The following is a 72,089-nucleotide window of genomic DNA, read 5'->3' as shown; positions in this document are numbered from 1 at the left end:
ACACACACAAACACACACAGATTTTCCCTTTCAAACATGAGCTTCCTACCTGTTGTGCACATGGACAGCTGAAGCATTCCTTCACTTCTGCTTCAGACAGCACAAGGTAATAGGGCTTTTTTTTCTCTCTTTATTCCACTAAAGCTTAACTTCAAAGAAGTAAATTAAATACATTGACAACACTGTCTCAATGTAATTGGCATTTGTCATACTGTTGGGACATGTGTCATGATGTAGTACTTTCAGGGTATTTGGGGAATTATCCTAAGGGATATATAGAAACTGATTCTTTTGCCAAGATGTCTGTTTGACTGAGATGCCAAATACGAATTCATGCATAAAGCTCCCATCTAGATTCCAGTCACATAGACCAGTAAACCACACAGAATTCACTCTTGAAACTTGAGTAGTGGCAGGAGCGCTCTACTCTCAGGGTTTCGTTGGCAATGAATTCAACAACAGTGCCTGAATCCACCTATGTAGGACGAGCTGTGCGGTCTCTTCTGGAACTCTCTGGCATCAGAATGTTTCTAATACAACTGCCTTTGGGTACTTTCTTTTTTTTATGACCACAATTTAAAATAAAATCATCAAAAATATCTAAAGCTTCTGGCAACTCCAGAAAGCCTCCTTAAATATTTCCTCTTGAAATAATTTAAAATGATCCTTTGGTCATTTGCAAATGGAAACTATGACTTACACACTGTAGCATCAATTTCAAAGATTATTCAATCACTATTTGCTTCCTGTTATTTAAAATAAGTGACAGAAAACATATATCGATGACTGCAGAGAATAGAAGAATTTCAAGACAGTATCCCTGCTCAAAGATATAGAGGATGAATCAGTGCTGCCTTTATTATTGTGCTGAAGAGAATATATTTATTACATAATTCTTTACTTTATGACAGCCTCATTTTATACTCTGAAATTTGATATGATTCTATTATGCAACGGAACAAAAAAAAACTTCAGGTAGAAATGTAGCTAATGTGCAATTCCCTGTTGAAGCACATTGTGAACAGATGTTACATTGATTCCTATCAGCGTTCAATTTTGACATATATGTCTGATAACGCTGATGAGCTTCTTTAAATGTTTTTGTGGCAGCTTCTCTTTTTAATACTTCCCTTACAATTTGTTTGAGTGTCTGTGAGTACATGCGTGTGTGTGTGTGTGTGAGATCTTGCCCACTTTTACTACAAGCTTTTTGTAAACCTTCTAGTGGATTATGGGATTGAGTTTATATGGCTACTTTCTCTCTCACGATCATGAAATAGTAGGCTTTCATTAGGAGAACCATGAAAAAAAAAAAAAAAAAACAATCCGAGAGTAATGCCTTAAAATTTCAACAATTGTTACACTGAAAATTTTTAAAATAATATATAGGAAGTGTGATCACCTATAAAATATAACTTTTTACATGTATATGCATAAACTCATATGTCAACTGCATAGGTATGAAATGTATAAAACAGATGTGTATACATGTGTGATGCCATTTTTACTTATTTTTGCCAACCTAATGAAAATTAATGCCTTTCTAAAGGAAAAGATACCTTTGGTGTATTTTTATGCTATTTGTGACTCTTGTGTAATAACATATAAAAATTAGGATTCTGGCACTTAAATACATAGTCTCTACAGGCTATAAGAGATGTGTAGAAATAGCTAGTTTTTGAGTATTGACCTAACACTGATTTAAGAATTCTTAAAAAGTCATGTCCTGACACAAAGAATTCTGCTTCACATGGAGTCATTGGGATTTCTTTACCATTGTAGGCCATAATGTTCCTTAACCATTAATATTAAATGTCGAAATTGTAACTCATATCTGAGAATATAACTACACTTGAAAATAAAGTTTTAAAAATGAGTTATTAAGTTAAAATATATGCAGGGTGATTAAGCTAAAACATCTATATTTGTGTACATAATAACCTGATCTAACTATTGTTCTTTGACAAAAGGAGATGTAGGCACACAGAAAAACACATGTGAATCCACATCAGAGACAGGCCCTGCTCCCGGTAGGGAGCACACAGGAAGACTGAACTACTCATTGGCTACATCTGAACAGGGACTCTAGATCCTCTCTATGCATGGTCCTTGGTTGATTCGTCAGTCTCTGCAGAACCCCCTGAGACTAGATATTTTGGCTCTGTTGACCTCCTTGTGGAGCTCTTGTCCCCTCCCAGTGGCCAGGTCTTTGATCACCTCCCGTTGGTGAGGTGGCCTTACTAGGCCACAGAGAAAAAGTGTTTAGATCATTCTGATGAGACCTGATAGCTAAGGTCAAATAGAAGAGGAGGAGGAAGAGGAGGACTTCCCCTATCAGTGGACAAGGGAGGGACATGGGGGGAGGGGAGAAAAGGGAGGGAGAGTGGGACAGGGAGGAAGTGAGGGAGAGGGCTACAGCTAGGAAACAAAATGAATAAATTGTAATGAATAATGACAATAAAGAAAAAATTAATAAAAGAACATGTGAAGACACACAAAATGTGGGCCATTTATAGATAATAGGAGGACCCATGAGAAACCAACATGCAAATGCTTTGATATTAGAATGCCCGAATTTGATATATGAATGTTTTTCTTTAGTGTTTTGCTATTACAGTGACAATTTCTTATGGTATTTTCAGAAAACAAACATGATATTAGGTACATTTTGATGAAAGCTCTTATTGATTTTTGTATCATAAATTATAGTCAAGAAGATGACTTATTAAGGTTAATAATTGTTTATTTTTGTAATGACATATATTAATGCTTTTGTTAATAAAATATTATACTTATTATATTATCCTTTATTCATCAAATCAGGAACTCATATTAACAGAAGAAGCTAAAATATTAATATCATTAGTTGATTTCTCTATGAAATGGCTTGTAGTATTTGGTTTTCAAAATATATACATATATTTAGTATTTTTATGATTTATGTATACATGTTTTCAATAGCTGCAAACCTTTAACTTGAACTACACATTTTGACATAATGCATTAGAAAATACAAATATAAAAATAAAACTCAATTTGATGAATATTGATATTTCATTCCATTAATTCTGTTTTCTTTCCTTGATTTACTCTTGGCTCCTTTCTAAAATAATGTGTAGAAACAATTTCTAGATGGGAATATTATGAATGGGAAAGTGCACTTACCTACTTTATCAGAAAGAAAAATATGTGCATACTTAGAAAGAATATTCACAGCCTGGCACAATTGTAAACACCTGTAATCCCTGCACTATGGGAGGCAGAGGCAGGTGGATCTCTAAGAGTACGAAGTCAGCCTGGTCTACAAAATGAGTCCAGGACAGCCAAGGTTACATAGCGAAACCCTGTTTTGAAATACCAGGAAAAAAAAAAAAAGAAAATAAAAGAAAGATCATTCATGATATAAAATGATGTCATCCTGGGGAAAAAATGTGTTAGTGAGAATAAGATGGCAGCCCATGCTCTCAATTCTCTCTGCGCTCACAAGTTCTGCATACATTCCTTCTTTCATAAAATTTCCAGATATTGTGAATCCTCAACAGTACACAACTTCTAAGAATTAAATTGGCATTTTCTTACCTCAGAGTTTGACGCATATTTGTTACTAATGTATATTAAAATATGTCATATAAATAATATAGATGCTTTGAAAATTAATGAAGTGTTTTCTCAATTATACTTTTATATTAACATGGTCTGGACCATTCAATCAGAATTTTGTTCAGGTCCAGATGAGGAGACAGAACAGGATAAGAGAATGAGAACTGGGGAAAACAAGGTTGGGGAGCAGATTTGGGGAGAATGGGGTCTGAAGGACAGATAACTTGCAGAGAAGAAGGGTCATTTCTGAGACAAGCTGGAGACATATAACAGGGTAAGCTCCAGGAAGGATATGAAGCTTACTAGTTGAGATCCTTAGTAGCAGGGATCATGAAGACTGAAGAGGTCACCTCTAACTAGACAGGACTCCTAATAGAGGGAGGTGGAACACATCAATCCAACCCAAAAACTTCAACCCAAAATTTACACTGCCTACAAAATGTACAGGGATAAAGATAAAGCAGAGATGGAGGGAATGTCCAACTAATCCCTGGCCCAACCTGAGACCCACCCTATGGGAGAGAGCCAACTCTACACTAACAAAGACACTGTCATGCATGCAGACCAGAGCCTAGCATGGCTGTGTCTGAAAGGCCCTACCCAACAAAAGATTCAAACAGATGCTGAGATTCACAGGCACAGACTGGGCAGAGAACATAAAGACTTGTGGAAGAGTTGGGGGAGGGATAGAAGAACCCAGAGTGGACAGGAACTTCATGGAAAGACCAACAGGGCCAACTAACCTGGGCCCAGAGGGTCCTGCAGAAACTGAAGCACCAACCAAAGACCATGCATGGATTGGATCTAGGCGCCCTACACATATATACCTGATTAGCAACTTGATGTTCTGTGGGTACCCTAGTAAAGGGAGAGGGAGCTGTTTCTCACATGGACTCTCTTGCATGCTTTTTGATTACTTCTCCCTGGTGGGACTTCCTTGACAGGCCACTGTGGAAGAGGATGTTCTCAATTCTGAGGTGACTTGAAGTGCTGGGATAAGTTAGTTGAGGGAAGAGGGCTTTCCTGAGGAGGAAGGGAGGGAGAAGGAGAAAAGTGGAGGGAGGGTAAGAATGCGATCAGGAGGCAACAAGGATGGGGCAAAGACTGGGATGTAAAGTCAGCAAATAAATAACTAAAGTTAATAAATAAATAAATACATACATACATACATACATACATGCATACATACATAAATTGACCAAATATTTTATTGTGAAATTAATTGTACGGTAAAATTAAATTGTAAAACCTAATTCTCATTTGGATATATTATGCAAATTTATTACTGATAATTTGCTTCCTATAATTTAATTAATTGACAGAAATATACAAATTTATTTCCACATAAATTTCAAGATAAAAATATTGAAACTGTAACTAATTGCTTTACCCAGCACCTTTCTAAATTGTCTACTTACGCATTTTAACAGTTAGAAGTTAATTTACAAGCTTTTGCATACAATTTAAAAAGTGCGCTATCACTTTGAGAATGCTTACTTCATTGATAGGAAATCTCAATACTACTAGTGAGGTAATTTTTACTGTTAGTCTAAAATGAGAGTGGTAGAAAAACTGTATCTACCACTGCCAGTAATAAGCACAGTCTGGAATCCAGTTACTTTGTGATATTCCTTTTAAATGTATGGTCACCTTGGAAATACTTTCTCAGTTCATTTGAATTTTTATAGTAAATTACTGCAAGATGAATATGGAAAGTAAAAAAAAAAAAGACTAGAAATTTGCTTTTCTCATTTTTAGAGGCTTTGTATTGCAAGCCCAGTTTTGATGGCTGAATGATTCCCGACGATCCACATCTCAGTGACTTTTATCTTCACATGGTGGAAAAGAACCACATGCATTTGGGCTTTTCTAGAAGAACACTGACTTTATTCACAAGTGTTTGATTTCTTCAATCTAATCACCTCTTGAAAGGCCTCATCTCCCTAAAACATCACATTGCTGTCAATAATGTTCACATTATATTTTGAAGGAAGAGAAAATAAGCATTGAGACCAGATCAATATTCTCATTATTAAGTATCTTCAGGAATCCAGAGCATGATCACACTTTTCAACTTTATTTGAATATATGATACTTTCTTGAAAATGCAGAAAAAAATATGTAAGAAGTTTCCGTAGGTTTCCTTTGTGTGCGCGCGCGTGTGCACACACGAGTAGAAATGTGTTTTTTGTTGTTGTTGTTTTCTTTTAAATTAATTAGTGAATAGTGCCTAATTTTTATCATTTGTATTATGGTTTAAATCCCAACCCTCACTCTCAGAAGATCTTAGGAGTTTACACACACTGTATACTGAATCTTCCTAAAGAAATTCGTGTTATTTAAGCAGATGCTTTTTCCTGGACATCAGTACTCTCAGTTATTCTGTCTAAACAGTCCATCAATATAACAAAACTGTAGTGTCCTTGGACTTTCATCTAATAAAAAAAAAATCAAGAATGAAAACAAGGAAAAGCAGAAAGTAAAACAGAGGTGGGAAAGGAAAAAATGTGAGGCTGAGTAAAGGGAAAGAGAGATAGATATAAGGAGAGAAGAAATACAATTATATCTTCAGAGTTGTGGTCCCTAACAGAATTGTTCTTTAGAATCTTATGGTTGTTTTTGGCTTAACTTGAATTTATATCATTTTCCAATTTCTTACCTGGTTATAAAATTTACCAAGCTGCCTTTTGTGCTTTACATCTTTAATGAACTATAGTGTCAAACCACATTAACTTTATAGATGACAGTTTCAAGTACCCGAGTCCTATTAAAAAATAAAAAATCTAATTCGTGCTTTGCTTATAGGATACTTTTTTAAATATATTTTTATTGTTTGTTATTATTAGTTACATTTTATTAACTCTGTATCCCACCTGTATCCCGCTCCCTTATTCCCTCCCAATCCCACCCTCCCTCCCTCAGCTTCTCCCTGCCCCTTTCCAAGTCCACGGAATGGGGAGGACCTCCTCCCCTTTCGTCTGGCCCTGTTTTATCAGGTATCTTCAGGGCTGGCTGCAAAGTCCTCCTCTGTGGCCTAGCAGAACTGCTCCTCCCTTGGGGGGTGGGGAGTCAAAGAGCCTGCCATTGAGTTCCTGTCAGAGATATTCCCTGTTCCCCTTACTATGGGAAACCAATTGGTTATTGAGCTACCACGAGCTTTGTCCGAGTAATGGTTCTACGTTATATCCATACATAGTCCTTGGTTGGAGAAACAGTTTCAGAAAAAAACCCTGTGCCCAGATATATTTGCTCCTTGTGGTTTTTTTTAACTGACAAGTTATTATTTATTTTCTTCTCTGCCATTTTACGTCTATTTCTGTGGATTATGAGATCTCCTCTTCTGCCAGACCAGCATGTACACTACATTCTCTCACAGGCTATCAGTGACAGTGTGATTTGAAGTTCCTCTGCATCTATCATAGCCCATTTCATGTGTGTTATGTCTAATAATTTAGTTTTACCCCATATTATTTTTTATTTGCTAACTCTTCTTCATTAGGCATGAGCAAAATTTATAATTTTAATCACTGGATGGATAATGTTGTGATTGTGTGTCTTTTAAACATTAAGTGCTCAGGAAATATGTCTCAAATGAGTAAGAAATCTGATATATTAATGATACAAACTCATGAATGAAAATATAAATATCTTCAGAAGTTCTTATTGGTTGACATATAGTTATACACGTTACACATGTCTTCACAAGGAAAATATAATTGCTTCTTTGCTTCAGTGTTTAATTTAGTTTTATCAATGGGCTGTTTGGGTCTGGAGGACAGAGGCAGGCTTATGAGTAATACTTGTGTGCCCAGTGCTGAGATTAGAAACACATGCTGAAAATATCAGGTTTCATTTTTCATGCTTCTGTAGAATGGACTCCAATTGTTCCTTGTCATCTTTTCTTGGAGAGAACAGGTTGTTTGTTTAAAAACAAAGTAGATGCAGACAAAACCTTATTAAAGAATTTGGAGCTATTAGTTAGAAATCACAACTCCCACTAATAATTTACAACTTTTAATTATTCACAGATTCCACAATACCCATTCAGTAACTACTGTCATTCATCAGTAACCATTTTAAATCCTTCACGTCAAAGTTTTCAGACAATGTTAGAATGTTAAAATAAATGCTTTCTGGCCTCTGCAGTATAGACTGTCAAAGCAGATGCTGAGCCTGATGGACAACTGATGGGCAGAGTAAATGGAATTTTATGTAAGAAGTGGGAAATAGTAAAAGCTGGAGGGGACTGGAACTCCACAAGCAGAACAACAGAACAAGATAATTTGAACACAGGGAACTTCCCAGAGACTCATACTCCAACCAAGGACTATTCGTGGAGATAACCTAGAACTCCTGCACAGATATAGCCCATGGCAGTTCAGTGTCCAAGTGGGTTACATAGTAATGGGAAGAGGGACTGCCTCTGACATAATCTGATTGGCCTGCTCTTTGATCACCTCCCCCTGAGGGGGGAGCAGCCTTACCAGGCCACAGTAGAGGACAATGCAGCCACTTTTGATGAGAACTGATAGACTAAGATCAGGAAGGAGAGGAAATCCTCCCCTATCAGTGGACTTGGGGAGTGGCATGCATGCAGAAAGGGGAGGGAAGGTGGGATCGGGAGGGGAGGAGGGAGGGGCTTATGGGGGGATACAAAATGAATAAAGTGTAATTAATAAAAAATTTAAAAAAATAAATAAAAAAATAAATGCTTTCTGCATGTTTTCTGCATCTCTAGGACTGGAAATACTATATTAAATTTTTTATGCAACATCCTTCTACAAAGATAACATGATTGCTTGACTTATACAGAGACAGTCAACTCTACACAAGCTATCCCCAAATTTAATTTTAAATAAAACAATCCAATAATACTGCTAACTATTCAAATTCACTATGTTGTGATATGAACATTAGTCATGAGAATCAAGAAACTTTTCTTAACTTTTTTGTATGGATGATATACCATCATTTGTGCTATATTTTTCTGCAAAAATTTTGAGGTTTTCATTTACTCATTTGTCTGAATTCCCATTTTTTCTTTTCACTGAAAGATCTACCAGTCTTTATTTAGTCATTTCTCTCTGTTGCAGGAGATGCTTAAATTCTTTATTGATAAAAGTTTAATCTTGCCATGTGTTCTTCATTGCAACTTACCATGACCTTTGGACAATCTAAAAATTACAATTTAAGTAATTGGGAGCCAAATTAAACACTAATGATGAAATTGATCAAAAAAATTAAATGTAAATGTAATTGCTGACAAACCTGCTTTTTTTTTAAGGAGTAAAAGCTTAATATTCTAAAATATTGAAGAATGTTTCAGCCATTTCTAAGACAAGAGTTTTCTAGTTCTCTATAAAGTTGCTGAAGTCTTCAAAATTGGATTTTCAAAGAAATATTTTTCAGAGAACTCATCACTTCTTTACTAAGACTAAGTGTGGTGGTTTGAATGATTTTGGTACCCATAGGGTCACACATTTGTATTTACAGTCCCTAGTTTTTGGAACAAATTGAAAAGAATTAGAACCTGTGTCTTTCTTGGAACAAATCTGTCACTGAATGTAGGCTTTGAGGTTTTGAAAGCACATGCCAGGCCCAATCTCTTTCTCTTTTTCTTTCTCTCCGTCGTCCTCTTCCCATTTCCTTTTCTCTGTCTCCTTCTCCCTCTTTTCCCTTCGCTTTCCCTTTCTGTCTCCAACTTTCAGATAATATGTAAGTTACTATTCTAGCAGCATACCTGCTTATTTGCTGATATGCTCACCACCATTATAGTCATGGATTCATCCTCTAAAGCTGTAAGCAAATTCTCAACTAAATGCTTATTTTTATCAGTTTGCTTATTCATGATTTCTCCTCACAAAATAGAAGAGTAACTAAGACATTAAATGAAAATTGAATAAATGTAGTGTATTAGGACATACAAATTATCATAATGTTTACACTTTAATATTTTTATGAATCATTTTTCCAGTATTTCTAAGAAATACATAGTAAAAAAATGTACATTTATATGCTTTAGCATATGATGCATTTGAAATCTAGTTTTACAAGACTCTTTTGCAGTGTGTTTCATTGTAAAATTTTTGCAGCATTATGATAGTTTTCAACGTGTAAAACTTCAAAGAAAGCCTGTACCTTGCGTGTAGTTCTCTAAATTATTTCATTCTTTCATTACTATAAATTCATAAGTAAAACTATAACATATAAAATAATTTTATAATTTTTCAGTCATTAAGAAGTTTTGATCTGTTTTTGTTAGATATGTGTCTCATATTAGACTAAATCCTTCCATGCATTGCTTTGTGCATTGAGTCAATTTGATTATGTCTCTATATAAATATATTAATGATGTTTTGGGTGATAATCATAGTCAGTGTAATATTTTAAACTACTAAAATTAATTAGGTCAATAAGAAATTTAGTTCAACTATTTTTAAGTACATCTGTATGGAATTTTGGGGGATTGACTTATGTGATTGGGTTAGGCTTTTGCTTTTTAAATTTTGACAACTTTTCCTAATTTGTCACATTTCTATTTCTGTTTCTGCAAGTTATTCAGTGAGCTTTAATGTTGTGTCTTTAATGGACAGGATTAAATACATAAAAAATATTATGGAGTTTATTTGTATTGTGAATTTCTTCTTCTCTTCCCCCCCCCCGATTTTTTTTTTTTCATCATTAGGAAGATGTCTTCGATGTGATTAAGGTACATAATATTAAATCCATGCCAACTTTTGGAAGCTTATCATCAATAAATGTAGCCATACATACAAAAGGAACAAGTAAACATAATGTCAGCATAGGTCTGTCTAAAAGAGCAAAAAGCAAAGATAATTGTTTTGACATGACAGCTATTAATAACAATTTTAAAGAAATTTCAATCCAGCAACATGACTTCCATAATCAAATCCAAAGATCTTTTAGGTCTGTATGATTTCAGCTGAAATGTAGAAAAACCCTTATTACGTTTTTAATCCCAAACAATGAAGTAAGGTTAATTGCCTACAGTCAGAAGAGGGAATCAAATTCCATTGCAGACGGTTGTGAGTCACCATACGGTTGCTGGGAATTGAACTTAGGACGTCTGGAAGAACAGCCAGTGCTCATAACCTCTGAGTTATTTCTTCAACCCCCATGGACAGCTTAGTCTCCATGGGGCTTCCTTGAGTCATGCCTTTCATGTAGAAGCTTCTCTTATTTGGATCAATTTTTTTATGAATTTTGATGGAACCCATAGACTTTCATCAACTGTGGAAATGTCTACAAAATCTCTTCCCCAACTAACACATTCCCTGACTTTCATTCCTATCTTAAAACATCTTTAAAAAATACATGTTGATCTATATCAGCGTTTTTTTTTTTTCCTACAATCAAGTGTCTTTCAGCAGCTATTGTTCCTGCCTAATTGGCATTAAAAAATAAAGTTATTAAAGTCTAATTGAGACTATTTCTGGGAGTTCTTATTCCTCTTTCTCTTTATTAAGCATTGTCTTTAATGTAGGATTAAATCTTCCTGTAAATGCTTGAATTGTTGGATTGTACGGTATACCTATAATATATTTTGTTATGATATGCAAAAAAACCAATCAATTTACTGGAATCATATGCATGGGTATTTTAAGTCTTAATTTGTAATAGTATCTCAATGATATCTCTTATTTCTGACAAAAAAAAATGTGCAATTTCAAAATCAGCTTTTTCAGAAGTTAAAATAGAAACCCACTGAAATCTTGAACATGAATCAATGGTATGACATACAAATTTTAGTTTACCAAATTCTGCAAAGTTAAACATATCCATCTGCCAAACTTCATTTCTTTGGGTACCCTTAGGATTATTTCCAGAAGACTACAGAACTTGATTAAGCTAACAATTATGACTTTTCTTTTCTTTTTTCAAATAATCTTTGGCTTGTTGCCAAGTAATGAAATATTTCTTTTTAAACCATTGCTGTTGAAATGATTTTTTTAAAAGGAATTCTGAAGCTTCTAACATATTTCCTATTAATAACTGGTCAATTTATTCATTCCTAAAATGCTTAATGTTTTCTGCAACACCTCCATGTCAAAGCCTGCTGGATTATTCCACACTATTTGTCTGTTGTTGGAGGATTAATGGGTAATGTGGATGTAATATCATCCTGTCTTAGGCTGAGCTTTTCCACATAAGAGTGTCATACCAGATAGAATATACATAACCTCAATGGAGTTTTCAGTCCTACACTATAGCTGGGAATGGTGTAGGGCAAACACTAATCTTCCCCACTGAGCACAGATGTTCATCTAAGGGTAGCATGAGCACTGATGATTTTCTATTTCTATGACACATTAGGGTGACTGGTAACACCCTAATGAATAAAAATAAAAAAACAGATCCAATACTTCCAATATACAATGGCATAAGATACTAAGGAAATATTAGACCAAGCAGGATGAAAAATCATCTGGACAAGTTCCAAACTCTTTTTCATGACTGATGTCAAAATGTTTCTCAGATCTCCAACTCCTATCAGCTTTGTTAACTTCAGCACACTTCTTTTTTCTTGAGCTGGTTCCATTTCCTGATAGCAGCTTTCTTCAGCAGTTATCCCACTGTTCTCAAATCTTTAATATCTTTTGATCTCCAAGGCAATACAAGCTTCACCTTTATAGCTTCACCCAATGGCCTTTCTAAACTTTCATGTAGGAACTCTGAGGCTACACACCTGACTCAGAAACTTTCCTTAGCCATGAAGAGAGATTCCATAACCCATTTCTTTGATCCTTGACTCTAAAGGCAAAACCAAATGGCTGAAGCTGAAAAGTTCTATTACTTGTGGGGGATGGAGCATAGAACCCTTGTTCAAATAGATCTTCACCAGCTTTCTGATTTTCATGATTTCTTTCACTGCCTAAGCTTGGCTGTCATGGAACTTGCTCCTTTACCAGGACAGCTTTGAACAGAGATGTGCATCCCTCTGCCTTCAGAATGCTAGGATTAAAGGACTGTACCACCATGCCTGGACTTTTCTTTCTTTCCTTTTCACAAGTTGGAAGCTTAGCTGGATGGGTCTTCCTCTGAGGTCACCATTCCTTTTATTCAATTTAGCACCAGGCTTTTCTTTATTTTTTATTTTATTTTTATAGCCTTGAAAAAAGAAATTAGCTCCATTATTCTTGGTGCCCCTTTTCATTATAGATCTTTATAAGTATGGACATTAATAACTACAGGACACAGTCCACACTAGGCTCTTGAAATCTCTTCAAATTCAATTAATCCAAAACTCTTCCATTTAGCATCAGGCAGATTTTTTTAATAAAGGCAAAAACCAGCTACACTCTTTACCAAAATATCACAATAATGATTTTTATTCTCAACTTTAAAGCTACTGGACAAGAAATGAAAATTCCAGGACCTTAATGACTTATCAAATATTGAGGATTCTGGAGAGGATCATTATTAACAGGTATGTGTAACACACAAGTTAGTGATTTGAGGTCCTTCTCTCATAGACTAGAAGAATGAATCTGATAGATGATAGCAGAGCTCTGAAAAGCAAGCAAAGCTCAAGATCTCCATCTTGAGCGAGAGAGAGAGAGAGAGAGAGAAACACATTGAAAATCTTATCTAGATACTTTGGAAAGGTCTTATGTCAAAAATCAACATGGGCTGAAATGTAATCAGTTGATACCCTGAGCATTCCACAGCATCAGCAGACTCGAGAGCCCTACATGATGTAGGATGGGAATGGGAGGGGATGAGGAAGGGGGCTAGAGCTGGGATACAAAGTGAATAAACTGTAATTTATTAAAAAATTAATTAAAAATGTTTAGCAGTCCAGTAAAATTAAACCACTCTCATGTGTGTGCCCAAATACAAGCAAAACATGTTGACGATACACATGAAGGGTTGGAAGCTACACTTCTTTTCCATAACCTTCAGGAATATTGAAATCTGCTTCTGGCCTTTACACTTATCTTCTTTTTAATCATATAATCTTATCACAATGAGACAGCAGATATGTGCTAGGTACTCTTTTTTTAAATTTTTTTATTAATTACACTTTATTCATTTTGTATCCCCCCATAAGCCCCTCCCTCCTCCCCTCCCAATCCCACCCTCCCTCCCCTTTCTTCATGCATGCCACTCCCCAAGTCCACTGATAGGGGAGGTTCTCCTCTCCTTTCTGATCTTAGTCTATCAGTTCTCATCAAAATTGGCTGCATTGTCCTCTACTGTGGCCTGGTAAGGCTGCTCCCCCCTCAGGGGGAGGTGATCAAAGAGCAGGCCAATCAGATTATGTCAGAGGCAGTCCCTCTTCCCATTACTATGTAACCCACTTGGACACTGAACTGCCATGGGCTACATCTGTGCAGGAGTTCTAGGTTATCTCCACGAATAGTCCTTGGTTGGAGTATGAGTCTCTGGGAAGTTCCCTGTGTTCAAATTATCTTGTTCTGTTTTTCTGCTTGTGGAGTTCTGGTCCCCTCCAGCTTTTACTATTTCCCACTTCTTACATAAAATTCCATTTACTCTGCCCATCAGTTGTCCATCAGGCTCAGCATCTGGGAGAGGACCCTAACTAAAATGTTCAATCCCCATCCTGAAAAGCAAAGAGGATGGACATCAGAAGAAAAAGAAAATAGGAAACAACCTCAGAACCTGCTACAGAGGGCCTCTGAAAGCCAGAAGAAAACAGGAAACAACCTTGAAACCTGCCACAGAGAGCCTCTGAAAGCCTCTGCAGTATAGACTGTCAAAGCAGGTGCTAGGTTCTCTTAAGCACCCTTGAGATATACTTGACTCAATTAAAGACACCACTATCCCAATAATGATATTACAGTTGGCCAGATGCTTCTGAATGTTCACTCACTGGTGCCTTCCTCATTATAATTAACATCCAGGATTATGTTACCTTCTTCACTGCTTTGCCTCTGTTTTAACATTTTCCTGTCAGAATTTATTAATCGTCAGTCTTTTACCTTTCTTCTTGCCACAAAAAAATTGAAGCACCCCTTAAATAAGAGTGTTTCATGAATACAGAAAAAAAATCATTTCTTTATAATTTCAGTTATCACTTTTAATATTTTAAGTGATTAAATTTTGTTTTATCCAGATGATTGCACATCACACCTCGCTTATCAGTGGACTGAGGGAAAGCATGGGAAGAAAAGAGGGAGCAAAGATGAGATTGGGAGGAGACAAGTGACAGAACTACAGATGGGATACAAAATAAATAAATTGTAATAATAAAAAAATAAATAAAACCAGAAAAAATATTTCCTTGAAAACATAAATAAATAAGTAAATAAATAAAGAGGCATATCATGTAGTGTGGTAGAATTGCAAAGTGGTTGTATTTATTTGATTATTTATTTTCTTGAACTTATATATGATCACATTTTCCCACTTCCCTTTCCTCCTCCAACCCATTCCTTGCAAAATGCTCTCATCTAGCTTTCTCTCACATCTATTTCCGTATTTTCCTATAATTGTTATTACATGTAAGCACATATACATCTATATCTATACCCATATTTACATATCCAGACATAAATAAGTAAGTAAATAAAACTTTCTTGGTGCATATAATGTTGCCTGTATGTATGTGATCTGGAGGATGACAACTTGCTCTCGAATGTGTTCACTGTTCCTAGCAATTTGGGAAATTCAAATCAAAACAACTTTGCGATTTTATTTCACCGCAGTCAGAATGGCAGAGACTGACAAACTAACTGGACACAAAAGCTAGTGAGGTTGCAGGAAAAGTAAAACCCGTGTTCATTGCTCCATGGGAAGGAAAACAGATCCAGCCATTTTGAAAATCAGTTTGGAGAACACTCAAAAACTAATAGTAAACCTACCACATGATCCAACTCTAGCACTCTTTGGTATATTTCCAAAGGACATAACATCCTAATTCATGCACATTTTCTTGGCCATGTAATTTGACACTGCATTCACTAATGCTAGGAAATGGAAATCATTCAACTGACAAAAATAGTGGAAATATTGCTTGTAAACTTTATGTAATAATATTCTTCTCAAAGGAAAAAAAAAGGTAATGAAAATTGTAGGGAAATGGATGGAAATATAAAAGATAATATAATGCATTGTAACCCAGACACAGAAGGTGAAACTTCACATGATCTTTCTCACCTGAGGTTCCAACTTCCAAATATTCATACTCAGTATAAAATATGGAATAACCTCTGAAATAAGACAGTAAAAAGGAACATGGAGGGAGCTTCAGTAGAAAGGTATAAGTGATTTAAATGGAAAATAGGAAACAGAGCAAAGACAGGCTTTAATTAGAGAGTGGGATGACGATAAAAACAGGAGGCTGGAGGGCGAAATAACACTAAGCAAGTCAGAAGATGTCACAGGGCATCATATTATTAGCTATAGAGATTATTTGTAGGGAATACAATGTTTCAAAATAGAGACTTTTTTTTCTTTTACTTTACAGGCTTTTGCTGGAAGTTTTGTAATTTTAGCAAACGCTTACCAGCTTAAGTAATCCTAGAAAATCACTCAGAGCCTTGTTGTGATGCTTGTTTTGAATCAAGTTTTGATATAATCATAATCTTCTACTTTCTTTCAGAAATCAGCGTTTTAATTTATCTAAAGTCCACCTAAATTATTCAGCATTTGAATGCATAATAAATGCAGGCTCTTATAATAAATGTTCAACTAGGCAGATGGTTTCTCACCACGGTCTGTACTGTAACCTGTGATTCATTGGTTATACGCCTTAGGGGAAGTACATTATAAACACTGGGTTAACACCGTAGTTACACTTAGTTTGGAGAAAAAGTGACATTGTTGAATTAAAAGCTAATCTCTAAGCAGTCAAAGAAGAAATCTGGTGATTCAATTTCACACACAAAACCATTAACGTGTACAATGAAATCCAAAAGGTATCAAGAGCATTTTTTTTAATTTCATCCTCTGTTTCAAGGACATAAATTTAATGAATAACACTTGCTGACAATTTTTGTGTCACTTTACTACTTAATTAAACTGTTGTGTACTATGACGATAAATTACATTTTTGTTGTTGTTAAAGACCAGTTTTCAGTTAAGTGATCCAACAGTAAGTAAAGTGGAAGAGACAGTTTAAAACACTACAAAAATACATGAAGAGCAGAGGGATACAAATCTGCTGAGCCAAACCAAGTGAAACACGTGTTTGAGAAAAACTTCAAGTCTCTGAAGAAAGAAATTGAAGAAGATATCAGAAGATGGAAAGATCTCCTGCGCCCATGGATTGGTAGGATTAACATAGTGAAAATGGGCATTCTGCCAAAAGCAATCTACAGATCCAATGCAATTCCCATCAAAATACCAACATAATTCTCTACATACCTTGAAAGAAAAATTCTCAACTTCATATGGAGAAACAAAAAACCCCAGAATCTCTAAAACAATACTGTACAACAACAGAATATCTGTAGGTATCTCCATCCCTGATCTCAACCTGTACTACAGAGCAATAGTAATAAAAACTGCATGGTATTGGCATAGAAACAGAAAGGAGGATCAACGGAACCAAATAGAAGACACAGAAATAAACCCACAAAAAGAAACCAAAACCATTCAAAGGAAAAAAAGACAGCATCTTTAACAAATAGTGCTGGTCCAACTGGATATCTACATGCAGAAAAATGCAAATAGATCCATATTTATCACCCTACACAAAACTAAAGTCTAAGTGGATCAAATACCTCAACATAAAACCAGACACATTAAATCAATTAGAAGAAAAAGTGCGAAAAGCCTAGAACTCATTGGCACAGGAGACAACTTTCTGAACAGGACACCAACAGCACAGGCTCTAAGAGCAACAATAAATAAATGGAACCTCATGAAACTGAAAAACTTCTGTAAAGCAAAAGACACTGTCGTCAAAACAAAACAACAGCCTACAGACTGGGAAAGGATCTTCACCAACCCTACATCTGAGAGAGGGCTAATATCCTGTATATGTAAAGAACTCAAGAAGTTAAAAGCAACAAATCAAGTAATCCAATTAAAAAAATGGGGCATTCAGTTAAACAGATAACTCTCTGTAGAGGATTGTAGAATGGCAGAAAAACACTTAAAGAAATATTCAGTGTCCTTAGCCATCAGGGAGATACAAATCAAAATAACCCTGAGATTTCACCTTACACCCATCAGAATGGCTAAGATCAAAATTCAAGTGACAACACATGCTGGAGAGGTTATGGAGAAAGGGTAACCCTCATCCATTGCTTGTAGGAATGCAAACTTGTACAACCACTCTGGAAATCAATTTGGCACTTTCTCAGACAATTAGGAATAGTGATACATCAAGATCCAGCTATACCACTCCTAGGCATATATCCAAAAGATGCTCAAGTACACAATAAGGACATTTTCTCAACTATGTTTGTAGCAGTTTTATTTGTAATAGCCAAAACCTGGAAACAACGCAGATGTCCCTCAGTTGAGGAATGGATACAGAAATTGTGGTATTTTACATAATGGAATTCTACTCAGAAATTAAAAATGAGGAAATTGTGAAATTTGCAGGCAAATGGTAGGACCTAGAAACGATCATCCTGAGTGAGGTATCCCAAAAGCAGAAAGATATACATTGTATATACTCACTTATATACAACTATAAGATAGGATAAATATACTGAAATCTATACACCTAAAGAAGATAAACAAGAAAGAGGACTCGGGGTAAGATGATCAATCCTCACTTAGGAAGACAAATGGGATTTACAATGGATGTAGGAGAAAACAAGTAATAAGACAGGCGCCTACCACAAAGGGCCTCTGAAAGACTCTACCTAGCAGTGTATCCAAGCAGATATTAAGATTCATAACCAAACCTACCGTAGAGTGCAGGGAATCATATGAGATACGAGGGCGTTAGTAAGACCTGGAGAGGACAGCAGCTCCACAAGGACCTAATATATCTGGGAACAGGGGTCTTATATGAGAATGTTCCTCCAACCAAAGACCATGTATGGGTATAACCTAGAACCCCTGCCTGGATATAGCCCATGGTAGCTCAGTATCCAAGTGGGTTTTCTAGTAAGGGGAACAGGGACTATTTCTGACATGAACTCAATGGCGAGCTCTTCGACTACCCCCTACCCTCCCCCCCCCCACTGAAGGAGAAGCAGCCTTTCTAGGCCACAGAGGAAGACATTGCAGCCAGTCCTGAAGAGACTTGATAAGCTAGGATCAGATGGAAGGGGAGGAGGTCCTCCCCTATTAGTGGACTTGGAAAGGGGCAGGGAGGAGATGAAGAAGGGAAGGCGTGATTGGGAGGGAATGAGGGAGGGGACTATGGCTGGGATACAAAGTAAATAGTAAATAACCTGTGATTAATATAAAAAATAAAGTAAAATAATAATAATAATAACAACAACAACAACGACCAGGGAAAAAAAGAAACTGTGTTGTTCCTCAAATTGAGAAGGTGATTGATAAATTATTTCCAATAGTACAGGAGAAAGGATGCTAAAGAGACTTTCAGCTCCTGTTCTGTGAGGATAAGGATTATAAGTGACTATCTTAGCTTTATCTTTCCCCTTCAAATTCTTAGGTATTCATCATACTCAGGTAATATTAATTTCTGGTCCTCTTAAATTTCTAACACTGATCAAAACAGAGGAGGTCTGCTTTTCTAACTAACCTCACATAGCTTGCATTCCTCTAAGGGAGGGTGTACTATATTTAACTAAATAACATTTAAAGGAGAAAGTAAGAAAATCTTTGAGGAGAGATGAATACTCCAATAGGTATCATTTAAAAAATCCAGAAGGATAGTGAAAATTGAGTACCAGGTGTTCATATTTAATTAAACATTTTATACTTTTCCCAGTATCAAACACCCCTTACATATAAGGACATTAGTTGTACCACAGTTTCTGCATCCATTCTTTAGTTGAGGGACATATGGGCTGTTTCCAGCTTCTGGCTATTACAAATAAAGCTGCTACAAACATGGTTGAGCAAATGTCCTTTTTGTGTACTTGAGCCTCTTTTGGGTATATGCCTAGGAGTGGTATGGGTGGATCTTGAGGAAGCGCTATTCCTAGTTGTCTGAGAAAGCGCCAGATTGCTTTCCAGAGTGGTTCTAGAAGTTTACATTCCCACCAGCAGTGTAGAAGGGTTCCCCTTTCTCCACAACCTCTCCAGCATGTGTTGCCACTTGAGTTTTTTATCTTGGCCATTCTGATGGGTGTAAGGTGAAATCTCAGGGTTGTTTTGATTAGCATTTCCCTAATGGCTAATGAGGTTGAACATTTCTTTAAGTGCTTCTCTGCCATTCGATATTCCTCTACAGAGAATTCTCTCTTTAGCTCTGTTCCCCATTTCTTAAGTACATCTATACAATGGAGTATTACTCAGCAATGAAAAACAAGGAAATCATGAATTTTGCAGGTAAATGGTGGGACCTGGAAAGTATCATCCTGAGTGAGTTGTCCCAGAAGCAAAAAGACACACACAGTATATACTCACTCATATAAACATACAACATAGAATAAACCCACTAAAATCTGTACATCTAAACAAACTAAGCAAAAGAGAGGATTCTAACTAAAATGCTCAATCCCCATCCTGAAAGGCAAAGAGGATGGACATCAGAAGAAAAAGAAAACAGGAAACAACCTCGGAACCTGCTACAGAGGGCCTCTGAAAGCCTCTGCTGTGCACACTGTCTATGCAGATGCTGAGCCTGATGGCCAACTGGTGGGCAGAGTGAATGGAATTTTATGTGAGAAGTGGGAAATAGTAAGAGCTAGAGAGGACAGGATCTCCACAAGGAGAGCAACAGAACAAGAAAATTTGAACACGAGGAACTTCCCAGAGACTCATACTCCAACTAAGGACTATCCATGGAGATAACCTAGAACCCTGACAATGCAGCCACTTCTGATGAGAACTGATAGACTAAGATCAGAAAGAAGGAGAGGAGGACCTCCTCTATCAGTGGATTTGGGGAGGGGCATGCATGCAGAAAGGGGGGGAGCGTGGGATTGGGAGGGGAGGAGGGTGGGGCTTATGTGGGATAAAAAATGAATAAAGTGTAATTAATAAAAGTTAAAAAAAGAAAAAAGAACATAAATTTCTCAAACAATGTGTTTGCTTATGAAATTACAGATCTTGGATCAGGACCAACTATCACATAGAGGATGGCAGAAATAAAAGATACTAGGTTCCTCTTTAAACAACTCCTATTATGAAGCTGTGGCTATCAGAGTCTACACATATTTATTAAATAAAATGGAATAAAAATATCACATAGTATTGGACATTAATCTATAGAATTATGTGTGTATGTATCCTGCATACACACAAATAATACCTTATTCTTGTGCAGGAAAAATTGCTCAACCATGGTAATTGATATTCATTTCATAACATCATAATTTGGAGATGCCCATTGATAGAACAAATTTTTGCATTTTTTATATCATTATCATTTATTCACTTTGTATCTTGGCTGTGGCTCCTCCCTCATCTTCTCGCAATCCCACCCTCCCTCCCTCTTCTTCCCTATGTGCTTCCACTAGTCCACTAATAGGGGAGGACCTCCTCTCCTTCTGAACCTAACCTATCAGGTCTCATGAGGACTGGCTGCATTGTTTTCCTCTGTGGCCTGGCAAGGCTGAACTCCCCAGGTGAAGGTGATCAGAGAGCCTGACATTGAGTTCATGCTAGAGACAACCCCTCCTTCCCCGAGTGACACTACTTGGTGACTGAGTCTATGGGCTACATCTGAGCAGGGGTTTTCGGTCCTCTCCTTGTATGGTCCTTGGTGGGGTATCAGTCTCTGCACGGCTCCCAAGTCCCAGGTTTTTTGGCTCTTTGGTTCCCTTTTGGAGTTCCCGTCCCTCACAGTTCTTTCTATCTCCCCCTTCTTTCATAAAATTCCATGCATTCTGCCCAAAGTTTGGCTATGAGTCTCAGTCTCTGCTTCAATACCTTAATCAGTGGAGTCTTTCAGAAGCCATTTGTGATACCACTCCAGGCATATATCCAAAATATGTTCAACTACACAACAAGGACTTTTGCTCAAACTATTCGTAGCAGCTGGAAACAACCTAGATGTCCCTTGAAGGAGGAGTGGATATAGAAATTGTAGTACACTAACACAATTGAATACTACCCACCTATTAAAAATAAGTAAATTCTGAAATTTGCAAGCAAATGTATGGACTAGAAGAGCTTATCTTGCATCTTGAGTGAAGTAACCCAGAAGCAGAAAGACACACATGGTACATATTCAATCATAAGTAGATATTAGCCATATAATATAGTATAAGCATCCTAAAACCTATACTCCTAAGAAAGCTAAACAACAAGGAAGATGCTAGGGAAAATGCTCAATCCTCATTCAGAAGGGCAAATGCAATGGACAGTGGAAGCAGAGAAGACAGGGAACAGGACAAGAACAGATTTTTTTTTAATGTGGTATATTTACACAATGGAGTATTAATCAGCTGTTAAAATGATATCATGAAGTCTTCAGGCAAATAAATGGAACTAGAAAAAAAATTATCCTGGGTGAGATACCACAGGCTAAGAAAGACAAATATGTTATGTATTCAGTTATATGTGGCTGTTATTTGGAAAGCCAATGATAACTGAGCTACAATCCCTAATATCACAGAAGGTATGCATAAAGTAAGAACATATAGATATTATTAGAAAATAGAAATAAAACAAATATAGTAGTATGGATTAATGGGTGGAGGTTGTACTGGGAGGATGATGTGGGAACTGTCAAGTATACCACCTGGGAGAGAGAAAAATAATTCTCTTCAGTAGAATGACAGTAAGACCCTGATACCCATCCAAGGACAATGCATGGGGAGGACCTAAAACCTCGGCTCAGATGTAACCCATAGACTCACTATCCAAGTTGGATCCCTAGTAAGGAGAGCAGGGGCTTTCTCTGGCATGAACTCAGTGGCAGGCTCTCTGTTCACCTCTCCCTGAAGGGTGCAGCCTTGCCAGGCCACAGAGGAAGACAATACAGCTAGTCCTGATGAGACATGGTAGGCTATGGCTAAGTAGAAGGGAAGGAGGTCCTCCCCTATCAGAGGACTAGGGAAAGGGCATGGGGGAGAGGAGGGAGTGTTGATGGGACTGGGAGGAGAGGAAGGAGGAGGCCACAGCTGGGGTCAAATTGAATACGATGTAATAAATAATAATAAAACTGTTTAAAAGAAAATAAAAAGATGATATTTAAACCAGAAAATTCCAATATGAAGAACAGTCTATGACACTAAATACTTGTGAAATACAAGAGTCTTAATGATATAGAAATATATGTTCACAATTGTCTTCTTCATTTAAAAATGTTGTTTAATATGTCTATAGGAGTGAGTATATACCGTGTGTGTCTTTCTGCTTTGGGATAGCTCACTCAGGATGATCCTTTTCAGATCCCACCATTTACCTGCAAATTTCAAGATTTCCTTTTTTTTTTAATTTTTTTTCATTGCTGAGTAATACTCCATTGTGTAGATGTACCACAATTTCTGTATCCATTCTTCAGTTGAGGGGCATCTAGGTTGTTTCCAGCTTCTGACTATTACAAATAAAGCTGCTACAAACATGGTTGAGCAAATGTCCTTATTGTATACTTGAGAATCTTTTGGATATATGCCTAGGAGTAGTATAGCTGGATCTTGAGGAAGCGCTATTCCTTGTTGTCTGAGAAAGTGCCAGGTTGACTTCCAGAATGGTTGTACCAGTATACATTACCACCAGCAGTGGAGGAGGGTTCCCCTTTCTCTACAACCTCTCCAGTATGTGTTGTAACCGGAGGTTTTGATCTTGGCCATTCTGATGGATTTAAGGTGTTACCAAAATCTGTACACCTAAAAAAACTAATCAAGAGGGAGGACTTTGTTCAATCCCCACTCTGATAGGCAAAGAGGATGGACACCAGAAGAAGAAGAAAACAGGAAACAAGTTAGGAGCCTCCCACAGAGGGCTTTTGAAAGGCTCTGCCCTGCAGACTATCAAAGCAGATGTTGAGCCTTATGGCCAAACTTTGGGCAGAATGCAGGGAATCTTATGAAAGAAGTGGGAAATAATAGTAAGATCTGGAAAGGACAGGAGGTCCACAAGGGGAGCAACAGAATCAAAAATTTGAGCACAGGGGTCTTTTCTGAGACTCATACTCCAACCAAGTACCATGCATGGAGATAAGCTAGAACCCCTGCACAGATGTAGCCCATGACAGTTCAGTGTTCAAGTGGGTTCCATAGTATGGGGAACAGCGAATGCTTCTGACATGAACTGATTGACCTGTTCTTTGATCACCTCCCCCTGAGGGGGGAGCAGCCTTACCAGGCCACAGAGGAAGACAATGTAGCCACTCCTGATGAGACCTAACAGACTAGGATCAGAAGGAAGAAAAAGAAACCATCCCCTACCAGTGGACTTGGGGAGTGGAGGGTGTGGAGAAGGGGGAGGAAGGGAGGAATTGGGAGGGGAGGAGGGAGGGAACTAGAGGGGGGATACAAAGTAAATAAAGTATAATTTAATAGAAAAAGTTGTTTTAAAATGTTGGGAATATTGTTTGTGCTGAGTAAGACATTGTTTTGAGGAAAAAAATATTTTACTAAAACAAGGAGCCAAACCAAATGTTAAACAGAGTTTAATGAGTCTTATTGAAAAAGGAGGAGATAGAGGGACCAGAGGGAACAGGATCCCCACAAAGAGACCAACAAAGACAAAAGAGATCTGTCCAGGGGGACCCCAGAGACCTTTGATGAACCCAGGACCATGCATCGAGAGTGCATAGATCCCTGCTCAGATGGAACCCACAGACAGCTCAATCTCCTAGTAATAGGAGAAGAGACAGTCTCTGACATGGACTCAGTTGCCTGCTCCTTGATCACTTCTCCCTGTTGGGGCAACCTAGAGAGCCCACAGAAGCAGAGGATCCAGGCAGTCCTGATGGGACCAAATAGGCTATGGCCAGACAGTAGGGGAGGAGGTTTCCCCAATCAATAGACTAGTGTTGAGGGAGAGGAGACAATGGGGGAGGGAGGTGAGACCGGGAGACACGAGGGAAGGGCTACAACTGGGACACAAAGTGAATAAATTGTAAATAAAATAAAAATAATAATAATAGTGAAAAGAAAATATTCAACTAATGCTAAAAAAATAAAGAAAATCGTTGCTGCTTTGATTGTGTCAGAATATTGTGAAAGCATCTTTTTCTCTTTTATGCTTCTATAGCAAAAATGCAGGGTAACTTGTAATAAATTCAGTAAAACTTTAGTAATAAAATTTTAGTAATTAAAATTTTATTTGTTCACAGTCCTTGAGTTTGTGAAGATTAAGTTCCAAAGCCAGCATATGGCTGCAACTTTTGTGTGTGCTGATCATTTGAAAGATGGGTAAAGTAAGGCCAAGTGGCTAATCACGTACACAACATAGAACCCTTTATATAATGAGATTGAAGAAAACCTTATACCCCAGACACTTGCAATGATACCCTTCCTTCCAATGCTGTCACACTTCAAGTTAAGCTTATAATACCTGGTTTGTAAGAAACACATCTAACCGTTATGTTAAGTATCTTAGAACATTTGTGTCTTGCCAGACACATTCATAACAAAATTTTAAATGTCAAGTAGAAAACAAAAAAAGCAGAGTGTATGACAGATGGGTACATAAATAGGATTCTCCTAGCATGCCTCACCTTATGGCATTTGAAAAAATTGACTAATTGGTCTATAAATTAGATCATCAGTTAGATTATGTGAAATGAAAATTCCAAGGAGCAAGCGTCATGGAATTATTTTGTCACATCTGAGATCAGATTGAAATCATTGCAAATAAAATCTAATCCTCCACAAACCTGCATTATGGATTTCTCATTAAATATCATTTAATCTCCATTTGCTATAATCATCAAGGTTTTCTCTAATTAAACACTAAATCCTTAGAGAAATACAAATACCTTAAAATGTGGTAATTAAAGAAATGAAAATTTTCTTATCTAAGTCATTATGTTCTAATTCTTTACATACTGAATCCAAAGGAAATGTTAATATAAAGTCTTACAGAGAATCAAAAACAAAGTTCTGTGTCATAAAAAAGTAATACTTACATTCATTTTTATCGTTAATCCTTTTTCAAGTAATATTTTAAACCATTTCATTAGGTGATGATTTGTTCAATTTACCCTACACACACAATCTTCCAAAACAACCATTGTACATTCTGATTCAAATTTAAGAACTGAAAACAGAAATATGATATAACTTTTAGTTTTTTGATATTAGAAGTAATAATTATAACAAAGTAAAAGAGACGCATGTATTCCTAGTCCCTCTCATGGTGAATTATACACATAATTATGTTATTTCAGATTATTTAGTTACAACTTTGGTACATACATGTATAAGTTATTCAGTGTTTATTATTAACACAATCATAATTTTAAAGGGATCTCCTTACTCTGCCTTAAACTGGTGATGTATTCTAAAAGCCTGTATCATTTATGTTAAGACATCTGCATTTTTGTTAACTTCTCTTAGTGTTTACCACTTTATGTTTATATATAAAATTTGTGCTTCAGGCATCTGCACAAATATATTGAATGATTAAGAACAAATGCCTTATAAGAGAGAAATTCAGAACATTGTTCTTGTTTTTGGTTATTATTGATAATTCAACTGTCTCCAATTATGAAAGTCTGTATTTTACTCTTTAAATATTAAAGGCATCTCCATTTCAAGCATCATGGTTATAATGGTCATTTTATGAGCATAACTGTGCAAAATATTCTAGTTGACTTTTATCTGTTTAATGCTTTATGACCTTGGAAAACGACCAAGTAGATTCTACAGCACAGCCTCTGATGAAATGAAATCCAGATCTGCACTCCTCATATGGCTTAAAATGTGTGAGCTGACAACAGTGTCTGAAAAATGGACATCAACTCTACAGCTTCATTTACACAATATTATCTTGTGTGTTCCTTTCTTTGCTTTTGCTATTTTATTTTATATAACTAGAATCTAACACAGGGTCTTCCAAATGGTAAGGAATCCGTCTGCTACTGGAATACATTCCCAGATCACTTGCTTTTCCCAAAAGAAAAAGGCATGTTGACCAACTAAGCAGCTAAAAGAAATCACGTCTGATCACTGACCTTAGTTTTCTTTTGTGTGTATATGTGTGTGTGCCTTCCTTTTCTGTATTGTTTTTTTTTTCAGCACTTCATGATATTTTTTTATTAATTTTTATTTTTTATATTAATCACAGGTTATTTACTTTGTATCTCAGCAATAGCCCCCTCTCTCATTCCCTCCCAATCTCACCCACCCTCCCTCATCTCCTCCCTGCCCCTTTCTAAGTCCACTGATAGGGGTGGTCCTCCTCAACTTACATCTGACCCTATCTTATCAGGTATCTTCAGGACTGGCTGCCATGTCCTCCTCTGTGACCTAGTAAAGGTATGCCTCCCTCGGATGGTGGGGGTTATCGGAGCCAGTCATTGAGCTCATGTCAGAAATAGTTCCTGTTCTCCTTACTAGGGAAACCCACTTGAATAATGAGCTACCATGGGCTACATCCAAGCAGGGGTTCTAGGTTATATCCATCATGGTCCTTGGCTGGAGAAACAGTCTCTTAGAGAACCGCTGTGCCTTGATATATTTGATCCTTGTGGAGCTCCTGTCCTCTCCTGTCATATTAACTTCCCCTTTTATCTTATAATTCCCTGCACTCTGCCGAAGATTTGGTTATGAGTCTCTGCCTGTTTCTTAGGAGGCCATAATGTCCTGAGAAAGAGAAGGCTGTGAAATCACAAAGTACATACTAACCTGACAGGAGTGATGAACTATGGAACAGGAAACAGCACATTATTCACAGTTTTTAAAGTTGTTTTTTTTTTTCTTTTGTATACCAACACATACTTATATCCTAGCTTTGAAATTCAGCTTTTTAGTTTTTATATCTCAAACTAATTCAAAGAATAATTCTTAGCTTCAACATGAGTGTCTACCATGTTATTTCATGAAATGCCCAACATACCTATGGGGTGGTATGGTTCCAGACTCAATATTTTAGTTGTAGGTTCAGAAGTTCAGTCAAAGTTCAGAAAAACAACTTCAAGGAGCAGATCTTAGAGGATTAATTTCCAAATGCTAAAGTAAAACTGAAGAAACCTGAAATATTTGGTGTAGAAATCATAAGTTTGTGGATGGATCTCAAGATTTTTCTGTTAAACTATAGGAAGCATCTGTCTATAGACTATTTTAGCCACCCTAGGCAGTGTGCACACTCTTTAAAATAAAATCTTCGAAGAAACAAGGTGTTGTTAGAACAGGAAGTTTGCCACTGCTTACTTTGCAGAATGTATTTTAAACACATGTAATCAGTTAAACAATACTTAATCCTGCCTCCTGCTCCCAGAGATAACATATGTTTTTCAATTTGAACAGCAACTTTGCATTCTCATCATTTTTAGGAGTAGCCCTGTACTGCTTGAAGATCAGGATAGAACTGTAAGGGTACAGAAAGAAGCCAAATTCATGTTAGAAAAGCAATCAGCTTTACAGTACTAGTTTTCTTCTTTTTTATAGATTATTTCTTCTAAAACTGCCTAGTGTGATTTCCCCAAACTACAATTTTAATGTCCCATTGAAACTTATATACCAATTATATATCAATGTAAAAATCTTATTAGGTATTCCTGATTCTATACTCATAGAACAAAGAATATTGTTCTGTAATGAATTCAGAATGAAGTAGTTGATAGTTTCTCAGGATTGATTGGCATTTTTTTATGTGCATAAATACTTTGAGTCAATCATTAATTGATTTACTCATCATAAAATCACGTTTTTTTAAATTATTTATAGGAAAAGAACTTTTAAATAAAGGAAATTAAAGATGACAAAGCAATAGTTTACTACATGGACATGAGCAGTTATCCCATTTTAACATTGACCTTTCAGTACCCCAAATCGATTTCTCTTTAAAAATGATGCTTCCAATGGCAGTTTTATATGCTTCTTTCACTAAAAGAGCCATGGGAATTTTTCCAAGTGACTGTTTCCCAAGTTGCATGCTCAAGTAAAAAAGATATGTTTATGAATGATGACTATGTGTTTCCATATTTGCTAGCTACTCAATCAATAAAAAAATATATCTTGTATACAAACTGATTCCAGTATATACCAAGAGAAGCTGAATGACTTCATCACTAAATTGGTCATTTCCTTGGCAAGGAGATTAAAAACAATCCATAGTTTTACTTTTACCAAAAAAATAGTCATTATGTTCACTATTTGCTCTACTCATGAAATTTGTATTGCTTATAAGCTACTATTAATCTTATTCATTATTTTTATTACCACTTGAAGAATTAAGTGCTGACGTTGATCATATTCCAGAAAGAAAATCATATTCCAGTCGATCCAAGAAATTATGTTTTTTCATGAATTTGTCTTAATTCTTTTGTTTTTTTATATTTGTTTTCCTCTACATGCTGACAAATCTAATCTAAATCTATTCTATCGTAATCTAAAACTTGTCTCCACACTGACTGCTACAGTAGCCAAGCATATATATATAAATATATATTATACATTAAAATATAATATTAATATAGTAATATTATATATATATGTATATGTATATGTATATATATATATATATATATATATATATATATATATATATATAACCCTTCAGTCAAAGCAACTTTCCAAATCAGTTGAAGCTTTGAGCCTACAGTCACTAAACAGGCATAAAAATACACAGGAACCAAACTGCACTCATGGCAATGAAATGCATAATTAGCTTCTATGACTTCATGCAAAAAGGACAAATTAGACACTCTATTGCATGTGCACCTTTTCACCCGCAGGCTCAATTAAACACACACATAGATTTGCCTGGATAATACATGTCTGACCAAGAAGAGCCAACTGAAGTTTCCTCACAGAAGACACTTGGATATTAAGAGCCTCTGAACAAGAGTCCTCTGGGCTACTTCCTTAAAACACTTAAATCTTCACTGCTCCCAGGCAGCATCTTCCAAATAATTTAACATGCAATTCATCTCTATGCTTGGTTTTCTTCTGTGACTTGTTTTAGTTTGGTGGACCACAAAGGGCTTCTCAAATATTATGATTGCATAACTATGACAACTTTTTTCATCTATGTTTCTGTTTTTACAGAACTATACATGTAATTCTTCAATACAAACTAACCAACTAATCATCACCCCTGCTTGTTGGAGCAACAGTAGATTGCAATAAACTCAACAAATTTTCATGAGATTTTACTTACTTTTCAAGACACTACCTTTTACTTCAATGTGAAAATTAAAAGAAGATAGCAGTAATAGAACCAGGGACCATCTCCAACATGAACTCAGTGCTGGCTCTTGATCACCTCCACCTGAGGGAGGAGCACCCTTACCAGTCCACAGAGAAAGACAAAGAAGCCAGTACTGATGAAACCTAATAGACTATGGTCAAATGGAAGGGGAGGAGACCTCCCTTATCATTAGACTGGGGGAGGGGCATAGGAGAAGAAGAGGAAGGGAGGGTGGGATTGGGAGAGGATGGGGAAGGGGGCTACAGCTGGGATATAAAGTGAATAAACTGTACCAAAACAATTAAATTTAAAAAAAGAAAAAAGATAGCATGAATGAATCATGCTTGTTTTGTTGTGTTTTTTTGTTTAGTATGTTTTCAGTATATTTGTGGGAAGGACACATTTCTCTTGTGTCTGGAATGAGATCCTCTTTAAAGATAAAAATAAAGTCTAATATAAAGATTCAATAGGCAACAAGTTGTCTGTATGCGATCAGTTTTTCTATGTATTCACATTAAGAAAACTGGTAGGAAAACAATGTCCAAATTTGAAAATGGGGGAAAAAAGATAAGTTCCCAGCTCTTATGTGAATCAGTTTAGTGTCCATTGGATTTGCCTTATATTTTCAACTGATTATGATATTTCACAAATCTATAAGAAAAAAAAATTAATGTGAAAACTAGTATATATGATAGTAATACTGGTCTGATTTTGTTGACAGAGATGCAAATAGATTATAACATTAACCTAAAACCCAACTTTATGAATTTGAAATTCATGTTCTGCTTTTCAACTAAGTTATTAATTTGCTATACACTCATTTCTTCAAGGGACTATGAACATTTCCATGTTTCTCTTTGACCCAAGCTTACCACATTTTTCGATTTTTCTCTTTAATAAACAAACCAAGTCTGACACAATTTCCATTTTTACTTTTTTTAGAGAATCACTATTTAAAGAAGAAGCAGTCTACCTTCATTGCTAGATACAGAGAGACTCAGCTGGGACTGAAAGACCAGATTCTCTCCGCTGACTAGAAAATGGAAGAAGAAATGAAGCAGCCTTCATAGGAAGAAAAGGCATTGTTTGTCTGACCAATCAGCAAACTACACATTATAATACCAACTTATTGGCAAGATAGGCCCAGTTGTGCAATAGTGGCAGCACTATTGTAGAAGGATTAAAGTGTCCTCTGATAACAAATGAGGCCCATCTGCAGGATACAATCCATTACTGGTACTGTGAACTCCAGCCAAAACTTCATTTCTCAGGAGGTAACAGGCTCCTCTCATGAACCCACTAATATTATAACTGATAGGCTATGAAACTTCACTCTAATTATTCATACCTACTCGAAGACAAATATTAGTTTACCCTTAATGAGAGAAATTTTCTTTGAAAAAATTATGGATGAAGAGACACTTTATGCTTCAAAGTATGCCTAGTAAATAAGAGGGAGTACTAAACAATGAGTAGTACTCTCTACGGGTTAGAGAACAGTATGGAAAACTGTAATACCTGAAATGAAGGACTACAGAATCTCATCTTCTAGACTCAGTTTACCTATTGCCTACGTGGGGCCTGAAAAAAAAGAATGAACTCATTTATAACTATCCATGGTTGGAGGAGGATCAAGTGGCTGCTGAGTCTTTGAAATGGGGAGTCTCTGCCACTACTGTAACTAGCTGTGAGCCAACCAGGCTACAGCAGAGTGTTCCAAACCCACATTCACACGCAGATGGCCCCTATAAACCCATGACAAAACAAGACCACAATGACATGGAAAGGAAGTATATAGGGAGAGAGTTTTATAGGCAGAAGGTATAAAAGGGAGCAGTGAGAGAGTAATTAGGATGAAGTGTAAAAAAGAATGAAAATGGCATAGAACAAATGTAGCGAAACATTACCTAGAACAGATTCTGGTTTATGAAAAGACAAGAAGATAGAACCAAAAACTATCAATCTTCCTTTGTAGAGTTTACAGAAAAAAAGCGATATTTCTCGCAACTAATAAACCACTTCTCTTTTTCCCTCTTTAATTTATTTATTCACTTTACATCTAGATCACAGGCCCACCAGCCTCTCTTCCCAGTTCCACTGCCCTACCCCTTCCCTCCATGCCTTCTCCCATTTATTCTTCATCTTGGGCTTTCCTCACCATTATTGGAGTCCTTTATTCTAACCCACGGGGTTGGTTTATTCTCCATGCTAACTCATCCTTGCCTCCTCTTGCCTCCTCTCTATCTGTCTATTTTCCGTGACTCTCTTGATTCCAAAGCCCATTAATCTTAGTCATGCCTACCCGATTCTGCTAGGTTTTAGGCCTTTAATCAAACAGTTAGATATAATGTCTTAGGCAAGCTTTTATAACAATGATAAGTTTATCCAGATCTTTTTTATTTTATATTAATTTATTTTTATTAATTACAATGTATTCACTTTGTATCCCAGCTGTGCCCCCCTACCTCAGCTACTCCCAACTCTACCCTCCCTCCCTCTTCTCCTACCTTGCCCCTCCGGAAGTCCACTGATAGAGGAGGTCCTCCTCCCCTTCCCTCTGAACCTAGCCTATCAGATCTCATCAGGACTGGATGCATTGTCTTCTTCTGTTGCCTGGTAAGGCTCTTCTCCCCTCAGCGGGAGGTAATCAAAGAGCCAAACACTAAGTTCATGTCAGAGACAGTCCCTGTTCCTCTTGCTAGGGAACCCACTTGGACACTGAGCTGCCATGGGCTACAGCTGTGCAGGGGTTCTAAGTTATCTCTATTTTTAAAGCCAACAATCATCATCTAAATGAATGCACCATATCAACCCACAACAGATATTATCACTTTCAGTGAAAGAGAAAGTAGGTTTAGATGGAGATGTGAATAAAATGTGTGGCAGATTCAATGAGACCTTACTCATATTACCTATAGTTTTTATGACAAAAAAATAAGACAATGCAACATATGTGACACAGAAAATAGTTATGCCTACGTACCTGACATTCACTGACTGATACTTGTATTATTTTGAGATATCACATAATTTATAAGACAATAATATCACATTGTTAATTCAAATGAACAAAATAACTCTCAATCCTCATTCATTAAAGTTTTACATATAACATATTTTCTTAGGTTTTGTATCTCAGTTCATACACATTTGCTGATAAATCTTTCAATAAGAACCCACTGTAAGTCTTTACTGAAAAATGTTCTTTTTATTGAGTATTGAATGCTTGTCTTTATCTACAAGTGATGAGTATGGTAACACTGAGTTATACTGTAGATCCCAGGGCATTTGTACAAATTATATTTGTTATTGGTATCATTTGGAAGAGGGATTCATTGAATTAGAATTAGGACTGATATTTTTGAATACTTTCTTTTTTATTATAATTTTTATTTTTTTATATTAATCACAGGTTATTTATTTTGTATCCCAGCTGTAGGCCCTTCCCACAACCCCTCCCAACCTAACCCCCCCCAATCTCCTCCTTGCTTCTTTCCAAGTCCACTGAAAGGGGAGGTCCTTCTCTCCTTCCATCTGACCCTAGCTTATCAAGTCTCTTCAGGACTGGCTGCAATGGCCTCCTCTGTGGCCTAGCAAGGCTAGTCCTCCCTCAGGGAAGGTGGGGAGGTAAAGGAGCCAGTCATTGAGTTCATGTCAAAAATTGTCCCTGTTCCCTTTACTATGGTACCCACTTGGATACTGAGCTACCATGGGCTATATCCTGAGCAGGGGTTCTAAGTTATAGCCATACATGGTCCTTGATTGGAGAAACAGTCTCAAAAAAGACCCCCGTGCCCTGATATATTTGTTCCTTGTGGAGCTCCTGTCCTCTCCAGGTCATACTAACTCACCCTTCTTTCATATGAGTCCCTGCACTCTGCCAAAGGTTTGGTTATTAGTCTCAGCATTTGCTTTGATACACTGCTAAGTAGAGTCTTTCAGAGGCCCTCTGTGGTAGGCTCCTGTACTGTTACTTGTTTTCTCCTACTTCCAATATCTATCCCATTTGTCTTTGTAAGTGAGGATTGATTATCTTACCCAGGGTTCTCTTTCTTGTTTATCTTCTTTAGGTGTACAGATTTTTAGCATGTTTATCCTATCTTATAGGTCTAGTACCCACTTATAAATGAGTATATACTGTGTGTGTCTTTCTGTTCCTGGAATACCTCACTCAGGATGATCTTTTCTGGATACCACCATTTGCCTGCAAAATTCATGATTTCCTTGTTTTTAATTGTTGAATAATATTCCATTGTGTAAAAGCACCACAATTACTGTGTCCGTTCCTCCATTGATGGATATCTAGGTGTAATACTCTCACTATATAGAAAAGACATTGCTTCTGCCTTGACAGATATCAATTTTGTATTCAATTGAATTTATTTGCATATCACAATGAATATGCATAGGAGTATCCAAGTGACTTATTTTTCACATATCAAGACCAAATATCAGTAATAAATAAACATATAAGACAGTTTGAGTTTGGACTTTTTAAAAAATTAACACAATACATTTATACTTTGAGTTAGCAAAATATATTCCTATTCCAGTTAAAAATGGTGCTTAGAAAAAACCTGTTTTCAACTTCACAATATCTAGTTTAAAAAACCAGAAAGCACAATCCATTCAATTTATCTCTATATGTATTTCTTAATAGTATATACAAACCTGAATATTAAAAAACAAAATTTTCAGGCAAGTATCTGATTTTTAAGTCTCAAAATAGAAGCACACAACTTCAGGATCATCTGATTAATTTCTTACTGCCTTATTTTTAGGGAAATTCACTGTCAGATATTTGATGCAGAATACAACAAATTGTGTCACCATTATTTTAGGTTTTTTTTTTTTTTTTTTTTGTAAAACTGTAATAATCTAGCTCACTCTGTTATAAAACAAATATAGCTAAGAGTTCACTGTAGCTTCCTGCAAGGAAATGCATTGCCTTCAAACACTTGAAATAGACTAAATCCCTATCATGTGTTGTCAGAACCCTTGAAAAGGCAAAAATCACAATGGAATCAATTCTCTTTCTAGACTAAAACTAGACGAAAAGCAGAGATATCTTCATCTGCTCACATAGAGCTTGGTCCGTTGGTAATGGATACCTCTACATGCACGTTACCAGCCTACATTGGCTCTTCACTGCTCAGCTATTGTCTAAGAGCCAAGTACATTTTCAGGAGAGCTGTCAATGCTGCACCTTAGAGCTACTCTCTCACAGAAGACGCTTAATTGGGTCAAAACCATTCAGAGTCAAAAGAAAACTGAAGTCTTTTTCAATTTTCTAATGTCTTTCAAGTATATTCGATACTTTAAGATTATCTGTTCCTTTTTTTAAAACACCACATTTCATTTTATTTCAAGAATAAGACATCTAAGTTATAGACACAGAATAATGATCTCATCTTATAAGTACTTTGAAAACCCAGGGACACCCTGCCGATACCTTGAAAGCTCATTCTGCACGTACTAGAAAGTAAACATCTTTTTCAAAGCTTTGACTTTTACTTCCTTTCTTGCTCTGCTCTTTCATTATTCCCAGATGCTTTTTGCAGTAAATAAACTAAGCTTATGTTTATTAATGTGGAAACTTCTTTTTATTTTTTTATATATTTCTATGGGCTTTTCCAATAAATTTTACAGAAATTGCAACACGTAATTCTTATATCCAAACATAGTTTATCTGGCCATATTAAGAGACACCTAATATTTAAAGTTGGTATATACCAAGCGTGTCTTTTTGCTTCTGGGTTACCTCAATCAAGATGATTGTTTCTAGTTCCATCCATTTGCCTGAAAATTTCATGATTTCCTTGTTTCTAATTGCTGACTAGAATTCCATTGTGTAACTATACCACAAGTTCAGTATTCATTCCTTGGTTGAGGAACATCTATGTTGTTTCAAGATTCTGGCTATTATAAATAAAGCTGCTATAAACATAGTTGAGCAAATGTCCTTGTTGTATAGTTGAGCATCTTTCAGATATCAGCCCAGGAGTGGTATAGATAGATCTTCAGTTAGCATTATTCCTAATTTTCTGACTAAGTATTATATTGATTTCCAAAGTGTTGTATAAGTTTACATTTGCACCAGATATGGAGGGTGTTCCAATTTTTTCCACAACCTCTCCAGCGTGTATTGTCCCTTGAATTTTTTATCTTAGCCATTCTGATGTGTGTAAGGTGGAATCTCAAAGTCATTTTGATTTTCATTTCCCTGATGATTAAGAACTTGGAGCTTTTCTTTAAGTGTTTCTCTGCCATTCAATTTTCCTCTGTTGAGAATTCTGTTTGGCTCTGTACCCCATTTTTAATCGCATTAGTTGATTTGTTGGTGTTTAACTTCTTTAGTTCTTTATATACTCTGGATATTAGCCCTTTGTCAGATATAGGGTTGGTGAAGATCTTTCCCCGTGTGTAGGCTGTGGTTTTATACAGTGTCCTTTGCTTTACAGAAGATTTTCTATTTCATGAGGTCCCATTTCTTGATTGTTGATCTTAGAGTCTGTTAGTGTTCTGTTCAGGGAGTTGTCTCCTCTGCCAATGATTTCAAGGTATATACTTACATATAAGTGGATTTTAGCCATATAATATAGGATAAACGTACTAAAATCTATAGTTCTAAAGAATCTAAACAACAAGAAGGACCCTAGAAATGTTGCTTAATTCCCTTTCAAAAGTGCAAACAGGATAGACATCAAAAGTAGAAGTCTGGAAGCAGGACAGAAGCCTTGTACAGAGGGCCCCTGAAAGTTTCTACCCAACCTGGTATCAATGCAGATGATGAGACTCATAACAAAACTTTGGGCAGACTGCAGTGAAACTTACTGAAGGAAGGGAAGATAGAGAGACCTGGAGAAGACAGTAGCTGTACAAGGATACCAACAGCTCCAAAATATCTGGGCTCAGGGGGACCTGCAGAGACTAATGAATCAACCAAACACCATGCATGGAGAGGACCTACATCCCCTGCTCACATTTAGCCCATGAGCAGCTCTGTCTCCATGTGCGTTTCTTAGTAAGGGGAATAGGGACTGTCTCTGACATCAACTCAGTGACTGGCTCTTTGATCACCTCCTCCTGAATGGGGAGCAGCCTTACCATGCCACAGAGAAAGAGGATCCAGACAGTCCTGATGAGACCTGATAGGCTAGGGTCGAAGAGTAAAGGAGGAGGATCTTCCCTATCAGTGGACCAGGGGAGGGACATAGTGGGAGAAGAGGGAGGTAGGGCAAAACAGGGAGGAGATAAGGGAGGAAGCTAAAGTCAAGATACTAAGTGAATAAATTGAAATAATTATAATTAATAATAAATAGTGAATATTAATAATTATTAATAATTAATAGTAATTATGAAAAACAAAAACATTAAAAATACAAAACAAAAATATTTAAAGTTGATTCATATTGTAAACTAACATGTTTACTCATATCTTATTTGCTACCAAGAAAACAGTTTTCCTTTTTATTTTTTTGTTACAGGGTTTCTCTATGTAGCCTTGGTTATCCAGGGTTCACTTTGTAAACCCTGCTGGCCCCCAAACTGGCAGAGATCCTCCTGCCTCTGCATCCCAGAGTGCTGGGATTTCAGACTTGCTCTACCATGCCCCCCCCCAAAAAAAAACAATAAACAAAGAAAAAACACAAAACAAACAAAAAACACAAAACAAATGACAACAACAAAACCATTTAAAAAGGAAAAACTATCTAGAGACTTAGAAGTGAAATAATAGGATTTTGCATACTTGAAATATTGTCATTACTTCAACTAGACAGCAGCGAGCAGTACAAAGCTAGCCCTCAGCAACACATTATATCATCTTAGGTTTCAGTAATTACCAGCAAACAACAAACCAAGGAAATGTCTAATATCAGCTTTTCTCTCTTGCATAATGATTTATGTTTTTAATCTGTTTTTATTTATAGTTTATAGGAGGATAGTGAAAGAAGGGATTAAACATCAGAATTAAATTTTCAATTTTTCTTACAAAATTAGCACCAGCATGAGATAGATTTTTTTTAGTGAACTGATTACAAGAATTATTTTTTTTTCTAACATAATTATAAAACTCCTGTTTTTCTTCTTTTTTTGTTTTTGTTTCTTTGTTTGTTTGTTTGTTTGTTTTGTTTGTTTGAGTTGCTAGGCCCAAGTTTTGCCAATAGAATTTCTATCCATTAATTGAATAAATGAAGAGTTTTTCTAATAAGATCATTTATTTTATGAACTTGGATCTTTTTCACTTCTACAGATACCAGTTCACAATTTTACTTTACTGGAACTTTTAAGTTTACTTTACTGTGAAATATGTCCTTTTAAAAGTTTTAAAAGCTCTGAAAATTATAAGTATCTACTTCCCCATGACTGTAATTTCTTTGGAGTATTGGCTACTATTTTCTAGATTAGTTGAGATGGAGTACTTCAACATTCACTTAGTGTTATTTTAGTTCTTATTTCTCATAAACACTTCAAACACGTAAGATGAATCAACCTTATCGTTTGAAATAAAAATTGTAGTTGACCTATAAATACTGTCTGTATATGAAGCTCAGTTGACTGGAGTATTGATGATTCTTTTACTTGGGGTTACTTTATTCTTTTCCATTTATTTTATCTCACTTTATCTTAGTCTGAACTTGATTTTGCACATTCTTAGAAAGTCAGTTATTCAGGGAATAATACACCTCACATTCCTGGACTTGAATTAGACATAATAAAACATACATGAATAACACGTGCAGACAGGAGGAAAGCAGATTTTAGTTTGTCCATGCACCAGAATTTATTTCAAACTCAAGTTATATTATTTACTCTTAGAGTTGTACTCTTTTAGCTCAAGATTAAGCAATAAGTACGACATTCATTTTCACCATTTGTTTGACTAGGTTTAGAATCAACATGTAAATGCATCTCTCATCATGTCTTCATGCTGCTTCAGCAAAGTTCAAGTGAGCAAGGAAGACCATGTGACTGATAATATTCCATGAAATGAGGCCTAGGACTAAATAAAGGGAAAAGAGGACATAAGAACCAGGGTTCACCTCTTATTTTCTCACTATGAATAGAATGTAATCTGCCACTCTATATTTCCGTATATTAATTAGAATTTATTCACTTTGTATCCCAGCTGTAGACCCCTCTCTCAAACTCTCCCATTCCCACCCTCCCTCCCTTTTCTCCTCCCATGACTCTCCCCAAGTCCATTGATAGGGGTGGTCCTCCTCCACTTCCATCTGCTCCTAGCTACCAGGTCTCATCAGGACTGGCTGCATTGTCTTCCTCTGTGGACTGGTAAGGCTGCTCCTCCCATCAGGGGGAGGTGATGAAAGAGCCAGCCACCGAGTTCATGTCAAAGACAGTCCCTGTTCCTCTTACTAGAGAACCTACTTGGACACTGAGTTGCCATTGGCTACATCTTATGCAGGGATTCTAGGCTATCTCCATACTCGGCACTTGGTTGGAGTATCAGTCTCAGAAAAGACCCCAGACAGATTTTTTGGTTCTGTTGCTCTCATTGTGAAGCTCCTGTCCCCTCAAGGTCTTTCTAACTCCCCCTATTTTCATAAGATTCCCTGCACTCTGCCCAAATCTTGGCTATGAGTTTCAACATCTGCTTTGATACACTGCTCGGTAGAGTCTTTCAGAGGTTTTCTGTGGGAATCTCCTTTCTTGTTCCCTGTTTTCTTCCTCTACTGATGTCCAGTTTGACTTTCTGAATGAGGACTAATCATCTTACCCAGGGTCCTCCTTCTTATTTAGCTTTTCTGTAGATGTTCAGATTTTAGTAGATTTATTCTGTTATATGTCTAACGTCCACTTATAAGTAAGTATATACTGTGTGTATCTTTCTGCTTCCAGTTTACCTTACTCAGGATGATCTTTTCTAGTTCCCATCATTTCCCTGCAATTTTCACGATTTCCTTGTTTTTAATTTCTGAGTAGTATTCCATTGTATAAATATACTGAAATTTCTGTATCCATTCCTCCACTGAGGGACATCTGGGTTGTTTCTAGATTCTGGCTATTGTGAATAAAATTACTACCAACATGGTTGAGCAAAAATCTTTATTGTATAGTTAAGCATGTTTTGGATATATGCCTAGGAGTGCTATAGCTGGATATTGAGGAAACACTATTCCTCAAACATGACACTTTAAAGATCATTTATATTTTGAAAGTATGAACCTCCTCGTCAGCCTGAGGGGCACAGAAGTTGGATGAACTTTCAGCCTAAGTATGATCTCTGGAATACATAGGTGGGAAGAGAGAAAAGGTTGTCTTTTGACTTCCATATGCATGCTATTTCATATATACCCTTATACATATTTTGCAAATATATGCAATAATAAGAATGAAATTATTTTTCTACATGTAGATATCCAGTTAGACCAACACCATTTGTTGAAGCTACTATCTTTTTTTTTTTTCCATTTTATGTTTTGGAATCTTTATCAAAGATCAGGTGTCCATAAAAGTGTGAGTTTATTTCTGAGTCTTCTGTTCTGTTCCATTGATCCACCATTCTGTTTCTATGTCAGTAGCATGCAGTTTTTATTACTGTTACTCTATAGTACAGCTTAAGATCATGGATGGAAATACTTCCAGAAGATATTTATTGTATAGGATTGTTTTAGCAAATCTCGGTTTCTTGTTATTCCATATGAAGTTGAGAATTTTTCTTTCAAGGTCTGTAAAGAGTTGTGTGGGTAATTTGGTGGGAATTGCATTGAATCTGTAGATTGCTTTTGGAAAAATGACCATTTTTACTATGTTAATCCTGCCAAGTCATGAGCATGGGAGATATTTCCATCTTCTGATATCTTCTTCTAATTCTTTCTTCAGAGACTTGAAATTTTTTTCATACAAGTCTTTGAATTGCTTAGTTAGGGTTACACCAAGGTACTTTATGTCATTTGTGGCTATTGTGAAGGGTGTTGTTTCCCTAATTTCTTTCTCAGCCCTTTTGTCTTTTGTATACAGGAGGGCTACTGATTTTTTTGAGTTAATTTTGTATCCAGCCACTTTGCTGAAGGTGTTTATCAGCTGTAGGTGTTCCCTGGTAGAGTTTTTGGGGTCACCCAGGTATACTATCATATCATCTGCAAAGAGTGATGATTTGACTTCTTCCTTTTCAATTTGTATCCCCTTGATATCCTTCAACTGTCAACGGCTCTAGCATGGACTTCCAGAACTATGTTGAATAGATATGGAGGGAGTGGGCAGCCTTGTCTTGTCCCTGATTTCAGTGGGACTGCTTTAAGTTTCTCTCTGTTTAGTTTGATGTTGGCTATAGGTTTGCAGTATATTGCCTTTACAATGTTTAGATATGTGCCTTTTATACCTGATTTCTCCAGAACTTTAAATATGAAGGGGTGGTGATTTTATCAACAAATGGTGCTGGTCTAATGGGATATCTACATGTAGAAAATGCAAATAGATCTGTACTTATCACTCTGCACAAAACTGAAGTTTAAGTGGATCAAAAACCTCAACATATAACCAAACACATTAAATTGGTAAGAAGAAAAAGTGGGGAAGACCCTAGAACTCAGGAGACAACTTCCTGAACAGAACACCAACAGTGCAGGCTCTAAGAGCAACAATCAATAAATGGGACGTCATGAAACTGAAAAGCTTCTGTAAAGCAAAAGACACAGTCATCAAAACAAAAAGACTGCCTACACTTAAAAGAAATGCTCAACCTCATTAGCCATCAGGGAAATGCAAATCAAAACAACCCTGAGATATCACCTTACACCCATCAGAATGGCCAAGATGAAAAACTCAAGTGACAACACATGCTGGAGAGGTTGTGGAGAAAAGGGAACCCTCCTCCACTGCTGGTGGGAATATAAACTTGTACAATCACTCTGGAAATCAATCTGGCACTTTCTCAGAAAACTAGGAATAGCGCTTCCTCAAGATCCATCTATACCACTCCTAGGCATATATCCAAAAGAGGCTCAAGTACACAATAAGGACATTTGCTCAACCATGTTTGTAGCAGCTTTATTTGTAATAGCCAGAAGCTGGAAACAACCCAGATGCCCCTCACCTGAAGAATGGATACAGAAATTGTAGTACATCTACACAATGGAATATTACTTAGCAATGAAAAACAAGGAAATCATGAAATTTGCAGGTAAATGGTGGGACCTGGAAAGGATCATACTGAGTGAGCTGTCCCAGAAACAGAAAGACACACATGGTATATACTCACTCATATAGACATATAATATAGGATGAGCCTACTAAAATCTGTACATCTAAAGAAACTAATCAAGAAGTAGGACTCTGACTAAAATGCTCAGTACCCATCCCAAAAGGCAAAGAGGATGGACATCAGAAGAAGAAGAAAACAGGAAACAAGTTAGGAACCTGCCACAGAAGGCCTCTGAAAGGCTCTGCTCTGAAGACTATCAAAGCAGATGCTGAAACTTATGGCCAACTATTTGGCAGAGTGCATGGATTCTTATTTAATAAGTGGGAAATAGTAAGATCATGTGAGGACAGGGACTCCACAAAACGAGCAACAGTACCAGAAAATTTGAACACAGGGGTCTTTCTGTACTCCAACCAAGTATCATGCATGGAGATAACCTAGAAGCCCTGCACAGATGTAGCCCCTGGCAGTTTAGTGTCCAAGTGGGTTCCATAGTAATGGGAAGAGAGACTGCCTCTGACATACCTGTTCTTTTTTTATTTTTATTTTATTTTTTTTAATTTTTTATTAATTACACTTTATTCATTTTGTATCCCCCCATAAGCCCCTCCCTCCTCCCCTCCCGATCCCACCCTCCCTCCCCTTTCTGCATGCATGCCACTCCCCAAGTCCACTGATAGGGGAGGTTCTCCTCTTCTTTCTGATCTTAGTCTATCAGTTCTCATCAAAAGTGGCTGCATTGTCCTCTACTGTGGCCTGGTAGGGCTGCTCCCCCCTCAGGGGGAGGTGATCAAAGAGCAGGCCAATCAGATTATGTCAGAGGCAGTCCCTCTTCCCATTACAATGTAACCCACTTGGACACTGACCTGCCATGGGCTACACCTGTGCAGGGGTTCCAGGTCATCTCCACAAATAGTCCTTGGTTGGAGTATGAGTCTCTGGGAAGTTCCCTGTGTTCAAATTTTCTTGTTCTGTTGCTCTCCTTGTGGAGTTCCCGTCCCCTCCAGTTCTTACTATTTCCCACTTCTTACATAAAATTCCATTCATTCTGCCCATCAGTTGGCCATCAGGCTCAGCATCTGCTTTGACAGTCTATACTGCAGAAGCTTTCAGAGACCCTCTGTGGCAGGTTTCAAGGTTGTTTCCTGTTTTTTTCTGGCTTTCAGAGGCCCTTTGTAGGCCCTTTTCTTTTTCTTCTGATGTCCATCCTCCCTGCCTCTCAGGATGGGGACCGAACATTCCAGTTAGGGTCCTCTTTTTTGTCCAGTCTGTTTAGATGTACAGATTTCAGTGGGTTCACTCCATATTGCATGTTTATATGAGTGAGTATATTCCATGGTGTCTTTCTGCCTCTGGACAACTCACTCAGGATGATCCTTTCCAGGTCCCACCATTTACCTGCAAATTTCATGATTTCCTTATTTTTCATTGCTGAGTAATACTCCATTGTGACATACCTGTTCTTTGATCACCTCCCCCTGAGGGGGGAGCAGCCTCACCAGGCCACAGAGGATGACAATGCAGCCACTCCTGATGAGATTCGATAGACTAAGATCAGAAGGAAGGAGAGGGGGATCTCCCCTATCAGTGGACTTGGGAGGGGCATGTGTGAAGAAGGGAGAGGGAAGGTTGGATTAGGAGGGGAAGAAGGAGGGGATTATGGGGGGATACAAAGTGAATACAGTGTAACTAATAAAAGTTAAAAAATGAAATTATTTGAAGTATAAAGTTGTACACTTTTTTATAATTGATGATGTATTAGTTCTTAAGATAAATAAGACTGAACTATTAAGAACTTTCCTTTAACTAGATCAGAGTATCAAACTCTCCAGTATCCTATTACCACACATAGAGTACCATTAGTATAAAAATATATTGTTTTTTCTTTAATCCTATAAACTTGAAAACCTCAAAGATGTGATACAGATAGTATTTTAAGGCACAGTCAAACAATAATCATCCTTACTTCTCAATTTTCTCCCTTAAAAAGCATTCAAAAATGAAAGAAAAAATCTCTAGCTCAAATAATTGAGTATAAATACCTGTGGTTTATATCTTGCTTTTGTATATTTATCTGTTTGAGTTTTTAGTTCATTTCCTTAAGACACATGAGCCAAAACCACAAAGCCTAATTTATTAAAAATATCATTTGTGTCTTGTAAACCCTATTCACTTTTAAATATTGCAGCTTTGCATAATCAATGCTCAGCTCAAGATGAAATATGGATGGAACGCCTCATAATACAACAGCTTTTTATACGTTTAAAAATCAATAAAGCTTTATTCAGCCAAATTGCATAATCTCTCTTGTTCTTCTTAGTCAAGTACAAGAATCACAAATCACAAGGAAGTTAGTCATCTTGGATTTTGAAAAAGGGAAAACTATAAAAAGAAAAAAATTCTGTTTATAGAATTAAACATGAAGTTCATTTTTTTATTCTATAAGTTTTAGAAATGAGCAGGGGCTTTCTCTGGCATGAACTCAGTGACAGGTTCTCTGAGCACCTCCCACTGGGGGTACAGCCTTGCCAGGCTACAGAGGAAGACAAGGAAACAGTCCTGATGAGACTTGATAGACTAGGGTCATATAGAAGAGGAGGAGGCCCTCTCCTTCTATATGGTGGACTAGGGGATGGGCATATGGGGAGAAGAGAGAGGGAGAGTGAGATCGGGAGAAGACAAAGAAGGGGGCCACAGCAGGGATACAAACTGAATAAACTGTAATAAATGATAATAAAAAATAATATATATAAAGTTTAAAATAATACTGATATTTTATTTAAATACCATATTTAACAACACAATGTTTTATAAGTGAAGAATAATTTGAATTCAACAATAAAAATAAAATATTTCTATAAATAATAACTTTGTATATAAAATAAATAATTATATATAAAGACATAAATACTTTAAATTGAAATCATATTGAAATATGCATATACACTTACATATTTTATGTCTTGATATTTGTGCATTGCTTCCATTCTAAGATTTATTTCTGTGTACTTGAAATAATATCTTGTTTATATGTGGGCTCCTCTCAAACAAGTGGCAATAAAATTTTTATAGCACCTCATACTGACACATTTTATTTATCTCTTGGTTTCTTTCCATATTTCTTTTGAAACCAAATAAATCAACACAGAAACAATGAGGTCATTGATAGAACTCCTAAGGACAAATTTAATTCAGTATATTCAACTAGAAAACTATCAAAGTTCTTAGGAGAAGAAGCGATAGGCAGGAGTGTCTTTTGATAGAGGATTACCTACTACTTAATATCTTAGTCATGAAATATTTCTCACTCTTGGGGTTTAAAGAACATATTTCTAACACTGCATTCATTCCTACTATAGCAATAATGATAACAAATGGGTTATCTTACATTAAGATCTCTGGGGAGCACGACCAAGTTATGATACACCCCATCCTCCTTACTTATTGATATTTTAGCAGTTGTTTCACTTTGGTATTCTCATGACCTAAGAGGATATTAAGTTATAGGTCAAACTTCCTTCAAGCAACTTGGATTAATTTCTTTACTTTATTCATCAACACCTATAACTGTCCTCATTCCCAGATTTCTCTTGTCCATCAGTTGGAAGTGTTGTAACCAGCTTCCATACTCTAGGCGACTTAAACAGAAATCATGCATTTCTAAGAGATTTGGACACTAACGGTCTAAGAATAGGAAGGATATAGATTGATTGTCTGGGTAGGGTAAACATTCTGAATCACAGATAACTGTCTTCTGTTGTATTGTTAACTGGCAGGAAGAGAGTGATGAGCAATGTACTCTGAACATTTTCCTATGGGGGCATTTCTGCTCACATTTTGATGCTTTAACCCTCATAACCTGTTTACATTTAGTGGTCCCACTTCCTACTGTCACATCTAGGTAAAGATTTGACATTTGAGTGTAGGGTAACACAGCAGAATTCATCTCATAGAGTTAGTTTACAATCATTCTAGAAAATATTCTTTCACAGAGAAACTCTCTTCTTAGTTTAAATTTTTTATTATTTATTTTGTGAATGAGAGAATTCATGCATACATGTGCGCATGAATGAGTGGATGAATGAATGAGTAAATTAATTTGGTCATTCATGATATGGAACACATGTGAAATCATAGAATATCTGTTGAAAATTGACTCCTTCCCTTTACCATGGAATTTGAGGACAGCACTTAGATCACAAGGTTTGTACAACACAGATAACCCTCAACAGAGGAATGGAGACAGAGCTTGTGGAACACTACTCAGCAATCAAAAACAAGGAAACCATGAAATTTGCAGGCAAATTGTGAGATCTAGAAAAGATCATTCTGAGTGAGCTATCCCAGAAGGAGAAAGACACATATGATATATACTCACTCATATGGTCCTATAAGATATAATAAACATAATGAAATCTATACACCTTAGGAGGATTAAACAGGAAAAAGGACCTGAGGTTAGATGATCAATCCTCACTTAGAAAGACAAATGGGATGTGCATTGGACATTGGAGAAAACAAGTAACAGGACAGGAGCCTACCACAGAGGGCCTCTGAAAGACTCTACCTAGCAGTGTATCAAAGTAGATACTAAGACTCATAACCAAACCTTTGGCAAAATGGGAGTTAGTATGACGTGGAAAGGATAGGAGATCCACAAGGACCAAATATATCTGGGCACAGGGTCTTTTCTGAGACTGACACTCCACCAAGGACCATATATGGCCATATATGGCCCTGCCAGTTTTTTTTTATAATGAATAATATAAACTTCAATCTTTTTATAGTGTTTAAGAATTTTGTCTCATGCCTCTCTATCTTCAGGAGTTTTTTTCTTAGTTAGATTTACAGCTTTTTTGCTTCTTCTTTTTTTTTTTCAATGTAGTAGTAAGTGGTTTCTCTTATATAATAAATGCACAGGCTCTTGTTTATCTTAAATACCAGATCCTGAATAGAAACAATACACCATCTATGTGTATTAAGGCAAATTGTTAATTTTCATGGATGCAAAGACAGGATGAGAAATTCTCAAACTCTAGATGTGTTTAGTGATGTTAAAAGAAAAGCATTCATTGTTGCAAGTTTCCATACTATTTTTCCAACAACTAATGTAACTTACTGCTACTTACATTATATTGTATCTCAGACTTTCAGAAATTACATGTTTTTAAAATTAGAGATATTTTAACAAATTCTATATATTTGAAATACCACAGCAGATATTTTGTTACACTAAGAAAATAAAACTGAAAATTAAGGACAAAAAAAAAAAAAAAAGAATAGAACTAGACTACTTCCATACGTTTGATAAATCAAAAGCACTCTTATCAACAATACACTATGAAATAAGCAAATTTTAAGATACATTGATACCTGATAAAACAGGGCCAGACGAAAGGGGAGGAGGTCCTCCCCAATTCGTGGACTTGGAAAGGGGCAGGGAGAAGCTGAGGGAGGGAGTGTGGGATTGGGAGGGAATAAGGGAGCAGGATACAGCTGGGATACAGAGTTAATAAAATGTAACTAATAATAACAAACAATAAAAAAAAAGAAAATATGTGGAAATACATCCGTTTTTACCTTTAAATTTAGTTGTAAAAAGATGAAATACCAAAATAAAGGGTTCCTGGATACATTGAGAGAACACACACACACACAACTGAAGCATGAAGGTTAACCATGTTCTAAAAGCCTACTGTGGCTTTACACTGAAGACTATCCTTCCAATTTGCTTTTCTCAACTAGAAGAGAATTGTGGAAAAGAATAATGAGCAAACACACACACACACACACACACACACACACACACACACACACACGACAGAGACAAAGGAGTGGAGGAGAGGGGAACTTCTGTGTTTCTGAACCTTCATTTTTGATTATTCAGTTTAGTGGTTTACTTTTGTTTTGGGATGCTTGAAGGGACAAACATTATTTTGCTGGTATTGTTGTTATTTTCATAATTTAGAGAAAGACCTGTAGGTATTCTTTACAACAGTATCTCTGCAGTATTCCTGCCTCTTTCTGAACTTGCTTAAAACATATTCAATATATGAAGCATTGAGGTAAAACCAGTTAGCACTGACAACATACAGTAAAGCTAATGAGGCCTGTCTACGGAGTTCCAGATGCCCCAGACAAAATGCTGAAACAAAAACAAAAGGTGCCTTAAATCTTGACCATTGCACTACTCAGGATTAAAACCAAAAGCAAGCTAAAAAGACTCTCAGTAACAAAACTAAGCTCCTAAAAGGATAACTAAATATTATGTCTAAAGGCTAAAGCTGGAGATTTAACGCTTATATGAGAGATTCTTAGATATATTTCTTAAGCAAATAATTTTTGACATTCAGAAAAAAACATGGAAAGCAGAATATATATATATATATATTTGTATATTATCTACATGCTTCATACTTCTACATAGTTCATACTACATAGTACACACTATACAGTACATTACATGTTATATTACATATTACACGTTACACTATACATGCTCATGCCAATATTACATATAATATACATGTCATTATTATATTAAATAATGAAATGTGAAATATCTCAGTACAGGCAAGACAAGTGATTAGAATGTGTTTCTACTGAAAGACGTGCAAATTAAAGGAACAGAAAGAAAAATAAAAACTTTCATCACCATTTAGAAAAGTCAAATGTTTCCATAGCTTTCACTATATCTTCTTGTGCATAAAAAATTAGACCATAGGGGTGATGATTTCATGCAGACACCATTTCAACTTCTCTTCTGTGAGCTGTGAGAATATTGTCCTAGGCAACAGAGCCTGAGGTCAGTCTTCTGAGAGTGACCTCCTATCAGCATAAGCCTGGATTTTTTTAAATATTTTTATTAGTATTAATTACACGTTATTCATTTTGTACCCCCCATAAGCCCCTCCCTCCTCCCCTCGCGATCCCACCCTTACTCCCCTTTCTGCATGCATGCCCCTCCCCAAGTCCACTTAAGGGAGGTCTTCCTCTCTTTCTTTCTGATCTTAGACTATCAGTTCTCATCAGCAGTGGTTGCATTGTCATCTTCTGTGGTCTGGTAAGGCTGCTCCCCCCTCAGGAGGAGGTGATCAAAGAGCAGGCCAATCAGATTATGTCAGAGGCAGTCCTCTTCCCATTACTATATGTAACCCACTTGGACACTGAACTGCCATGGGCTACATCTGTGCAGGGGTTCTAGGTTATCTCCATGAATAGATCTTGGTTGGAATATGAGTCTCTGGGAAGTTCCCTGTGTTCAAATTTTCTTGTTCTGTTGGTCTCCTTGTGGAGTTACTGTCCTCTCCAGCTCTTGCTATTTCCCACTTCTTACATAAAATTCCATTCACTCTGCCCACCAGGTGGCCATCAGGCTCAGCATCTGCTTTGATAGTCTGCAGGGCAAAGGCTTTCAGAGGCTCTCTGTGGCAGGTTCCGAGGTTGTTTCCTATTTTCTTTTTCTTCTGATGTCCATCCTCTTTGCCTTTCAGGATGGGGATTGAGCATTTTAGTTAGGGTCCTCTCTTTTGCTTAGTTTGTTTAGATGTACCAATTTTAGTCGGTTTATCCTATGTTGTATGTTTATATGAGTGAGTATATACCGTGTGTGTCTTTTTGCTTCTGGGACAACTCACTCAGGATGATCCTTTCCAGGTCTCACCATTTACCTGCAAATTTCATGATTTCCTTATTTTTCATTGCTGAGTAATACTCCATTGTATAGATGTACCACAATTTCTGCATCCATTCTTCAGTTGAGGACAATCTGGGCTGTTTCCAGCTTTTGGCTATTACAAATAAAGCTGCTACAAACATGGTTGAGCAAATGTCCTTTTTGTGTACTTGAGCCTCTTTTGGACATATGCCTAGGAGTGGTATAGCTGGATCTTGAGGAAGCGCTATTCCTAGTTGTCAGAGAAAGCGCCAGATTGATTTCCAGAGTGGTTGTACAAGTTTACATTCCCACCAGCAGTGGAGAAGGGTTTCCTTTTCTCCACAACCTCTCCAGCATGGGTTGTCACTTGAGTTTTTGATCTTAGCTATTCTGATGGGTGTAAGGTGAAATCTCAGGGTTGTTTTGATTTGCATTTCCCTGATGGCTAATGAGGTTGAGCATTTCTTTAAATGCTTCTCTGCCATTTGATATTCCTCTACAAAGAGTTCTCTGTTTAGCTCTGTTCCCCATTTTTTAAGTGGATTATTTGGTTTGCTGCTTTTCAGCTTGTTTAGTTCTTTATATATACTGGATATGAGTCCTCTGTCAGATAGAGTTGGTGAAGATTCTTTCCCAATCTGTGGCAGTTGCTTTGTTTTGATGACAATGTCCTTTGCTTTACAGAAGCTTTTCAGTTTCATGAGGTCCCATTTATTGATTGTTGCTCTTAGAGCCTGTGCTGTTGGTGTTCTGTTCAGGAAGTTTTCTCCTGTACCAATGAGTTCTAGGGTATTTCCCACTAACACCCTTCACAATAGTCACAAATGACATAAAGTACCTTGGTGTAACCCTAACCAAGCAAGTCAAAGACTTGTATGAAAAAAATTTCAAGTCTCTGAAGAAAGAATTAGAGGAAGATATGAGAAGATGGAAAGATCTCCCATGCTCATGGCTTGGCAGGATTAACATAGTAAAAATGGCCATCTTACCAAAAGCAATCTACAGATTTAATGCAACTCCCATCAAATTGACAACACAATTCTTTACAGACCTTGAAAGAAAAATTCTCAACTTCGTGTGGAATAAGAAGAAACCCAGAATTGCTAAAACAATCCTCTACAATAAAAGATCTTCTGGAGGTATCTCCATCCCTGATCTCAAGCTGTACTATAGAGCAACAGTTATAAAAACTGCATGGTACTAGCATAGAAACAGAATGGTGGATCAGTGGAACTGAACAGAAGACCCAGAAATAAACCCACACACTTATGGACACCTGATTTTTGACAAAGAAGCCAAACCCATACAATGGAAAAAAGATAGCATCTTCAACAAATGGTGCTTGTCCAACTTGATGTCTACATGTAGAAAAATGAAAATAGATCATACTTATCACCCTGCACAAAACTGAAGTCCAAGTGGATCAAAGCCTGGATTTTTTAGGAAACTCCACAGGACCCCCTCACCCAACAACTCAACCATTGCAACCCAGTCCCGACACAGGAAGCCATGCGTGCTTACAAATTATGACCACTTCCTACTTAGTGTGGTGCCCTCCCTTACTAAGAGTCCACAAAGGATCACTCTCTCAAAGGTTTCAGCAAGTTGCCACTGTTGGTTTCCACATGCCACCCCCCTCCGTACCCTCTATTTCCAACTGTCTTTTCCTGAAATCTGTCTCTCTCCATATCCCAACATGATCCCTCCGGTTTCTGCCCCACCACCCACAGTGTACCCTCGAAGTCTATTCTATTTCCCTCTCCCAGAGAAATCCATGCTTCAAAACCTGGACCTACCATCTCTCCTGCCTGCAATATGTGCCCAGACAATTGTGGTACAAAACTTGTGGGAGTGGCCCACCAATATTTGGTTTTAATTGAGGTGCAAATCACAACAGGGAGCCCATGCCCTACACTGCCTGGATGGTCAGTAACAAGAGATTAGATAGCCCACAAACCTAAAATTAAAATAAATAAAAAGGCATTCCTAATGATGTTCTGTTCTCCCATACTCATAGATCAGTGCCTTGTCTGGTCCTCATCAGCCTTCTTTCAGCAGCAGATGGAAGCAGATGCAGAAATTCCCCAGCTAGACATTTTATGGAGAGTCTAAATTGAAGTATCCACAGGGTCCCTTTCCTCCAATCTCAGAGAACCCTGGTATGAGAGGGAGGAAAGATTGTAGGAGTCAGAGTGGATAGAGGACACCAAGAATACTTGGCCCCTGAATCAATTAAGCAGGGCTTTTATGGACCCACGGATACTGAGAGGAAAGCAAAATGTCTTTATGGTTCTGTACCAGGTCCTCTGCATGTATGCTGTGGCTGTTAGCTTCATGTTTCTGTGGGTCTCATAACTGTGGGAGCAGGTGTAATCTCTTTTTTCTTTTTTATTATTATCATTTATTACAATTTATTCAATATGCAACCTCACTGTGGTCCTCTCCCTCTCTTCCCAGTTTTTCTCTCCCTCCCTCATCTCCTCCTCTGCCCCTCCCTTAGTCCATTGATAGAGGAAGACTTCCTCCCCTTCTATCTGACCCTAGTCTACCAAGTCTCATCAGGACTGGATTGCATTGTCCTCTTCTGTGGCCTGGCAAGGCTGCACCCTCGGGGTAGGTGATCAGAGAGCCTGCCAGTGAGTTCATGCTAGAAACAGCCCCTGTTCCCCTTACTCAGAAATAAACCCACACACCCTATGGATGGATACTTGATTTTTTCATATATATATATATTTTAATTCTTTACTAATTACACTTTATTCACTTTGTATCCTCCCTGTGGTTTTCTCCCTCCTCCTGTCCCAATCCCTCCCTTCCTCCACCCTCTGCATGCATGCCCCTCCCCATGTCCACTGATAGTGGAGGTCTTCTTTTCCTTCCTTCTGATCCTAGTCAATTAGGTGTCATCAGGAATGGCTACATTGTCATCGTCATCTTCTGTGGCCTGGTAAGGCTGCTTCCCCCTCAGGGGGAGGTAATTAAAGAGCAGGGCAATTAGTCACAGACAGTCCCTGTTCCTATTACAATGGAACCCACTTGGAGACTGAACTCCCATGGGCTACATCTGTGCAGGGGTCTTAGGTTATCTCCATGCATAATCCTTGGTTGGATTATCAGTCTCAGGAAAGACCTCTCTGCTCAGATTTTTTGGTTCTGTTGCTTTCCTTCTGGAGTTCCTGTCCTCTCCAGATCTTATTGTTTCCCACTTCTTTCATAAGATTCCCTGCACTCTGCCCAAAGGTTGCCCATAAGTCTCAGCATTTGCATTGATAGTCTGCAGGGCAGAGCCTTTCAGAGGTCCTCTGTGTCAGGCTCCTGACTTGTTCCCTCTTTTTTCCTTCTTCTGATGTCCATCCTCATTGCCTTTCTGGGTAGGAATTGAGCATTTTAGCAATATTCCTCCCTTTTGATTATTTTCTTAAGGTGTACAGATTTTAGTAGGTTTATCCTATATTATATGTCTATATGAGTGAGTATATACTGTGTGCATCTTTCTGCTTCTGGGATTTTTGACAATGAAGTATCTCTGGCGTTTTAGTCTGCTCTTGAAATTCTTTTCTTCTCTTTGTGTTGCCTTGTGCAGCTTCCTGCATGAGGGATTTTGTATTGTCTCATTGTATTGGTTGCTGTCTCTTGGAGGTCTGCTGTTTTCTGAAGGAAAGAAGAGGGAGAGTGAATGTTTGGGAGAGAGTAGTGGGGATCTGGGAGGAGTGGGAAAAGTTGAAACTGGTCAGGAAGTATTGTATAAAAGAAGAATCTATTTTCAATTAAAAAAAAACAATAAAAAACAATGAGAAGTTGAGCAACAGCAACAAAACAAACAAAACCCTTGCACTTACACTGTCCTTCTGAAGAACTTTGGTCATTTCTCAGTGGGAAGAAAAATAATAATAAATAAAACAATGAAAAAGTAAATGTAAATACTTTTACTCAAGGAGAGTTACTGCAATCCAAGAGAACAAATGGGCAACACTTAATGTTATGTGTGAAAGAAGCAGCTACCTTACATGTGGTTCACTTTACAAATCATACTGCAGGCCCCAAAGATAAAAGAAGGAAATAAGGACAGTAGCTGTCAGATGGCTTCTGGGGATAGCAAGGTCCATTTTGGAGGTGATATAAGTATTTAATATTGTTCTCTGTGGTACATACTTAGGCATAGAAGAACATCATTAAATCATGTAGTTTTAAAGGGTGATTTTCAATTATACCTTGATATATCTGACATAATGAAGTTGATAAAAGCTAGGTTATTGTAAGCATGTAAATATAAATAAAGGTATATCCTTATATCACTTTATTTTAAATTTTTATTACATTTTATTGATGAGATTACACGCCACAGTATAGGTGTGGAAGTAAGTCAAGGGTGATTATCTCTTTCTATTGTGTTGGGTCCTGAGATTTGAACTCAAGTTTTCAACTTTGGCAGTGTGTGCCTTGATATACTGAGGCATCTTTCTGGACCCATGTGAGTTTACTTAATATTCTTTTTTAAATGTGATTCTAAACCTTCAAAAACATTGAAATATAAAAATATCCCTTTCAGGACTCAATAGAGACTTAGTCAGTAAAGTGATTACTCTACAAGGATGAAGACTTCAGTTAGGGCCCCGAAACTATATAAATCAGATCATGCAGCCATGCTTTTAATCCCACTGCCAGGAGGTCAGAACCTAGTTGGTATCTCCATGCCAGTAAGAGATCTTGTCTCTAAAACAAAAATGGTAGATACAGTCTGTAAAGAGTAAGATCAGGGTTGTGCTTTTGACTCTGTGCACATATACAAATACCCACAGATGTATACATACAAATGGACATGTACACACATACAAATATACACTTACCTCTCCAACCCTCCCCATACAAGCACCAGTATCGATCTTAGACAAGCGAAGGAATGAAAGTACAATAACATTTAGAAGAAAAGACATAGTATTAAAATGTAAGTATAAGATTAAAAATTAGAGTTAATGATCTATTAAGACATTGCATATCACACTCCTCATTGCTTTCTGCTGTTTTATTAAGACATTTTGACTAAAAGCAACCCAGAAAAGAGGGTATAATCAGCTTACACTTTCATGTCACAGTCTGTCAAGAGGAAAGTCAGGGAAGGGACACAACACATGGATCTGAACACAGGAAATGGAATAAACTTTAGAGGAAAGCAGTTTATTGGCTTGCTCCCCAGCTCATGTCCAGCCCCCAGGCTTATATCTACCACAACTACTTTCCCAAGGGTGGCAATACTCACAGTGGTCTGGGCTATAACATATCAAACATTAATCCAGATAACATCCCACAGATATGCCCATAGTTCAGTTTAATAGATATATTTTTTCAGTTAAGATTCCTTCTTCCCAGATGAGCTTAGCTTCTATCAACTTCCTATAAAACTAACCAGAGGAATCAGGAGGAAAGGAAAGAAATAACACTAACATGAACAATAAGCCAAGAAGGACACATAACAAAGGATAGACAGGTAGAAGACCTTATTCTCAAACTATTGAATCTAGAAATGTCTGGTGAGCTTTATTAAAAATAGAAGGGATTAAAAACAGATCCTCCCCTATCAGTGGACTTGGGGAGTGGCATACATGCAGAAAGGGGAGGGAGGGTGGGATTGGCAGGGGAGGAGGGAGGGGCTTTAGGGGGGGATACAAAATGAATAAAGTGTAATTAATAAAAAATTAAAAAAAATAGATAATCTGACTACAACACATGAAATCTCTCCAATACTAGTTACTAAACACTTTTCAAGCATAATATGAACTCACTCTCAATTTGGTATTGACTTATGTACTATAATAAACTCATCAGTATTAAATGCTTTGGTAACTTCACGGTCATGAAAATACAACCACAGTCAACTGATAGGAAACTTGCTCAATCAAAAGATTCTCCTAATGCCCCAAGTGAATTGCTCCCTTCTTATATTTCGTCCTAAAATTTTTGATTTGTTGTCAACTGCCTTTTCATTCTAATTCTTATGTACAGAACCACACAGAAGTATCCATTTGATTTCCCTTTGTTTCAAGGTAATGATTTTTAAATAATTCTAACATTTGTACATATTAATAATTAATATTTTCTGGTAAAAGTTTTTCATCAGAAGGATGGCCTTGGAGGTTCCTTAGTGATGTGAAGTCCATATTTATTGTGTTTGTGACAAAGAATTCAATGAGACACATAGTAAAATGGCAGTTTTATTAAATTAAAACAAAATATACTCCAGAAATGTAGTAAAGATTCCAGAAATCTAGGTCTCAATAGCTTCTGTTTTTTTTTTTTTTTGTTGTTGTTGTTGTTTGTTTTGTTTTTTTATTATTTCCAGTACAAAAGGAAAAAGTAGAGATTCCTGAAGGACTGGACATTCATTGATAAGTGTCTGGCATATTTTTTTTTTCATTTCTAGAAATCAGAATTATGTAACCCTATTATCCTATTTCACATAGATTAAAATATATTGAACAATTGGGTTGGTTAGTTTGAATCTATTATGAAGACTATTGCTTTATTTATATCTTTGTGTATTTATATCTTTGTTGTATTCTTGTATGGTCTGACTATTCCTTGCACTAAAATTCTGGTGGAAAACAGTGTTAGAGTACATTATGTATTTGTTAAGTGAGCAAACACATTCCTAAAGTTGCATACTTTGGTAAAAAAGAAAGCGAAGATTTCTCAAAAAGCTAGAGAGCTGACAGACTTAGTCAATATCACTGCATTTCCTCGGGAGAGTCACTGAAAACCTCAGTTTAACCTTCACTTGTCAAATGTGGAAAATAATGAGTCTCTGCCTTGGAGGAGGATGGTGAGGATTTATAACATAATTCCACATACAAAAATTGTTCTGCACTTTTAGGAAAAGAAGTGCAAATTAAACATAGCAGATTATGTCATAGTTATATTTTCTTCTGTTTCAGTTGTTGTATGATTATCTCTTCTGTAGAAAAATTAACACATATATAAATACACACATATACACATACAAAGGCAAAGAAAAAAATAGTACCTCTAATATTTTATAATGCCACAGAATAATTTTAATGATTTTTAAAAATACACCCCAAATCTGTTAATAATTATACACTGTTATTGTTTTACATCTGAAACAATACTAAAAGCCTTTGGGAAAATATTTCAGCAATTCATAATCCCAGTTTTCTTACTGTAATCTACAGGTGTTATTATTTAGAGCAAACTGACTTCTGCAAAGTTCATGTTTTGCACATTAGTATGTAAACAAAACAATCCTTGGGAAACACATTAGTTAAGTGTGTGGAAGAACTGTATTTAATTGAATCTATAGATTTATCTGGCCAAAAGTGGAACTGTCAAAAAATAAGTTAGACATTAATTTAATTTTCTCTTAGCTACTATGATAAATTGGAATTTCATCTTAGCATCCAATAATCTTCTCCTTGCAGCTTGAAAGAAGAAAAGTTGGAAAAGAAATGGAAGAGAAAAGTACCCGAATTAGAAGTGATTTAGATCATAATATAGTTGGAGAATATCATAGCTTTAGCATACTAAAACTGTAATGGCTGAAATTTTACAAAACTAAGATACAACTTTGCATAAGTAGGAGTGGAGACAGATATAGCAAAACAGTAGCAGTTTAAAAATATACATGTGGATGCACAAAAATACCAAAATTTATGAGAACTTCAACAGATTGCACATTTCAGTATAAAGCAAAGTGAGTTACAGAATTGTATTCACTAAAGTGGAATCAACCAGGTAATTGTTGAAATTTGTGCTCAAGAAGTTTGTTTGTTCTATACTGTAGGAATTCAGCTCATAAGTTTTCTATGTAAGTTTTTCTGAATACTGTATTATGTTAGTATTACTTTTAAAGTAAAGGAGAAAAAAATCAATGTCCTGAGAAAACCTGTATTGTCAAGTTAATTTGTTTTAAAGTGAGACATTTGGTCTTAGTAGTTTTTAAGACTCTTCCAATGAAACCACATTTGATTATATATTCACAAAATACTAAATATAGAACAGATAAAATGTGATTTGATTTCCCTGACATTTTAAGGTCTTGTGAAATTTTACCAGTATTTAAAATATGTGGTTAAATGGTTTCAGCCTGTAAGGAAATCAAGCTTATAGGAAGTTATCTTGTTTGAATGCAAGCAAACATTAAGTTGTCTGCCTGGAAGAATACTCAAGTATTTGACCTGAAAATCTGCATTTTTAAGCTCTGCCACCTATTACTAAAGTTATAGGTTAGGGTCTGGGTCCTGAAAGCTCTAATATGTAAAGCTGAGCCATCTGTTCCTCAGTTAACATTTTATAGTCTGAAATGGAGAAATGATATTTAGCCAGTGTCATCAGAAGCAAAGAAAGGCAATGGTGTCCACTCACCTCAGCCACAGTCTCTATTCCTACTCCCACCATGAATCAGACATTTAAATACAGAGAAGGCAAGTGGTCTAGTCAGGTGTAACCAGTCTATCACTGGTCCATTATCGTCGATCCTGCAAAGAGGGGAAACAAATCCTGTTTCTTAGGAAGCTACTTGATAGTCAAATACAAAGTCATGTGTTTATTTTATTATCATTTTGCCAAAGGTATTACATTGTTGTACAGTATGTAAAATTTGCCTTGATTTGAATTTATTATTGGCCAACTCATAAATAAGTTCTACTAGTGAAAATTATTTGCACCAAGAAAGAAAAGTTATCTACAAAATGAAGGACAAAAAATAAGTAAAAGAACACCTTTTAATATTATCCCTATTACTAGAAGGGCAAACTTAAAAGCCAAATAATAATGATCAAAGAGAAAAAGTAGCCAGATTCATGGGGTTGGGTAGCCATTTTTTTATGCTCCCATGAATCATCTTTGGCTTTTTATGCTTAGATGGAGTCGTTTTACAGAATGAGAGGCTGCACGTGAGGTAAAAAATAAAGAGAAAGAAATTGGTTTTCTTCCTAAAGGTCAATTGAAAAATATGAAAATTTCCATTTTATGCCAACTGGATATAGATGGTGTCACTCCCTAGTCAGGTCTAGAGCCCTGTTAATGACCCTAGTGATAGAGTCTTCCCTAAGGGAGTGAGGTTTAAAGAGGGAAATGTCAATGCCCCATTCAGAGAGTACTAATTTGCTAGGAGATCTGATAGCCTTTTAAGTGTTCAGCCAGAGATGACCTGCTGTGCACACCATTAAAAGAGCAAGGGTGGGGAGTGGGGGGGGGGCACAACTCAATAAACAGCAAAAAGGAAGACTCAAAGATAAAATCAATAATAAAAACTGGAGACATGAGTAACCCACCAAACTGTATTTAGTTTAATTTTTTTTTTCAAGAACAATTGTGAATATTATTAAGACATTGCATTTCTGTGAAAGCTCTATTTGTCAAGCTTGTCTAATGGCTATTCTGGTTATATTCTCTTGACTGTAAGTTTCTGTTAATGCAAACATTTTCCTGGACTCAAACAAAAGAATAATGGGAGGCAATGGGGACTGTTTCCACTTTGAGTTCTCCTTCTACCAACCTGTGAATCTGCTGAAAGCAGGGAAGGTTGTTCTTATTTAAGATCATTTATTTAATCACATTGTGTTAATAGATAATCTCCAGACATGATGTGAGAAGAGATGCTAAGATTTTTGGGGGAAGATTTTAACTAGTGAAAATGTTGTTTCATTATTTGCAGTTGAGATGGAAGGAATTAGGAACCTGAGCTGTGACCAATCAGCAATTTGTAATCATCTCCAAAAATTTCATGATATTCAAGAACCACTAGTTGTGAAATAAAATTCTGAGTGTGTGGTTAGGAAATGCATAAAGTGGAGGTATCACCACCTGTGCTCTCTAGGACAGGTAGGGTAAGAGAATGTGAGAATACTAAGTATAAGACTATTACAGAAAAGGAATAGATAAAAAGTCAGGATATGGCAATCAAACTGCTGAGAAAACTAGAGCATTCTAATGGAAGAATATTTCTAAATGACAAAAATAAATAAGTTCAAGGACGATGGATAAATATAAATTAGTGTTTCTCAGTAGGGAGATTGTAACTGCCCAGTCTTTCCCCCTGGATATTTGTCACTATTTTGAGTCTGGATTTGTGGTTTATCACAATGCAGAGGTGATAATAGCATTGGGCAGAGAGCAGATGCCGCTAAGCACCATGCAATTCATGGGGGAGTCCCCCATGACGGAATCATCAAAAATGACTACAGCTCAAGGTTGAAGAACTTAGTGTGAAGAAGGTCAGTGTAAAGCAAGCTGCTCACATAGCTGTTTCTGAATGGTTAACCTGGAATAGTTCTATGATAACATAGGGTTGAATTCCCTTTGCAGTCTAAAACCCACCTAAGTGTATGTCCCACATGTTTCTAAGCGCACAACTGTTGGAAAAGGGAAAAAGTCAGACTACAGTTTTCTTAAATGACTTTTTCTTTGATACTGAGTAAAGTGTCTCAGTACATGTCTTGCAGCTACCTCACAGAAATAGAAATTTGTATATACTCTACCTTGTAAAATTTATTTATTTGTAGTGTTTGTTAGACCATAACAATGGGAGTGGGGGTGGGAGAGTCTCTGACTCTTTTGGATGCTTTTGAGACTTTCTTTCTGCTGCTGGGCTGCCTCACTCAGTCTTAATATAAGGGCTTATGACTACCTTTTTTTTTAATTTTATTTTTTTCTTATCAGTTACATTTTATTAACTCTGTATCCCAACCGTGTCCCGATCCCTCATTCCCTCCCAGTCCCTCCCTCCCTCCCTCATCCTCATCTCCACCGTGCCCCTTGCCAAGTCCACTGATGGGGGGACCTCCTCCCCATTCATCTGATCCTGTTTTATCAGGTATCTTCAGGACTGCCTTTTTTTGTTTGTTTGTTTCCATCTTTTAATGCTGAGTTGGTTGATATCACTGGGAGGCCTGCTCTTTTCCGAAGGGAAACAGAAGAGCAAGTGTCTAGGAGAGAACAAAGTTTGTGTGTGTGTGTGTGGTGGTGTGGGGGGGGGTTTCGTAGGTGGGGCAGGAGGACTGCAGTATGAGAAAAGAATAAATAAAACAAATATGTTTGTTTGTTTGTTTTGAGACAGATTCACACAGGCCTTGTTAAAATCAAATTTCCTCTGTAGCTAAAGATGTCTTTGAACCTCTAATCTGCTGACCTTTACCTCCACAGTGCTAGAATTACAGGCTTGTATCTCAGTGCCTGGTTTTGCCTGCTGGTGGATCAAGCCCAGGTTTCTTGAATACTACAAGCACTGAAACAAGTAAGTCACATTCTTAGCACTTCCCTGGTAGCAGGGTGGTTTGGAAGGGGGTGTTCTCTTTTCATAAGAAGAAGGGGAGGAGGGAAAGGGAAAAGAGGGTGAGAGGGTGGGACAGGGAGAAGAAGAGGAGACAGCAAGTGGAATGTAGGGTGAATAAATAAATAAATTTAATTAACAATTGCATAAACTGCTTTAGTCACAATTTTGTAATGTTCCCGTACACCAATACACCAAATCTTCAGAAGTAAATACTCCTCTATGTGAACTGCGTTTTTGTACTTTTCAAATAGTATCCCAAACAAGATTTATATTTTGATTGTCTAAGCATGATAGTAAATAAAAGAACCTGGTAATTCTAAATCCTATTAAAAAAAGAAAGATCAGTTTTTGCTATGTTTAATAAATATGTATGGAGACTGTATAATTTAGTGTAGGTTCACATGGCAGTCAGAGGTATTGGACACCTTGGAGGGAGGAGAATACACATATCAAGTTTGAACTTCAAGTCTTCTGAAAAAGCAATGCACTCTTAACACTGAGCCATCATTCAAGCCTTTATTCTGCATTAAAAAAAATGTCAAGAATTATCGGGAAGAAGCTCTGTCTGTAGAAATACATTGACTCCTTAGAACTGCAGTGACAAAGAGGAGCTGGAATGTTGCAGAACCAGAGGCTGATTACACAGCCTGAGCTAGCATTAGGCCACCTGAGCTAATATCCTGAAGCAGATAGATTTAAAAAAAACCCTTGGAAACCTGTGACTTTAAGAGATTACCACCTTTCACCAGACCAAAGCTTCAAATGTCATCAGATGGCACCTGAGTCCAAGAAAAAAACACTCCCCATCTTCTGTCCACTTCTGTCATGTGCCAATGTATTTTAGACTTGCTTAGATGAATGACTTCCTTTGTTCTGTAAAATATAAATTCATATGAAACTGTCTCCACGTTGGAACTTGGGATAGAAGGTTATCTACACCTATGTCCTTGGGCCATGTTCACACAAAATTAATTACATAATAAACTATCATATTCCTTTTATGGTTAAGAGTTATGTTTTTTCTTTTCTTTCCTTCTTCTATTGCTATATTTTTAAAAGTTAGTTTTTATTTTCTGTACCAACAATGTCAAGTTTCTGAATTGTGTTTATTTCCTCCATTTACTCAGTTCCCCTAGAGGGGAAATATTGCATAACTTGTCAATTACAATATTCTGTAAGAAAAACTGTAGCCACTTCTCCATAATTGTTAACGCTTAGGGTCATCATACACCGTCCCCTCACCTGCTGTTTGTAGATCCCTTTGTTTTCATTCTTGAGTTCCCATCTGCTGTGACTGTAAGTGCCAAAACATAACTTTAAAAAAAAACAAGCAAGAAAAAAAGAAAAACATACTTAACAAAAAAGGGTCAAGATTACATTGACATTTATAAGTGGATAATTAAGTTAAATGCTCTGCATTCTTAAAGCCCAAATTATAATTTCAATGAAACATTCAATTTAACATTATTTATGTGGCACCTGTTCTATAATAAAATGTTTAACAGTTTAACATGCTGTGGTAGATAAAAAAGATAATCAGGAAATACTTTTTTTTGGTGACCTCAGGTCACACTGACAAGGCTCAGGTACTTAATCTCTATTATTCAGCTTTGCAATGTCTGATATACCTTTTTGTTAGTGGTTGGAATGAAGTGCTTAAGATGATTCCTTGTGGTACGAGATCTCTCACTCTCTGCACATTAAATGGCTGTGCACTTTCATATTTGTTCCCATGTGTTGCAAGAGAAAGCTTCTCTTGTGACTGCTGAGAAAGACAGTGATCTGTGAGTATAGCAAAATGTCATTATACATCATTGTATGGATATATTTCTTTAGCAGAGTCGTAGTATTTGGTTTTCTTCTAGGTCCCTGGTCTATCTGATTATAGGTTCTTAGTCACTGAAGCAGTATCAAAAAAAAAAAAAAAAAGATGCCATCTCATTGATTAGATCTTAAATCCAGCCTGATCTTGTTTGGTTAGTCCCAAATGCTTGTGCTGCTACTGCACTAGTGAAACTTATAAGCAGATCATTATTGGAGATTGAAGAGTTTGTAGTTACATTGATGTTTCCTCTTCCCCCTTGGTAGCATACAGAGTAACTTCCTGTACAATGAACACTAGTAAGAGCTGCTGAAGCTCAAGGTAGGCATTGGTTCTATTATTCAATGTTTAATGAGTCGTGCAGATGTTATCTTATAACACTAGAAACTCAAATTTACAGAACTTTACAGTTTGTTTGTGGAAGCCAGCAGCAGCTTTTGCATAAGCTTGGTTGTTTTGGCGATTCTTATGAGTCCCCTTTGGTCAACAACTGAATGTAACCTATTTCTGGAAGAAAGATTCTTTTGCTGATAGTTAATGCCCAGTTGATGCTCTGTCTCACCTGTTATTTAGCGATTTCATTTAGATCGACCTCATGCATGCATATATTTTAGGAAGCTTATACAGTTTTAGGTTTCCATATGACCCTTCAAGTGGATTATAGTTCTGGTTGTCCAACCCTGCATTTTCTCCCTTGTTGCCCTCTGCCCTCTGCCTCCTCATTTGATTCTTTCTACTTTTGAATTCAAAACTATCTATCCTATTTCTCTTTTTTTTAAGAGAGATCTATGTATTCCCCCTAGTTACTTACTCTCTGCCTAACTCCTTTGGTTATACACTTTGTAACTTACTTGTCAAAACCTCAAGAGCTAACATCCACAAATAAATGAGTGCATACCATATTTATCTTTCTGGGTCTGGGTCACATCCCTTAGTATATGGGCTTCAGAGAACAGGGCAGTGTTTAAAAAACACTTGGTGCTCTTCTAGGAAACCCAGGTCCCATTTCTAGTACCCAGAAGGTGGCTTCCAACCCTCTGTGAATCCAGTTTGAGAGAATGCCAGACCCTCTTATGATCTCCACAGGTACCAGTCAAGCAGTTACTTACATAAATATGCAGGCAAGACCCATATACACTTTCAAATCCCCTGAACACTGTTAGACATAAAAATTGCCGTATTATAGATACAAACTATTTTAAGTGACATGGGTTTCCCAGATTTACAGTACAGAAAAGTCCAAAACAGGAAATAGATGCTACTTTAGCAAATGGTGAGAGGCTTTATAAAACTGCATAGCTGACATTTGGAGTTTACATTCTGATTAGAAAAGCCAGGTGATAACTGAAATACCCATAGGTTAGAATGCCATCCAAGGAGTCCAGATTTATAAAATTGTTGGGGGATGGGCATGTGTCCATAAGAAATGATTTTGTTTAAAACTGAATTTTATCTGAGCTCTGAAAATTAGCTGCAAATGACATTGTGAGGTCTACATTGAAAGTTAAAATTGTAGATAGGATGATAAATTAATAAATGATCTTGTAATTGAAGAGATATGAATGTCATAACTATAGCAATACAGTTGGGAAAGAAAAAGGACACATGCTGCCAGCTTTCCAATAGAAAATCTGCCAGTGTCTCTGTCCTGTGGTGATTGGTACAAGAACTCCAATGTTTATATTTCTTGGCCTATTTAAATTGTATTGTCTGACAATTTTCATTTTTACTTTCTCTAGAAATATTTCTTTGTAACAATAGTCTGATCTTGTTAACCAATTTCACAGAAACAGTCCTGTTGTTATAGAATCATACACTTCTCTCAACAATTTGAAAAATATCAGTGGGTCTGTCTGTTTCAATTTTAGGCACATCAAAGACTTCCCCTATCAATCAAAGGGTTGCTATAGTTATTCAGAAAACATAATTAAAATTGGTTAATTTTATATAAAATTAACCAATAGCATATTGGTTAATTTTGTAGCATATAAAACTACAATATTAAAGAGGTTACCTGGAAACATAAAATATTAGCGATACTACAAAATTTGTATCAGCTCCAAAATCATATGCATAAAATGTCTGTTTTATGACTGTTTTCTTCCAGGCCAACAGTAGATTTGGGATTCTCAGACAAATATTTTATATAAGGAACTTGTTTTATTTGCTTCAGGCTTAGTAATTATACAGCATAGCATTATTAATTTATATTATTCTAAGTAGCATGAAGTAAGATTCAAGCAATTTTAAAACCAGTGGAATTTAAACAAAAGCAATCACAAATTGTTCTATTTTTCATGTAGCAATTAAAACACACAAGGATGTAAAATGATGAAAGTGTATCGACAGAGATGAAAATAATTAAAAATAAACACGTCTGTCCCTCACTGTGGCTAACAGACTATTGAAACAATGAAGCCCAAGAAACTGGAATTCTGTGATCTTTATGTACAAGAAATCTAAAACCAGTACCAGTCAGAGGAGGAGCTTGTACCCATTAAAGAAATTCTTGGCTTGTCAGATTCTCTTTTTTTTTTTTTATTTTTTTCTTTTTAGTTACATTTTGTTAACTCTGTGTCCCAGCTGTATCCGCTCCCTCATTCCCTCCCCAACCCCACACTCCCTCCCTGGTCTCCTCCCTGCCCCTTTCCAAGTCCACTGATAGGGGGGGACCTCCTCCCCTTTCATCTGACCCTGTTTTATCAGGTATCTTCAGGGCTGGCTGCAAAGTCCTCCTCTGTGGCCTAACAGACTGCTCCTCCCGGGAGGGGGGGGGGGTCAAACAGCCTGCCCTTGAAATCCTGTTAGAAATAGTCCGTGTCCCCCTTACTTTGGATTCTCTTATAGAAGAAAAGAAGAGACAATGATGGTTCGTTGGGAGTGGGGTTTACCTTGACCAGGACACTTAACTGTGCCTGTGCATAGCTCTGGCCCAGTAGGTAAACCTACTGCTCATCCCATGCCACTCAAGACAGGCTGATGTCAAGTCACTGAATCTCTTTGTTTCACTTCCTGTTCTGGTTTCTTTGAATAAATCTTGTTTTACTGCTTTTCACTACTCTTTGTTTCTACTTTAATAGATTTCTTTGCCATGGGTGACAGATCCTGGATTGTTAAGACAGCCCAAGCATAAGGGCTGATCCTAGCATTGAAGTAGAATGTTACAAAAGGTCCATGAATGTGTTATTCTGCAGTTCTTCATGCTACTGATAACATATATATATATATATATATGTGTGTGTGTGTGTGTGTGTGTGTGTATTTATACATATATGTGTGTGAGTGAGTGTGTATAAACAATAATAAAAATTCTCTCTTACCAAATTACAATGCTGAAATACATATTTGTCTCAAATAGCCATCAATAAACCAATAAAAAGATTAATATTTTAATAAAATAGGAGAGTTATATACATATGAGCACACAATCTATTTATGCATTACAGAATCATGAAAACTCTAGCCACAGGAAATTACAGGTTTTTCTCATACCAATCTGACAAATAAACATAAACAATAAAATATTTCATTGAAGAACTTATATTCTCTTACACTGTTGAAAAAATGGTAATAGATTTTTAGGGGCACTTTGGCAATGGTACTGAATTTATAATGCACTCAACTCTGTAGTACAAATACTTTAGAGGAAGAAACTATCCCTCAAGTCAGAACCAGAAGGTTTATTGCGTAATTCTTGGCAGTTCCAAGTACTTGGCAAATATACATGTGTCTACTGAAACTGAACTCACCCTTCAGTTTCCGCTTGATCACATTAAGAAGTGTTTAGGAGATTGAGGTCCTCACCCTTATGATCATCTAGTTAGGCCTATCTATACGGCTGAATATGGAAGGAAGACTTGAACTGAATGTAGGTGCTACCATCCAATAAGCAAGGATGGGTACAGGATACAAGGTGGAGACATGTCCAGCCATCTGAGGGAGGAACCAGCCTTACTGCATTTTGTCCTGCCCACCAGAGATACAGTTGCTAGGAAACTGGCCAAGATCTACCCTCTCCCCTCGGACAGCCAAACAAGGGAAGCCAGACCATTATTGGTTTGGTAGCCTTCCTAGACCCAATTAGTTCAACTAATAGGGAATTGCCAGGCTGGAATTCCCCAGCTTTGGGCTCATTGGGAGGTACTGGGACCTTTAAATCACCCACCTACCTTGAGCTCTGGGCTCTCTACTCTTAACTACTATATTGGTGAGGATGTGAGCCTAAGGTCTAGCTTGTAGTGAAAAGATCCTCATGTGTTTTGCAAGGGACTTGACTCCTGGCAGTCTCACGAATCAGGCACAACACATCCAGAGAATGTCAGCATCCTGTTTCTTTGCATCTAGGCTGCATGTGGGTTGTTCCGCTGTACTTAGTCCTTAACTTGGTGATAGAAAACCTTTGAAATCATGAGGTAAATTAAATTTCTTGCTACCTTAAACAGGTTATTATAGATATTCACTACAATGAAAACATTGACCCCACTCATCAATACTCAGTGACACAGTGAGTAGACATTGCAGTTGTGAAGCAGACTAATATGAAATAATCTCTATGTTATTTCTAGGTAATTATAAAAACAACTCCCAGCTTTCTTTAACAATTCTCTGCTGGTGTAAGAAAAGAAAGAATAGGTTTAAATGTTTTTGTATAAGCAGAGTGTTTATTAATTATATTCATGAAAATACAGAAACAGAATGTAGTTTTCAACTGAAGAATTGCTGTTAAAAGGAACAAAGAAGAAATTTAGTATTCATGGTTTGAGCTCATGTCCATTTTAATTCTGTGTCCTGACTTTCTTATTCTAAACACATGTTACATCATAATGTTTATGAAAACATAAGAGAATAATAACCAGTGTCTCTTTGACTCCTTGTAAATGAAATTGCTACAATAAAGTGGTCTGCAATTGTCATCAGATTCTCAAAGACTCTCTCACATGTTTTAAAAACATTACTGTGCATTATCTTCAAACCCCGTGAATGCCTTGAATTGCATCTGTATCTAAAATTCTTTTCAAGACTTTCTCTTTTATTTGTTTTAAATTTCCCAGCCATAACATAAGTCCTTACGTCTAGTATAAATAATTCCCAATGCATACATCCTTTGTTGAAAAATAGACATAGGGATTCTCTTCATATGCAACAGAAAAAATATGAATGCCAGTCAGTACTTTAGGGCAAAGAATGCATCATTGAGAATGACAGAAATCATGCATAATGTAGTCAACGATTTAGGGAACAAGAGAGTTTTGGAATTTCAAATAATAATTATGTTATTTATGTCTATTTCCCTATCCATTAATTTTATGAGAATTCTCAAATTTCTGTAGAAAAAAATGTGCATCAGTGTTGAGTAAATAACAATTCAATAAAAATTGTCTTGCAGTGTTATCTGAGATTTTATAGCACCAATAATTAGGTAAATATAAATGCTACTATGTGAAATTCTAAATATATTTTTGTAAGTATGAATGAAAATTTCATAGGTAAGATGGCAATAAGTGACTCTTTAGCGGTTTTGTTTAGAATATATGTTCTCTTAAAAATAAGGAAATTTTATTGAAATGGGTTCAAATCTTTGAATTTAGTAAGGTAACATTGGCTGAACTTAGTAGTTACACCAGATAAAAAGATTACTTTGAGATAAGGTATCACTTAGGGTCCTTTGGACCCTAAAATAAAAATAAAAATAAAAGTTACTCGCTTCCGGGTTCTCCTGCGGAAACAGTAGGAAAAAAAAATCCAATTACTTGTCTGTATTATTATTTTATTATCTCTCTTTCTCTAAATGAACACACCTTTTTAGACACTGTGAGTGTGACTGACACCATTATAAACATTGATCTTTTGGGTGAACAGCTTTGAACTTAGATCTCTGTATTTTCATGGTAAAATGGGTTGTATGTATTTCCCAATGTCATCCTTTCCACAAAATGATTTCATGGTATCACCTCTTGAAGGGGAAATGTTGAAGAAGCCTTACAGGTATAACTAAGGATGGATTCCTCCTTCAACTTTGGAATTCATCTTCTGCTTCCCTGGCAGCAACAGAACAGTGAACATTAGCTTTTCTACTCTTTTTCTCTTGATTTAAGTAATGGAATACCTTTGGACCTGGGTGGAAATATAAAATGCAAGTTTGTTCCAAAAGATAGAATGTTATATACCATTGTCTCCTCTATTACGAGTTGAGGCTGGAGAGATATCTCAGAGGTTAAGATCACTGGTTGTTTTTCCAAAGGTCCTGCGTTCAATTCTCAGCAACCATGTGGTTGGTGTCTCGCTACCATCTGTAATGAGATCTGGTGCTCTCTCTTCTAGTGTGCAGATGTACATGCAGGCAGAACACTGCAGACTTAACAAATAAATACATTTTTAAAAGAGTTGATCAAATTGCAAAGGTGATGTTTGGACTGAAAGTTCCACACCCGGGCGAGAAGCTGTCAAGCATCGACAGCTTCTGGGTGAAGTACAGTGTGTTTTATTTAAGGATATAGCCTCTGGTAAGTGTGCCATATTCCACTGGAAGGACACACATCCATGAATATGTAAACTGTACCGGTTGGTTTAAAAATTAATGACAGACCTGTGTAGGTAGGGAACTGGGGTTGAATCTGGAACAAATTGGAGAAGGAATGAGTATGATGAAAATACATTGCAAAAATTTTGAAAAGAACCAACAAACAAAGATAAGAAAAAAAAAGTGAAAAACAATGGAATTAGTCCACTTCAGATTCAAAATCACTTGGTCTGAAGTCCTCATTCTTAGGAAAGCTGATTTATATAAGGGCATGTTAAATACACGGGAGGCATAATTATTCCATTACTCAGATAATTATAACTTTCCATTTTTCTCCTTTTTATGTTTTTCTTTTAGACGCTTGTCAAATCCTGGGCACTTTTGATGTTCTTGGCTTTTCCCAGTTTTGCAATGTCCTCTCCCCATTCTACCATGTGGCTTTTTGCTAGCTTCCATGGATAATCTTAAGAGCCCAACTTATTGAATTCTATATCAAATACCATTGATTTCTCTCTTTTTCCCTCAATCTGGAATATGCTAAAAATTTTAAATTACTTTCCTATTGTTTTCTTTCATATTCTAATAAAATTGTCTTTCATCTTCCTGTCTTCAGGACTGACCATTTAGTATTTAATTATAAAATGGTGTTCCTCTTCCCTGTTAAAGACTATGTCTTTGTTAGCCCAGCCATTAACTGTTAAGCCTTATCTCCAGCCCCAGTAATAGAGAATATGGAACCTGAACTGGCTGTCTCCTGTAACCAGGTAAGATTTCCAGTGGAGATATTGGGACACCAACTCAGCTACAAAAACTTTCCTGCCTGCAAGATGTGCTGGGGTAAAGTTAACACTAAAATTCAGTGACTGGTCAACCAGTGACTGATCCATCTTGAGAACCATGCTATGCCAGGAAACCCACTCCTGACATTGCCTAGAAGGCCAGGAACCAGGCTGGATAGCCTAGAGATGTAGGATAGAACCACAACTGGCAATAAAAAAAAAAGTCAATGAAATTGTTCCTCATGGTATTCTGCTATACTTATAGAGAAGAGCCTAGCATAATCATCCTCAGAGAGGCTTCACCCAGAAACCGGTAGAAACAGATATAGAGACCCACAGCCAAACATTACATGGTACTCCAGCAATACTGTGGATAAGGGAAGGAAGGATTACAAGAGCCGGGGGGGGGGGGGTAGTGGACACCAGAAGAAAAGCCTCAGACTCAACTAACCTGAGCTGATAGGGTTTCACAAAGATGGAACTGAAAATAACAAGCCTGCAGGAGTTTAACTTAGATCCTCTTCATGGTTGTATGTCTTGGTCTTTTTGAGGGACTTCTAAGAGTGGGAGTGGGGGTTTCAGGGTTAGGGTCAGTGTTTTGCTTGTTTGGGAACCTTTTCCTCCTACTGTGTTGCCTTGTCCAGCTTTCATGTGAGGGGAGGTGCCTAGTCTTAACGTAACTTGGTATGCCCTGTTTGGTTGATATCCCTGGGAGGCCTGCTCTTTTTTTAAAGGAAATGGAGGAAAAGCAGATGGGAGTAAGGGGTGTCAGGAAGGGAATGGAAGGAAAGGAGGAGGGGAAACTGCAGTTGGGATGTAATATGTGAGAGAAGAGTAAATTAAAAAACTTATTTCTCCCACTCCCATCATGCCTCAGTTGTCTGTTGTTCTTTATAATTATTTGTTCTGCAAATCTTCTTCTTCTTTACCTATTATTCTAAGGTTTGGTCCTTTCATTGCATCCCAGATTTCCTGGATGCCTTACGTCAGGACATTTTTAGATTTAACATTTTCTTAGCCCAATGGTTTTCTTTCTTCTATTGTATCTTCTGTGCCTGAGATTCTCTCTGCCATCTCTTATATTTTTGTTGGTGATGCTTGTATCTATAGTTCGTTTGTCCTGTTGTTCTTAAATTGTCCTTTTCTAAAATTCCCTTAGTTTGCATTTTCTTTATTGTTTCTATTTTCATTTTCATGTGTTGAACAGTTTTCTTCAACTGTTTCTTGTTTCTTTTTTCTTTCTTGACTTATTGACATTATTAAAATATTTCCTGATTTCCTCCAATTTTTTATTTTTTTTGTATTTTATTTTTTTCTTATCAGTTACATTTTATTAACTCTGTACCCCAGCCGTGTCCCGATCCCTCATTCCCTCCCAGTCCCTCCCTCCCTCCCTCCTCTCCACCGTGTTCCTTGCCAAGTCCACTGATGGGGGGACCTCCTCCCCATTCATCTGATCCTGTTTTATCAGGTATCTTTAGGACTGGCTGCAAAGCTCTCCTCTGTGGCCTAACAGGACTGCTCCTCCCTTGGGGGGGTGGGGAGGCCAAAGAGCCTGTCATTGAGTTCCTGTTAGAAATAGTCCTTGTTCCCCTCACTATGGGAAACCAATTGGTTACTGAGCTACCACAGGCTACATCTGAGCAAGGATGACACGCAAATTCGTGAAGCGTTCCTCCAATTTTTAAAATGCCATTTTCTCGATTTCCTTAAGGGATTTATTAATTTTCTCTTTAAGGACCTCTATTGTCTTCATAATATTGGCTTTAAGGTATTTTTCTTGTGTTTGTGTTAGTTGGAATATTCAGGGCTTGCTGTACTTGGATAGGTGGGATCTGCTGGTGACATATTGTCCTGGCTGTTGTTAATTGTGGTTTTTTATACAATTATTTAGACATATGGATTTAAAGTGATTATAAGTCTA

This window comes from Psammomys obesus, unplaced genomic scaffold, assembly GCF_907164565.1.
Source record: "Psammomys obesus unplaced genomic scaffold, mPsaObe1.curated_primary_1811, whole genome shotgun sequence".
Taxonomy (NCBI): Eukaryota; Metazoa; Chordata; class Mammalia; order Rodentia; family Muridae; genus Psammomys; species Psammomys obesus.
Note: the sequence above shows the minus strand (reverse complement) of the source record.